The sequence below is a fragment of the Coenobita brevimanus genome, unplaced genomic scaffold, assembly GCF_032717465.1.
Source record: "Coenobita brevimanus isolate Jiangsu-jjx unplaced genomic scaffold, ASM3271746v2 jjx.HiC_scaffold_2800, whole genome shotgun sequence".
NCBI classification, from domain to species: Eukaryota; Metazoa; Arthropoda; class Malacostraca; order Decapoda; family Coenobitidae; genus Coenobita; species Coenobita brevimanus.
In genome coordinates this window covers 238,582-306,807 of record NW_027643764.1, presented here as the reverse complement: position 1 = coordinate 306,807, position 68,226 = coordinate 238,582, and the positions used below count along the sequence as shown (strand labels likewise).

At 42.5% G+C, this 68,226-nt stretch overlaps 1 protein-coding gene across 1 annotated transcript; it reads right to left on the bottom strand.

The window, feature by feature from the left end:
• Positions 1-9,166: 9,166 nt before the first annotated feature.
• On the bottom strand, positions 9,167-64,474 carry LOC145390075 (protein misato homolog 1-like; the record flags this gene model as incomplete). Its single annotated transcript, XM_080265147.1, has 13 exons — positions 64,391-64,474; positions 60,746-60,826; positions 56,520-56,766; positions 53,552-53,847; positions 51,226-51,402; positions 50,566-50,676; positions 46,192-46,323; positions 42,384-42,544; positions 41,515-41,581; positions 28,810-28,915; positions 27,317-27,538; positions 27,048-27,172; positions 9,167-9,398 (listed from the first exon to the last, which is right to left on the bottom strand). Coding segments are annotated over exons 1-13 (2,041 nt in total), but the record flags the coding sequence as incomplete, so codon positions are not given.
• Positions 64,475-68,226: the final 3,752 nt, after the last annotated feature.

The window sequence follows — 68,226 nt, the reverse complement described above, 5'->3', positions numbered from 1 at the left end:
GTACACGTATAACTTCGTTCTTACCTAATTGTATCTTTACAGGAATGAGTCAAGCTCGTACTGTCTCGTGTCTTAAACTATATTTATCGTACATATCCTTAAATTTGTGAATTGTTTTGGGACACTATTTCATTCGGTAGTGCATTCCATTGATCAATTGCTCTGTTTGGGAAACTGAATTTCCTTACGTCTTTATCACCTCTCTTCTTATGCAGTTTTTTGCAGTGTCCTCTTGCTGATGCTTCTCCATATGTTAGGTAATCATTTATGTGTGTGTGTGTGTGTGTGTGTGTGTGTGTGTCTCTGTCTGTCTGTGTGTGTTGAGTCGTGTGTGTACGCAGGAGAGCCTGTGTTTGCGTCAGGCAGGGATACTGAGTGTGGAGGGATGGCTGAGTTCATATTAAGCCTGTGTGAATAGAGGTTTTTGTATGCATGTTAGTAAATGTGTGTGTGGAGTGTGTGTGTGTGTGTGTGTGTGTGTGTGTGTGTGTGTGTGTGTGTGTGTGTGTGTGTGTGTGTGTGTGTGTGTGTGTGTGTGTGTGGAGTATGTGTGTGTGTGTGTGTGTGTGGAGTATGTGTGTGTGTGTGTGTGTGTGGAGTATGTGTGTGTGTGTGTGTGTGTGTGTGTGTGTGTGTGTGTGTGTGTGTGTGTGTGTGTGTGTGTGTGTGTGTGTGTGTGTAATTCTAACTCACAGAAGAATCATGGAAGAGAATTACATGCGCTTCAGTTGAAGGTGTGGGATGATGGGTCTCTTTGATCCCACTTGAACACATATAAGACTTCAGCATGCAAGTATAATTATGCAAACACACACACCCTTGAAGTCAAGGAAATTACCTGATATTTGGAAAAAGCAAATATAGTCCCCTTATTCATGAAAGGAAATAGACAAAATCCTCTCAACTACCGACCAGTATCACTGACCAGTGTTGTAAGCAAGGTATTAGAAAAACTTATAAGAAAAAGCTTGGGTAAATCATCTAGAAGAACACAGTATGATAACAGAAAGACAGTTAGTTTCAGAAAAAGGAAAATCATGTGTTACTAATCTGTTGAGCTACTATGACAGAGTAACAAACACAATACAGGAAAGGGAAGGATGGGTGGGCAGTATCTATTTAGATTTCAAGAAAGCTTTTGACACAGTACCACACCAAAGACTTTTATGGAAGCTGTACCATCAAGGAGGAATTCGAGGCAAACTGTTTTGTTGGATGCAAGACTTTCTCATAAAAAGAGAAATGAGGACAGTACTAAGGGGAAACTACTCATCATGGAAAGAAGTGACTAGTGGAGTACCACAGGGTTCGGTGCTGGCACCAATCATGTTTCTAGTGTACATAAATGATATAAACAGTAACACTGGAAATGAGAGCTATCTGAATATGTTTGCAGATGATGCAAAAATACAAAGGAGAATTACTAGCACAGACTCTTGTTGGGGGCTACAAGAAGAATTAAATAAACTTCATGAATGGAGTAGTACATGGCAAATGGAATTCAATGTGGACATGTGTCATGTAATCAAGTTTGGTAAAAGTGGAAAAAGACCTGATTGGGATTATAAGTTAGGAAATAAAACCCTATACACATCAGAAAGAGAGAAAGACCTAGGTGTAATTATCAATAACAGACTATCTCCGGCTGACCACATCAGCGAGAAGGTACGGAACATGTATACAGTGCTTGCAAATATGAGAATAGCATTCACATACATAAATGAAGACATGCTAAGAAGGATAATAACATCATTCATTAGACCAACCCTGGAATATGCATCAGTAGTCTGGAGTCCTCATCTCAAAAAGCATATAGACAAGATTGAAAAAGTTCAAAGGGCCAATTCAAGATGGATACCAAGCTTAAGGGACCTAAGCTACGAAGAAAGACTAAATAAACTGAATCTACCAACACTACAGGAGAGAAGGAAAAGAGGTGACATGATAATGCTATATAAGTGCATATCAGGAAAGGAGAAAATAGACATAAATGATTACTTAACATATGGAGAAGCATCAGCAAGAGGACACTGCAAAAAACTGCATAAGAAGAGAGGTGATAAAGACGTAAGGAAATTCAGTTTCCCAAACAGAGCAATTGATCAATGGAATGCACTACCGAATGAAATAGTGTGTGCCAAAACAATTCACAAATTTAAGGATATGTACGATAAATATGGTCTAAGACACGGGACAATACGAGCTTGACTCATTCCTGTAAAGATACAATTAGGTAAGAACAATTAGGTAAGAACACAGCTCTCTTTCTCTCTCTCTCTCTCTCTCTCTCCAACTCTCTCTCTTTTACTCTAGTTCATATTTCAAGTGCATATGTAAGTCTATGTCTGACCTTTCACCATATATGTCTGCCTGATTCGCCACGGCTACAATATATCATCTTGCCTGGTCATTACTTACAGCCTCGTATCTGCATAATAAACCGTGAAATATTGTAACTGGCGGACCGTGGCAGGAAAACGAGAGAAAAAGAGGCTGGATAAGAGAAAAGGAGCCGAGAGTAAAAGCAAAAAGAACAGAGAATGAGATAAAGAGAGCAGAGACTGACACAAAAAGCATAATGGCATGAATGGGGCCAGAAAAAGTGAAAGAGGAAGGACAGAAGAGAGGAAAAGGATAGACACCTAAAGCAGCACTACACTGAGTGAGTGGATGGTGTGCACAGGAAAATGGCACAGCTAGGAACAATATTACAAATGCTGTACTTAGTCTCCTGTCATGACACCATCACTCCAGCAACCAATGCTTGTGCAGTGGGCATGGTGAAGGATGACCCTCCTGTCCTAAGGTGCTTTCAGCAGAGGTAAAATGGGTTTTTAGCTTCATAAAAACCTATGCATTTGTGTCTCCTGTTGCCACTATTTGGTAACATGGAGGCACCTTTCATACTCAGAGGGTTAAAACATCTTCCACATTGGTACTGCATGTCATTACTGTACTTTCAAGTTTATAAATGATATATTTATTAATTTCTATAGTAACCCAGTGACATTAAGTTGGTGCTTTAATAAAGGCATGTTATTTATAAGTTAACATATTTAGAGAACAATTATGATGCTATAGCATGTGTAGGTCTTTTCACCTGATGGCAGCTGTCCATGGCACCACCACCGTGCATTGTCAAGATGGCAGTTATGGAGCAGCATGTCATTACTAATGCTAGGTATTAATATCAACCACCCTGGCATAGTAAATGGTTCCTCGACTACAAAAGACCACTTGCTTTGTCAGTCGGGGTAGAATCACCAGGAGGTAGCACTACACAGTCTGAGTGGACTGCAGGTGCCCCAAACTATAGGAAGGCAACTTATAAGTACACACTCACTCCCTCACCATTCCAGCCCCTGGAATCCTGACTCCACCTCATAAATATCCTCACTTAAATGCTTCATATTCTGGCATTAATATCCTGTATGTCTCAGGAGTCAAGATGGAGAGATGGTTATTTTATGTTGTGTTAAGTAGACAAACAGACAGACTGACAAATGAGGAAGTAAAGGAGTATTGTGGTGTTGATGTGGTTGAGTGTTAAGAGAAATACTCTGAGATGGTCTGGCTATGTGGAAAGGATGGAGAATGAGAGACTGACCAGAAGAGTTTACCAGTGAGGTGGAAAGGAAGAGGGGGAGGGGGAGACCAAGAATGACTCTGGCTGTCTGGACGCTGCTACTCCTCACCCCACCCTAGGGTGGGATGGGAGGTCTGGATGATGATGATGATAATGATGATGATGAAATATGGAAGAATAAAGAAGGTAATAACTTATACCATTATTTAGCAAATGAAAGTATCAAAATCATAAATCAAAAAATATATAATAAAACAGGTATTGATGCTGATGAATTAAAATGTGATGAACAGACATAAATGCTGCATCACAATGGGCATGACCTCAGTGGTAGATGTTATACAACTCATGAAACAAGTCTTCACATTTCAGAGTACTGACTGGTGGATAAATAAATGTGAAGGCCAATAACCCATGCACCTCACTGATTTTTATTCCTACTTGACCATCTTCTTACTTAATTTCACGATGCTACCCACATGCCTGTGATGGAGAATAGAGATGGGAAGACGATTATATGTAAGGTGAATTTCCCCATACACAAAACTTCCTTTGGATGATTTAGAGAATGTACAAAGCAGTTTGCCACATTTATGTAAATGAATAGGCTGAAAATATACCAGTAATCATAACATCAATAGACAAAAACTATAGGAAAACTACAGGATGCATCTGTTAACCTAGAACCATAAGACTGTGCAAACAAGACAATGATAAACTACATCTTAAAACTCTTACCTTCTCCAGTCATATTTTCTGATGAGTCTCGTCGATGGCCATTAGGTCTGTTTGGTGGATAATTCTGCTATGTATTCTCAGGCGTTGTTACCTGTGAGGTGGAGAAAGTAAAGGCATAATGAGATTCATAACATATCATATCATTTATAGAGGTTCCAGCATGCTTGCATACATTGGCCTTGATCACCTATTGGCAGCTCTCCATCCTGCTTGATCTCTGGCAGCCTTCCTGTTCAGTCCCTTATCCCTGAGGTCACACTATGACCCTGTCCCAGGTCTTTTTCAGTCTGCCTCTCGCAACCCTACCCTCGAAGTTCACATTTCTTACTTTTTGCACCAAACTGTCATTCTCCATCCCCTCCACAAGCCCTTATCATCTCAGTCTACCCCTCCTCATCACAACACCAATACATCTCTAGTCCCATCCTTCCTCTAAATACTTTAGTTGTAAACCTAGCCCCCCCATGCCTTGCATTCAAGGATGCACTACACATCCATCTAATCATTGTCAGCTCTGTATGTTTAAGCCAACAAATACAGCATCCTCTTCCTTTACTGCCCAGGTCTCACTACCATACAGCATTACGTTCCTAACACATGTCACCTACAAAGATCCCTTAGCATGGAAGGAGAGCCCTCTCAATGTCAGAAGAGGCAACAGCTCCCTGAACTTCTTCCAACCACTCCTTACTCTGGCCAAAGAGATGCTCCAGCCTCACCTCCAGTACATAACATGTCTCCCAAATTAATAATAATAATAATAATAATAATAATAATAACAATAATAATAATAATAATAATAATAATAATAATAATACAGTAATAATCTGGTCTTTTGTTTCTCAAAAGCACCAGTCCTTCCATAGGGAATTCTCTAGCTCTGGAAACACGTATACATTATTTTTACAGTTACAAGAATTGTGACATCTCTCATATACAATACAAACTTCATCAGTAAAAAAAAAAAAAAAGAAGAAGAGGAAAAGAAAGGGGCAATAATTAAACCCTACAATCATCTGTCATAATACCTCTCTTCAGGACGTAGCATTTTTAAAAAAGAAAGGCTTTTAGCTGTCTCTTTAAGGATTCAGCAGAGGAGAGTTGTCTCATGGACAATAGCAATCTATTATATAATCTAGGGGCACTATACACAAAAGAACAATCAGCGAAAGATGACTGGTGGATGGCTCCTGACTCATCAAGATGCAAGGAATCATCTTCACTGCATAACATCACACCCGAGCGTGCCAATGGGAGTTTTAACAATTCAGCAAGATACTTCAGTTCACCAAACTTAAGAACCTTGAATGTAATGACACAGTTTAAATTCAATTCTAGCCTTTACTGGTAACCAATGCAACTAAATCAGAAATGGGGTAGTTGAGGTTCTCGGGGGGGGATCAAAGATAAGCTGTGCTGCCCTGTTCATCACAGACTGAACTCTTGTTAGTATATTATTTGGAAGACCAACCCACAGCGAAGTACAATAATCAACACGAGACAAGACCACTGCATGGACCAATGTTAAGAGGCAATGTCTATTCAGGAATTTTCTCACAGCGTACAGATTTCTGATATGCAAGTTACACCCTCTGACAACCTAATTAATATGTTCTTGGCGATTTAACTTTGAATTGAAATAAACACCCAGATTTCAAAAAGAGCTGACTGGATGAAGCTGTGGCACGCCAATGTTCAAAACCAGGGCACTGTCAGTGTCGTCACCCCTTCTGTTTCCCCTGATGATGATGATGATCTCAGTTTTCCCATCATTTGGCTTAAGTTTCCTCCTAGCCATCCAAATCTTAATATCAGACATTAGAGATTCAAACTTTGTCTTAGTATTGTTGATATCTGAAATCTTAACATAGAGCTGGGTGTCACCAGCATAAAAATGATAGGACACATCATGAGCATCAAGTAGAGACGATAAACTACTTGTGTAGATAGTAAATAGAATTGGACCCAAAACTGATCCATGAGGGACTCCAAATAGAAGAGGAGCAGAATCAGAGCTAGCGTAATCAACAACCACTGAGATCTGTCCAACAGATACGACTTAAGGAGCAAAAGGGTACTATCACGAACGCCATAAAAATACAGATCATCCAACAATAGTTTATGATCTACTGTATCAAAAGCTGAAAGGTTTAGGTCCAAATCACAAAACATTTCCACAGACAGCTTAAATTTACTGTATTTTTTAAGAGTACTTGCATCTTGTCTATAGGTGATTTGTCACAGTTCAATAAAATTGTTATAAGAATGAATTTTAGAAGTAAAATACATCATCATACTGAAAGGTTTGATTGATCCAAAGCACAAAAGGTTAAACGTCAGTAGTTTCTTGAAATATACCCTCACTATTGCCAGATTATTTACTTCACAATTATATGAACCTCTACAGTACTGATGAGGTGTCTGAAAGCCATATGTAACTCCTCCAGTTATGTCTCTTGAAATCTTGGCTGGTGAAAAAATAAATTAATAAAATAAACAAACGTAAATCAATTCCATCCATCCATCATCCAATCCTATGTTGCCCCATAAGGGGCGTAGGAGCCCGGGGCTGGGCAAGTTGGTCCTAACATTTAAGATGAAAGTGACCAGCCTCACTCATCCCTGAGTGGCATTATGTGAGCAATAAACCCCAAACACCCCTTGGATATAAATTCACACCGGCTCAATCCAATTGGAGCGCAATAATTACCCACTAAACCACCAGGTGCCATAATTTGGTTATACGAGGGGTGATCAGAAAGAAATGACAGTGAGTCCATAAACTTTTATTAGCATGAAGAACTATCAAACTATGACTCACATTCCTTCAAAGTACTCCCCTCCAACCTCTATGCAGCATTCCATTCTCTTTCTCCACTTCATGAAGCAAGCGTGGTACTCTGAAGACGGTATACTTCGGAGTTCTGAATTGACGGTCCGTCCCAAGTCTTGGATGCGATGAAATTGCTTCCCAGCGATGGCAGATTTAATTTTTGGAAACAACCAAAAGTCACAGGGAGCCAGGTCAGGGGAGTAGGGTGGGTGGGGGAGCAGAGTTATACCTTGTTGTTCCAGGTACTGCATAGTGAGGCGAGCTTTGTGGGGTGCAGCATTGTCGTGGTGCAGCAAAAGGCGAGACCGACGGCAGGTTGGTGCGGTGTTGGCCTTGTGTTCCAAGACTTGTGGAAGGACCTGGTCTTTGTAGTACTGGGCTGTGATAGTGGACTTTTCAGGCATCACATCCACACATATTGGTCCTTGAGAATTGAAAAAGATGGTGAAAAGGCGCTTCCGGCTGCGAAATCCTTCCTTCAAAATCTGAGGTCGAGGGTCTTCATCGCCCACCCACACCATGTTTGACTGCTTGTCACGGGTTGTGAAGAATGAAATCCAACACTCATCTCCAGTAGCAACATCTGAGAACCGTTTTGGACCATTTGGTTCAAATTCAGCAAGCCAGACACGACAAATCCTCACCCGTTCAGCCTTTTGCTCATCAGTCAACAAATGGGGTATCCATCGACAACACTTCTTCCTCAGGTGTAATTGTTCATGCACGATGTCATATGCACTCCCATAACTGATATCAAGCTCCAAAGCTAAGAACCTAAGAGTTACAGTTGGATCCTCGTCAATGATGGACCGTGCACGGACAGTTGTTGCTTCGGTCACGGATGTCCGGGGGCGTCCAGAGCATTGTTCATCTTTCAATTCAGTTTTTCCTGCTGTGAAAGCACGAATCCAGCGGGAAACAGTTTCCAGGGAAGGAGTAGTGTCTGGATAAACTTGTAATAATTCCCCTCGAATCTCCGTTGCTTTCTTTCCCAGTTTCCACCTCGTTAAAATGTAGAACCTGCAGCCTTCTTTCGAGTAATCCATGTTTCTGGCCAGAGAGCAAAAACAAGAGTGAAGCATTCACTCACAACAATAAAACAAGAAAAGTCAGGCATACGGCGACAAGTTCAAACTCGTAAGGACAGGCAACTCTGCACTCTCCTTGCTCCCCTACCTCCCATCATTCAAGGTTTTCATGTTATAGCACGAACTGTCATTACTTTCTGATCACCCTTCGTATGGTTACCACCCAGCATAGTATATGGTTTCCTGGTGTAAAGGAAACCATTTGGCTTGTCACTCAGTGTAGAGTCATCCAAAGGCAGAAGGAAGAGAAAAGAATGAAGGAAAGAAAGACAGAAGAGGGAGTGTAAAGTCACCCGTAGGCAAAAGAAAGAGGAAACAATGAAGGAAGGAAAGACTGAAGAGGAAGGATGGACCAATTAAGATAATTATATAATAATAACTCTTCTGTCTTTCTTTCATTCTTTCCTCTTCCTTCTGCCTATGGGTGACTCTACACTGAGTGACAAGCCAAATAGTTTCCTGTACACCAGGAAACCATTTATTACGCTGGGTGGTAACCACATAATCAAATTATGATGCCTGGTGGTTTAGTGGGTAATTCAGGCGCTCAATTCGGATTGAGCCAGTGAAGGTTTATATCCAAGGAGTGGTTGGGGCTTACTGCTCATGCAATGCCACTCAGGGATGAGTGAGGCTGGTCACTCTCATCTTTAATGTCACGACCAACTTGCTTAGCCCTGGGCTTCTATGCTCCTCATGGGGCAAGACAGGATTGGTTGATGGATGGATAATAATAATAATAGTAACAACTATGCCAAAAATGACATGCCAGACTTGTCAGTAATATCAATCCACCTGACAAACACTGCATCTAGATATATCAGTGAAGTTTCGTTAACCTTGTGATAAATACACAGCTGGACACATACAGACAAAGATAATTGCATACAGTGACAGCAAACCCAGGCAGATATGACTAACCTTGCATCATCCAGGTATTGGTGAGTGACTGGAGGCATTTACCATGAGACAGTGCTTGTTTGGGCAACACTGGAGGTCTTGTGTGTTGCTGCTGCCCCTCCACCGTGGATGATGGGAGGGCCAGAGAATGAGGGGTGACAGGGTGGAGGAAGTGGGTGGCCCAGCTGATCAGTTTCGCCGGCCACACTAACAGTCCTGGCCACTGGCTCAGATCTGATACTTGCTGAATGCCCTGTGGGATAACAAGTCACTTTAACCCCTTCTCTGCAGTTATACGGATCTTCAGTACTGTATAATCCTGCTATATACAAACGACTATATTCTGCTTGAGTAAATATAACAAACTGGAGAGGTCAGACACACCACTAGAACTGCCTGTTCATACACAGCATCAAATATTTCTCCCCCAATTCCTACCTAAGAAAAGGGATGAGGTAGGATCCCCCTTCCTCCCCACCAGAGAGTATAACAATCAAACACCACAGTCATTAACACATCACCTAACAATCTGAAGTAATGGTTCCACCTTATAAGCACAACCTGGTTAATCATCTTCCCTTTAGCACTTAACTCCTTCTGTAACACCTACACTTTTTAAGTATTACAGGTACCACTCAACTTTTTCTCTACCATCCACACATGCACTAACACACATCACCTAACAATCTGAAGTAATGGTTCCACCTTATAAGTACAACCTGGTTAATCATCTTCCCTTCACCACTTCTTAACTCCTTCTGTAACATCTACACTTATAAACTATTAAGGTAATCACTCTACTTTTTCTCTACCATCCACACATGCAGTACTCAAAATGACATTGTGGTTACTCATACAAAAGCCTAATACAAAAGGACTCCTGATGGTATGAGTAGTTATGTTTATGGAAATCCGTTCGTATGAAAGAGTATATAACTATCTATCTATCTACTGCCAGATCCCATAATTCCAAAAGGGGTGGCCATTTGACTTTGAGTTACTTGTTTTACGGGGAGGGGCACTAACCCTCCACCAACCCACTTGTTGACACGTAGGGAGCACGTATGGGTTGGTTATCTGGTTACCACCCGGCGTTGTAAATGGTTTCTTGGCTTACAGGAAACCATTTGGCTTGTCACTTAATGTAAAGCCACCTGTAAGGGAAAGGAAAGCAATAAGAAGTGACAGGAAAGATGGGAGAAATAGGAAGAAATGAGGGCAGGCACAGAAAAGGAATGGTAAAGGTTAAGGAAGAAGTAGGCAGCACTACATCAAGTGAGTGGATGATGGTTGCCACCACCTATCACTAGAGTATTAAAGCTATGGGCAAAAATGAGGATTGGGTGTTTAACCACCACCAACTTACACTATAATGCTATAAGTATAAAGCAATTATAAACAAGAGTATAGGTTAGTTATATCTAAAACACACAAACCAAATTAACGTATGACATAATAATGCACATCTATTGTAATGGATGCATAAATATCCCAAGCAAAGCTATTGGAATTAAAACCACATCCTCAAACTCCTGACTCTGGCTGCTGATTGTATACAACAATTATAAAGACGAGTGAAGTAACCCTTAAAGGATTAATGCTGCTGGCAATACATAGCAATAATTTATCTTACTATTGCCAGAAGCCTTAATCCTGTATGGGATGACCAGAAACAAACTGCTCCCACATTGTCCTGTCTTTTGGCTGCCCTCCCTCCAACTCATGTCCTCCTCTCTCATTTATCTTTCCAGTTCATCCTCCCATCTTATCCCTGGTCTCCCCCTCCACCTCATGCACACACACTGTCCCAGCCAGTCTCTCGTTCTTCATCCTCCCCACATGGCTAGTAATTTATGTCCTTGATTAACCCACCAGTTCACAGAAAATTATTCCCAACATGTTACCAAACTACAGGATACTTGATATTTTGTCCCAGTTGTTGTAATGTCTGAGGTGATACACTGGCAAGTATTTATAATGGTCCCTACCCAAATAACAGCAGGAACAAGCCTCCATAAGTTTACTATTAACAAAACTGGTTTGGTTTTTGTCACTTTGATATTCCATCTAAATGACTTCATTATGAAGTGTTTGTTAACACTGCATGAAGACAGATGTAGTACACAAGCCATTTTACAAACAATATAAGCTTCGTAAAGTATAAAAAGAGGGATGCCTTCCTGTGGTGTACTGGTCAGTAAAGTATATAAAGAGGGATGCCTTCCTGTGGTGTACTGGTCAGTAAAGTATATAAAGAGGGATGCCTTCCTGTGGTGTACTAGTCAGCTCCACTGCCAGGTTTGACAACATTCCTCAACTGCCTCTCTATCCCCAGAAAAGTGGATGGTGAACTGCAGGAGGAGGGCAGCTGCAGCCCACAGTTCACTGGGTTCACATTTCAGAAGTGCTTTAGGACACTACTACATATGCTGTGTGGTGCTGGTGCAGGATTTGTGCATTACACTGACAAAACATCAGTATCACCTGTAGTGCTGCCAGCCAGTTGGGTACGGCCTGGGGCATTCCAACAGGAAGGTACTTGCACATAATAATTACACTGACAAAATATAATAAATATCACCTATAGTGCTGCCAGGGGGTTGGGTATGGCTTGGGGCATTCCAACAGACAGGTACTTGTATACAATTGTCATCTGCAGCGAACCCATTTTCATTGTCCTCTTCTCTCCTCTCATTGCTGCAGCCTTCAGATGACCCCAGTGACCTGGATGATGCTGAAGATGGTTTGGTTGATGACCAGGATGACGTATTGGTTGATGCCGACGATGAGGGTGATGTTCCACCAACTAGTGCATGCACCAGCTGAGCAGAGCAGCCACTGACCTCACTAAGTACACAGCTCTGAAAGTGTTGGGAAAGATATAGTGTATGACAAATAAATAAATAACTACATCAATTCATCCCAGCTCTTATTCACCCATCAAGTTAAATAATAAACTTGCTAAGGGGTCTTTGTATGCAGCATGTGTTAGGAGTGTAATGCTGTATGGTGGTGATACGTGGGCAGTAAAGGAACAGGATATTCGCTGGCTCAAACGTACAGATATGACAATGATTAGGTGGATGTGCTGTGTGTCCTTGAATGCAAGGCCTGGGGGGGCTAGGTTTACGATGAAAGAGTTGAGACGAAGGAATGGGACTGTAGTGTATCGGTGTTGTGATGAGGAGTCGCCGACCGAGATAGTTTGGGCATGTGGAGAGGATGGGGGATGACAATAGGGTGTGGCAGGAGAAAAGTGTCAATGTTGGGGGTAGGGTTGTAAGAGGCAGACCAAAAACGACCTGGGACGAGGTTACAGACTGTGACCTCAGGCATAAGGGACTGAATTGGGAGCCCGCCAGAGACAGCAGCATGGGAAGCCGCCATTAGGTGGCCAAGGCAGGTGAATGCAGGCATACTAACAGTCTTTATAAATGTAAACAAAAATCATACATACAAAAATCTTCCAAAGTCCTTTTATCACCTTGTCGTACACTTTTTCCAGGTCTATAACTGCAATAAATAACTTGTATTCCTCCTCAAAGGCCTTCTCTACTCTGTCTCAATGCAAATATTTGATCCATACATCCTCTACCACTCCTATAGCCACCCTGTTCATCACTCAGCAGACAGTCTGATACATCCCTTACTTCCTCAATGACAATTCTTCCCTGCATCTTTCCTACAACACCCAGAGAGACTTATGATCATTTTTGTACTCACTTCACCTCCCTCATTCATGCACAGGGGTACATTCACTGCCTTTTTCCACTCTGCTGCTATAGTTCCACTCATCCAAGCCTTCTTGGACATCTCTAATGGCAAGATTAATCCCGTCCCACCTCTCTCTTTCTGTAATTTATATATCACACTCAAAATCAGCAATATATTGCAATGTAACTCTGATACCACTACATATCTTCTGCAGCCTCTTATCACAAACACTGCACAAAATGGAGTTACTTTCCACACCATAGTGACAACCTGTACACGGCCACACTCCTGCTGTTTTGACAGTATTGCCACCTGCCACAGAAATCGTCACTTTACTGTAGATTTATGAGCATGTTCAGGTTTACTGATCACATAAAGAAGTTGAAAGATGGAAGACAGAGTTATATGTAGAAAGGAAGAGAGAGGTGAAAAGATTAGTAAGAGAGAGTAAGACGAGAGTGGATGTGGAATTTGGAAGGAATCTGAGTGTAAAGTGGAGGGAATGTAAGAAAATGTTCTGGAAAGAGGTAAAGAGAGTCAGACAGGGTGGCAAAGAAGTTAGTAGGAGAGTGAAAGATAAAAATGATAGATTACTAGTGGAGAAGGGAGAAAAAGTGGGTAGATGGAGAGAACACTTTAAGGAATTGTTGAATATAGAGAATGAAAGTAATGTGAGTATAAGTGGCTGGGGAATGGCTGGGAGAAGGAGGGAGGTGAGAAGAAAGGAAGAAATCAGTAGGATAGAAGTTGTGGAAGCAATGAAGAAAGTTAAATTGGGGAAAGCCCCAGGAATTGATGGAGTGTGTGGTGAAATGTTGAAGCATGGGGTAGAGATAGTAGTAGAATGGATGTGGAAGATGTGCAGATTGGCCTGGGAAGAAGGTAGAGTCCCGGAGGATTGGAAGTCAGGTATAATTATTCCCTTGTACAAAGGGAAAGGGGAAAAAGAAGTGTGTGGTAATCATAGGGGCATTTGTCTTCTTAGTGTAACAGGAAAAGTGTATGGTAGGATACTTATTGACAGAGTTAGAGAAAGAACAGAGAAATTAGTTGGAGAAGAACAGGGAGGCTTTAGGAAGGGAAGAGGTTGTGTAGAGCAGATATTCATTCTTAGATCTTTAGTGGAAAAGTTTCTAGAGAAGGGAAAGAAGTTGTATGCGGCCTTCATGGATTTGGAGAAAGCATATGACAGGGTGGATAGACAAGGATTGTGGAAAGTATTAAGAGTATATGGAGTAGATGGGAAGTTGTTGAATGCTGTGAAGAGTATGTACGATGGTGCAAAGGCTGCAGTGCATGTGGATAGTGAACTGAGTGAATTTTTCTTCTTGAAGGCTGGATTGAAACAGGGATGTGTCATGTCTCCATGGTTGTTCAATCTGTACATGGATGGGGTAATAAAAGAGGTACAAGGTAGGGCAGTGGATGTTGGAGTGGCCCTAATGAGAGAGGATAGTGTTTGGAAACTCAACTGTACTGTTGTTTGCAAATGATACTGTGTTGTTAAGTGAAGTCAAAGGGAAGATGCAAGGCTTGGTGGATGAGTTTGAGAGAGTGTGTAAGAAATGAAATCTTAAGATGCATGTAAGAATGAATAAAGTTATGGTCTTCAAGAGAAGTGAAGTCACTAAATGTACAATAAGGTTGGATGAGGAGGACATGGAAAACGTGAGTGCGTTTAAGTACTTGGGTAGTATGATGAGTAAGGATAGAGGTTTGGAGGGTGAAGTGCTTGAAAGGGTACAGCAGGGAAGAAAGGTTGCTGGTTCTTTGAAAGCAGTGATACGAAACAGGGAAGTGAGCATGGAAATCAAAAAGTTACTACATGACAGTATTGTGATACCAACTCTAATGTATGGCAGTGAAGCTTGGAAGTTGTTGGAGGACACAAGTCAAGAGTGACTGCAGTGGAAATGAGTTATCTGAGAGGAGCCTGTGGAGTCACATGGAGAGACAGGCTGACAAATGAGGAAGTGAAGGAGCGTTGTGGTGTGGATGTGATAGGAAGCATTAGGAGCAACACACTGAGGTGGTTTGGCCACATGGGGAGGATGGAGAATGAGACACTGACTAGGAGTGTATGTGAGTGAGGTGGAGGGGGGATCAGGGAGGGGGAGGCTAAGGATGAGATGGAGGGATGGTGTGGAGAGGTATATGAGAAAGGGGGGTGTGAGCTGGAAGCAGGGCAGTGAAATGGCAGGGGACAGGATGACATGGAAGCGATTTGTTTGTGGCCACCACTTATGGTATTAAGGCGTCTGGCAATAGATAGACAGATAGATAGTTATGGCACTCAGCAATGAGTATTCTGGTCACTCTCATCTTAAATGTCAGGACCAACTTGCCTAGCCCCGGGCTCCTACACTCCTCGTGGGGCAACACAGGTTTAGATGATGGATGGATGGATACACTCAAACTCCTGCCCTCCATTCAGTCTCTTGTCGTATCGCATTATCGTGTTGTTTATAAAGGCTCCAATGTGCTTGCATGCATTATCCTTGGTCACCAAAGGACAGCTCTCCACCCTGTTCAATCTCTGGCAGCCACCCTATTCAGTCCCTGAGGTCACACTCTATGACTTCGTCCCAGGTCTTTCTCGGTCTGCCTCTAACAACCCTAACCCCCAACATTCACACTTTTCATTTCCACAACCAACTGTCATCCTCATATTCTCAACATGCCCCCAGGTCTCACTACCATACAGCATTACACTCCTAATACATGCCGCATACAAAGACCCCTTAGCACGTAGGGAGAGCCCTCTCAATGTCAGGAGAGTCAACAGCTGCCTGAACTTCTTCCAACCACTCCTCACCCTAGCCATAGAGCTGCTCCAGCCCCACCTCCAGCACATAACATGTCTCCCAAATAACAAAACTCTTCCACACACCCAAGAGACTCACCAGCAAGTTCAATCCTTTCAAGCCTGACAATCTCTATATTCTCTCCCTGACACACCACACACATGAAATGAGAATTATCTCGCAGTCTACCTGTAATACTACCACATCCCACATCGTTTATGCACCCATTTATTTTCTTCATCTCTGTGACAGGGTAAAAGGTAGGGGGCATAAAGAATACAACAGCTGAAAAAACAGACATTACAAGCTATAGGAGAGAATTTGCCTGTGTTTTGTGGGTGAGAGGCCTGGGGAGGGGTCCTTCTTGTGTACAGATGCCTCTTCCTGAGAGGGTCCTCTGGCCATCCCTTCTCCTCCTCCTCCTTCCTCGGCGGGGGCAAGAGTTCAACCAAATTCGTATGGGTTGTGTGGTCCTCCTTTCCCCATCTTCTTCCTGCAAAAAGGGAAGTATTCAGACAATATCCCTTCCCCTCCAGCCAACACTACCCTTCACAGACACATATATACATCCTTGAATCACAGACATACAAAACCATCAACCACATAACATACTTCATGAACCACCACCACACGCTTCATCACCGTCATTATCATCAGCAGGTGGTGGTGACGATCATCCACTCATTTGATATAGTGCTGCCTACTTTTCCTTCACCTTTATCATTCTGTGTCTGTGTCTGCCCTCTCTCTTCCTAATTCTCTCATCTTTCTTGTCACTTTTTATTAGTATTCTTTCCTTTTCAATTTTTTTATTTTCTTTATGCTAGGAAGAAGGAACCAAAGGCCACGAGCCTGCAAAAACTGCTGCCTCCAAGAGAAGAACAAAATACAAGAGAGAGCCAAATTCAAGATCCGATCATTTCGAGATGCCTGGACACACTGCGTTTGAAAGGCTAGAGATCATAGGAAGCAGGAAACACAGACAGAGGGAGACAGTTCCAGACGTGCCTTTACACTGAGTGACAAGCCAAATGATTTCCTGTAAGCCAGGAAATTATTTACAAAGCTGGGTGGTACCCATATAAACAACCCATATATTGTTCCCTACATGTCAACAAGTGGGTTGGCAGAGGGTTAGTGTCCCTTCCCATCAAACACCTAAATATTGTTCCCTACATGTCAACAAGTGGGTTGGCAGAGGGTTAGTGTCCCTTCCCATCAAACACCTAAATATTGTTCCCTACATGTCAACAAGTGGGTTGGCAGAGGGTTAGTGTCCCTTCCCATCAAACACCTAAATCAAAGCCAACAACCATCCCTTACAGGATTATGGCATCTGGTTAGGGATACATAGTCAGATCATCATCATCATCATCATCATCATCCTACCTTCTTTTCTTCCACTTAAGGATGAGGTGAGGTGGAATCCAGAAGGCAAGGAAAGAAAAAATACAAGAGAGAGCAGACAAATTAACAGCATGTCCAGTGAATGGGCCTCAGACACATTCATAAAACATACAGACAGACTAAAATGACAAAACACTACACAATAAAGATCATCATCATCATCATATTTTCAGTGTTACATCTATTTTACACAATGGGTTCACCTGACAGCACTGCCCCTCCTCCTCCTCCTCCTCACTGTGTTCCATGCCGGCTCTCTAGTAATACTTCTAATAATAACCTCTATTAATACCTGTGTACCTGCCTTCTAGTAACATTGTGCCTCTAGTAGTGGTATGTGGTGGTGCAGTTCATCATCCACTCACTTGATGTAGCACTGCTTACTTCGTCCTTCATCTCTATCACCCTTTTTCTTTGCCTGCCATCCTCTCTTCATATTTCTCCCATCCATCCTGTCACTTCTTATTACTCTTCTTTCCACTTCAAGTGACTCTACTGTACACTGAGTGACAGGCCAAATGGTTTCTTGTAACCCAGCAAACCATTTATAATGCTGGGTGGTATCCATAACCAAATGACAAGGTGACATGGAGCATACCATGGTGCCCATGTTAAATGAGTGAAGATGCAAATGTGGCATCCATCCAGGAACCAATGATGATGATGATGATGATGATGATGATCTCTATGGGAAAGGCGGTGGCTCAATTGGTAGAGAGGTGGCGTGCAGTCCTACTGGACCCAGGTTCAAATCCCGGCTGAGGCAGGGAACAGTTTAAGGATTTGAATTTCATTAAATCAGGCTTTACTGATCTACCAGAAGACCCGCCGACATGTTGTAAAAATACCCCCGCTAATACCAATACACCAGTCCTGTATGAGACAGCCCTAGCATGTATTCAATATGGACGGTGGGTGTTAGTGCCAAAGTGGTGACATGTGGAGGTGTATGGTATGTAGGAGGACTGCTGGGCCTTGATAGCAGGCTGTGAAGCCTATGCCCAGAGTCGGACACACACACACACACACACACACAAAAAAAAAAAAAAAACTTTCCCTGCACCTTACTGTGGTGAGGTGCTGTCCACCCCATGGGAACATCAGTTCACTTCACAGGCAGGCCCTGCAGTGGCAGTTGCTTGCCTGTGATTGATGGGTCTGCTGGACCAGACAGCTTGGGATTAACAACCTCTAGTAATAACACTAGTAATAACTCTGTGCCAGGTTTACAGCAATTCTTCTCATACAGTAACAACTATTACTACCTGTGTGTAGACTGTCTTTTTAATACCTGTAGTAATAACTCCAGTAATACCTGTGTACCAGCTGACTAATAACACTGTACCTCTCTCTCTCTCTCTCTATATATATATAAGGTTGGCACTTATACCTGTGTACCAGCTCACTAACAACACTGTACCTCTATATAACTAAGGTTGGCACTCATACCTGTGTACCAGCTCACTATAAGGTCAGCACTCAGCACACACCACCTCATGCCATGTCATTCACTGTCCACCTCTCTGGTGATGGCCGTAGCTTCTTCACATCCTCACCCAGGGTCTCAGGTCTTTCTCTCAGCATGTCCAAACCTTCTTGATCTCCTTTCTTCCTTCCTTATACTTTCACTTCCACTCATCTGAAAGAATTAAATGAACTGATATTTTGCAAGACACACCTGTCAGAAATCAACACTGCATGTAGGCCAGGGTTTACTACATTATTATTATATAGTATTGTGAAAGCATGATAGAGTAAAGCCAGATGGATGCCTGGTGGTTTAGTGAGTCACGGCACTCATCAAATGTGACCTAATAGGGCATTTACTGGTAACACAACATCACTAACAACAGCAGGGTTGGGTCTAATTAGGCAGTGTTTGTAAAACTGATGAGGTTCTATACACTACATAGTAACCTAACAATCATATATATTACAACTCTTCAAGACCTATTACTCTGATAATATGGTTACATCTTATACATGAAAAGGCAAATGTCCCTCACCTCCCTCCCTACCCCTGGATGGTGCACTGTTGGATGAGGGTAACTTCAACCTGCAGTCCACTGGGTTCACTAAATTACAAACATAAGGCCTGAAATGAGTCATAACTCAGGAACTGGTGGCCCAACTGGACTGGAAATTGTCTTATTCTTCATGTTAATGCAATCTAACAGTGCCTTGCTCCAAGACAACTTTGCACTACATGTGCCATTTTTGCTGTTACTGTAATAAACAAACATACAGAAATCAGATCATTATAATATACATTATTATTATCATTATCATTACTACTACAACTATTACTACAACTATTACTACTACTACTACCACCACTACTATGGCTGATATTATTATTATTATTATTACTATTATTATTACTACAACTACCACTGCTACTACTACTACTACCACCACTACTACTACTACTACTACTACACTGACTTCAAGCCCCAGAGGTGACCACAGACTCTGCCAGCCTTACATACTGTGGACTAATCAGCCTCACCTCAACACCCTACACTGTGATGGCAAAAAATGGAATTGGTTTGTCTTTTTTAACTAGGAGACTGTATGAGAGAAAAGTGGAGGGGGGGAGGGGGAGGGAGAGACCGAAGATGAGATGGAGTGATGGAGAGGTACATGAGAAAGGGGTGTGTGAGCTGGAGGGATGGAGAGTGAGTGACTAACTAGGAGAGAGTATAAGAGTGAGGTAGAGTGGGGGAGAGGGAGGGGGAGACTGAGGAGATGAAGGGATGGAGTAGTGAGGTATATGAGAGAGGGGGATGTAGGCTGGGGGAAGAGGGGTATAATGGCAGCGGACAGGGTGACATGGAGGTGATTTGTTTGTGGCCACCCTTTTCGGTATTAGGGCATCAGGTTGTAGATACATAAACAGAATACAGAACTGGGCAGTTACCATTTACAGTCTGAAGCTACAAACAATTATATTCAGGATGGTGGTGTACTACTGGACTGACAAGGATGACTGTTGAGGGTGGAGCTGTTTGTGGCAGACCAAAAAAGACTTGAGATGAGGTCCACACACTGTGACCTCAGGGACTAGGGACTGAAGAAAGGCTGCTAGAGATCAAGCAGCATGGAGAGGTGCCATTAGGTGACCAAGGCTGATGTATGCCAGCATGTCAGAGCCTTTATAAACAAAACAAAATGTAATGAATGATAAGATGGGAAAATGGATGAATTTATAAATGTTATGGCCGTGGAAAGAGATGGAGAACAAGACACTGACCTTTGATGCAAGGAAGAAGGAACCAAAGGCCTGATGCCTGCAAGATTGTTCCTGCCAAGAAAAAAGACATAAAAATAACAAAGCCAAATTCAGGACTCATTATCTTGAGATCCCTGGACACACTGCATTTAAAAGATTGGAGTTCACAGGCAGTAGGAATGAAAGAGAGGAAGACAGTTCCAGAGTTGACCTGTTGTAAATATACATGAAGGACTGGGAGTACTGGTTAACTTACCTCCTACCTACCTACCTATCTACCTACCTACCTACACTGGAGGTCACAGGCAGTAGGCAATACAGAGAGAGGAAGACAGTTGCAGTGCTGACCTACTGCATACATGTACGACTGGGAGTACTGATTAACTTACCTCCTACCTACCTACCTACACTGGAGGTCATAGGCAGTAGGAAATACACAGGCAGTAGGCGATAGAGACAGGAAGACAGCTGCAGAGCTGAGCTGTTGTATACATGAAGGACTGGGAGTAACAGGTAATTCTTGCATTAGAGACTTGGACTGAAAAGGGATGAGAGTTTGCTGCCAGATGGGTGCTGTGTGCCCTCTCATAGGTGAACGCTGTATATGTAGAGGATGTGGGAGGGGAGGAGGGGGAGAGGGAGACCAAGGATGAGGTGGAGGGGTTGGGTGGAGAAGTATAGGAAGGTAGGGAGTTAGAGTCAGAGAGAGGGCAACCAGATGGTAGTGGAGAGGGTGACATGGAGGTGATTTGTTTATGATCATCCCTTAGGAATTAAAGCATCTGGCAATGGGTAGATAGAAAGATCGATAGACAGATTGATAGATAGACAGACAGAAGGATGGATGGACAGACAGATAGACAGATACAGAAATAGTGGATGGGAAGACCTAATTTAACTGGAAAACTTGAAAAACAGTAAATTAATGGATTTTTTACACTGTGCAATATAACTGTGTATGAAAAGAGAAGGAAGGATGATAGGAGAAATGAAAGAGAATGAAGAAGTAAGGATGGGAGAAGAAATGAAAGAGAATGAAGTAAGGAAGGGAGAAGAAATGAAACAGATGTAAGGAAGGAAGGGAGAAAAAATGAAAGAGAATGAAGGAAGGATGGAAGGGAGAAATGAAAGAGAATGAAGTAAGGTTGTGGTAGGTAGGGGCGCTCACCATCCACTCACTCGATATAGTGCTGCTCTCGGGTGTCTGCCCTTTCCTCTCCATCCTTCTTTCCTTCCATTCTCTTCTGTCTTTCTTTCCTTCATTCTTTCCTTGTCCTTCTGCCTACGGGTAACTTTACACTCCCTCTTCTGTCTTTCTTTCCTTCATTCTTTCCTCTTCCTTCAGCCAGTGGGTGACTCTACACTGAGTGACAAGCCAAATGGTTTCCTGTACACCAGGAAACCATTTACTATGCTTGGTGGTAACCATATAACCAGATTTTGGCACCTGGTGGTTTAATGGGTAAATATTGCACTCCAATTGGATTGAGCCAGTGAAGGTTTATATCCAAGGGATGGTTGGGGTTGATTGCTCACGTAATGGCACTCAGGGATGAGTGAGGCTGGTCACTCTCATCTTAAATGTCGGGACCATCTGCCTAGCCCCGGGCTCCTATGCTCCTCATGGGGCAATGTAGGATTGGATGATGGAGAGATGGATGGATGAAGTAAGGAAGGATGTGAGAAGAAATGAAAGAGAATGATGTAAGGAAGGAAGGGAGAAGAAAGGAAAAATACAGCAAGGAAACAGGGTGAGAGGAAAGAAAAAAGGAAGTATGGAAGGAAAGAGAAAGTGAAGAAGCAAGGAAGGGAGAAGGAAGAGAAGGGAGGGAGAAGAAATGACAGAGAATGAAGTAAGAAAGGAAGGGAGAAGAAAGGAAAAACAGAGCATGGAAATAGGGTGGGAGGAAAGAAAAAAGGAAGGAAGGAAAGGGAATGTGAAGAAGCAAGGAAGGGAGAAGGAAGAGATGGAAGGAAGGAAGGGAGAAGGAAGAGATAGAAGGGAGGGAGAAGAAATGAAAATGAATGAAAGAAAGAAAGAAGAGAGAAAGGAAAAATACAGCAGGGAAATAGGGAAGCAGGAAAGAAAAAAGGAAGGAAGGAAAGGGAATGTGAAGACACAAGGAAGGGAGAGGGGAGGGAGAAGAAACGAAAATGTATGAAGGAGAGAGAGAGGAGAGAGAAGGGAAAATACAGAAAGGAAATTGGGAAGGAGGAAAGAGAAAAAGAAGTATGGAAGGAAAGAGAGAGCGAAGAAGCAAGGAAGAGAGAGGTTACCATCCTTTCCAAAGAATTTATTTTTACTCTAACTTGGCCTAAAATTACCATCTCTCCACCTTGAATGCTGAGATGTAATAATAGATTAACGCTAGATTATAATGCTAGTCATGAAGAAGTGCTATGGAATGGATGGTGTGTTGCATCTTGTCCTGCTAGTCAGCTATGTGAAATAAGCTGCAAAAGAACACAAATCTGGGCCAAGTTAAGGTGAAAGAACTAGAGTACCATATTCCCCTGTTAATCCCATGTTACTGCTAAATATGCAAGGTAGAATGATGGAAATTTTACACCTAGTTGAGGAGAGCCATGTGGAGAGGATGGAGAGTGAGAGACTAGCTAGGAGAGTGTAAATAAGTGAGGTGGAGGGGAAGAGGGAGGGGGAGACTGAGGATGAGATGAAGGGATGGAGCAAAGAGAGATATGAGTAAGGGGGGTGTAAGCTCGGGGGAAGGGAGTGAAATGGCAGGGAGCAGGGTGACATGGAGGCAATTTGTTTGTGGCCACCCTTTACAGGATTAAGGCGTCTAGCTACAGATAGATAGATAGACAGATTAAAGAGAGGGGAGGATAGTTAATTATTATCCACTATTACCCAGAAAAGATGCAGTACAGAACCTAACCCAACCTAAAATAATATTCCAGCAAACCCAACCCAACCCATCTGGGTTTAGTGTACAAAGCCACTCTCACAAGATATTGATAATTGTTTTGCTCTTGTCAGCAGCAATCATCAACAAGACTTTTCTTGTATGTGAGAGGATGGAGGATGACAACAGGGTGTGGAGGGTGAGAAGTGTGAATGTCAGGGGTTGGCGAGAGGCAGACTGAAAAAGACCTGGGATGAGATCATAGAGTGTAACCTCAGGGATAAGAGACTGAACAGGGAGGCTGCCAGAGACTGAGCAGCGTGGAGAGCCACCATCAGGTGCAGAGATCAAGCAGCATGGATAGCCATCATTAGGTGACCAAAGCCAACACATGCAAGCATGTTTAAGCCTTTATAAATGATATAATGAACAATACAATGGCATTTCGTTTGCAAACTGGTGTGAGATTATTAATAAACTTGGAGTTCTGAAGAGGTAATAGAAAAGAATCTCAACATCTGCCACAAGTGAACAAATGACACACAACACCATCAGGATCACCAAATTTGACAGTAATACTGAGTGACAGTGGCCTTGTACAACTACACCAGCCATCCTGACTTGGAAAATTAATGTTTTGCCAGGCTGCTGCTGCTGCTGCTGTTGAAAGCAGTGATGAGAAATAGGGAGGTGAGTATGGAAGTTAAGAAGTCACTGCATGATGGTATTGTGATCCCTACCCTGACGTATGGAAGCGAGGCATGGACCTTGCAAGAGGGGAACAAGTCAAGAGTGAGAGCAGTGGAAATGAGTTACTTGAGAGGAGCATGTGGAGTGACATGGAGGGACAGGTTGACGAATTAAGAAGTGAAGGAACGTTGTGGGGTAGATGTGGATGTGGTTGAAAAGATTAGGAGAAAAACACTGAGGTGGTTTGGACATGTGAAGAGAATGGAGAATGACTAAGAGGGTGTATGTAGGTGAGGTGGAGGGAGGGAGAGGGAGGGGTAGACCGAGGATGAGGTGGAGGGATGGAGTTGAGAGATATATGAGGGAGGGGAGGGTGAGTTGGGGGGAGGGTAGTCAAATGGTGGGTGACAGATTATACACCTGGCCATGATACTGGTGCTCCTGCTCCAGGCTGCACTTGTGTTTTGGATATTTCTGCTGTTGGCCAAGAACTCCAGCAACAGTCAGCTAACAGCATGGCTGAAAGTGGATCACAAACTGAAGTTACATCTAACCATGTAGAATTATTACAGGATCAGCTTAACAGGTTAATTATGGACAAAGTGAAATTACAGGAAAAGCTGAGCAGAAATGAAATGACGAAAGACTTTTTTCAAGGACATGATGAGAGAGTTAAATTTTATACTGGGTTGAATAGTTACTCTGATTTACAGAAATTGTTTCATTTTATAAAACATTACATTACTGTAACTGGTAAGAGTGCCTTAACACCTTTTCAGCAGATGATGCTCACACTCATGAAACTGCGTCATAATTTTCCACTCCAAGACTTGGCCATCAGATTTGATATTTCCACTAGCACTTCCTCAAAAATATTCCTCAAGTTACTGGACATTCTGTATGTCAGGACAAAATGGAATGTCAGATGGCCAACCCGAGAGGAGTTGCAGCTAACAATGCCAATGTGTTTCAGGGAACATTATGGGGAGAATGTAGCGGTTATTATGGACTGTTTTGAAGTGTTTTTGGATCGGCCAACAAACTTACTGGCACAGGCTAAAACTTGGTCATCTTATAAGCACCATAATACTATGAAATATTTAATTGGAATCTCTCCTCAAGGTTCTATGTCATTTATATCCAAGGCTCAGGGTGGTAGAACAAGTGACAAATACATTGCTGAAAACTGTGGTATCCTGGATCACATCTTGCCAGGTGATTTGGTAATGGCTGACAGAGGGTTTGATATAGCTGAGAGTGTAGGTCTTGTGCATGGATCACTTGTTATTCCAGCATACATGAAAGGAAGGAGGCAACCGAGTATGAGTGAAGTGGTAGCAACCAGGAATATTGCTAATGTACGGATACATGTTGAGAGGGTGATTGGTCATGTACGTCAAAAGTATAAAATCCTGGGAGGACCCATACCTGTACATTATAACTCAGACAGCCAAAAAATGACAACATCTGATAAGATAGCTGTTGTATGTTGTGCTCTTTGCAATTTTTGTCCTTCAGTCATAACCTTTGATTGACCAGCTGTCCACCCAGATGAGTAGAGACATTTGTCTTATATTTTAAAATTGTTCCATTCATAATTACTTAAACCCACCCATCCCTATACCTCTTCCACAGCCTAGTTCAGTGGTCTGTGGCTATGGAAGCCAACAAAAATATACTCTATACACAGGAGCTGTCTCCTCCTGTCTACTCCTTCTCCCTCTCATCCACTTCTTTTGTACTGTTAATCTGGTCATTACTATGTAATGGTCAGATAATCCACTCCCCCACCCTCTCCACATTCTTGCATCCATCACTTGTCTTCTCATTCGCCCATCCACACACACAATCAGTCACTGCCTTCCATTCTTCCAATACCTCACTCATTCTCCTCATCACTTGCCATGTATACCTGTGGATCATTTTGTGTCTAAAGAAGTTATTGGCAACGGCCAACCCCCTCCCAGCACAAATGTCCACCAAAGAACTTCAGGTACTTTGATATTACCTGAGAGAACATAGTTGTCTAGGGCTACTCAAGTAAAACAGCAGACATCCTTGGTCCTGTATGGGTTATGATGAAGTACTGTCTGGTAAGCACTGTCAGATAATATATGCATGTGTATTTAATAATTACTTGACAATAAATGTATCAAATGAAATAAAATCTTTTTGTACCAACATATTCTTTTTGGTATGCATTAATACATCAGGAACTGTAAAGATAGTAATATACAGTTGAAAACTGGCTAATAAAAATGTTTTTATTGGTAAGTATGTGAGCTGTGAATATCTATGTAAACATAACCTCTTCTCTCCATTTATGCTTTTCTTTCATGTACTGCTTTATATGAGTTTTTTTCCTTTCCAAAATTCGTACAGAGGCTGATCACAGTTACAGTGGAATCATAGGTTGAACAGCAATTTGTGAGTGTTGTGTGAGAATTTTTGATTTTACAAGTTAGAACAAGAAGTTGTTGGTATATTTTCATGGCATTTTTTATTCTCATTATTCTTTGAGCATTTCATCTTTGAAAAGTAGCATCCTAAAAGCTCTAAAAGTACAATGTTACTGAAAAATTTTGAGGCGTTACTCACCATAACATTCTGGAATTCTGTGTTTGGTTTTATTCTTTGTATATATATTTCTTTGGATTCCACAAAATAAAATCACAATAGGAAGTCATGGTCACAAAAAGATGTGACTGAACTTGATAGTAATAAGGGTGACTCTCGCTCAGATGACATCCAAGATTTGGGTCATTTTTTAGACATGGATGTTCCAAAAGATTTCCCTCTGCAAGGTTATAGGGACATTTGATTTCAATGCATCCTTTGCCACAACAGGTGCAGTTAACAATACCATCTGGTGAAGCTCCAATGTGAGGATGACTAGGCCTTATAAACAAACCACAAGTATTTACAGTAAGGTTATGGTGACTTGTGCTCTGATGATGTATGTAGTTTTGTCTGGTAATGTTCTCATGATCTAAACCCCATTTGGTTGCTGGTACTCTCAACTTATTCTTGTTAGAATAACATATTTCTTGAATCAGAGATATAGAAGGTTTGTCTAATTGAGCTGAACATACCTTTTTCATATTTGAAGAGGTGATTCTTCCTGCCCTGTATTCAAACCACAACCTTGAGTTAGACTGTTGACGAGTTGCAGACTCCACCAGTGATACCTGTTCCTCAGTTATTACAACCTTCACTTGCAGAACTGATTTAATAAGTTCCTCAGTGTCACTGCTTATATCTTTGTCATTTTTAAGCTTGGTTAGTGGTGCAGGCAGATCATTTGCTAGTCTAACTGCAGTTGGAATGAAAGATCTGTTAAAGGGCAATTTTACAGACAGCATAACACTTCGGGCACCACTATCACTAAATGATTTCATAAGATGGTATATTTCCTCCTCACTTGGCTCCATTTCACTGTAGCTCCTTTGCCTCTTACCACTGACCTCTTTTGATGTGCTGGCCAAAGAATCATCCAATATTCTTTTCTTTCGGGCTAAAGAGGTAAAGTCTGTGCTGGATACTTCTTCATACTTTAGTTTCCCCAGTGCCCGAGGAAGTAACCAATATGCCTTCTCTTGTGTCACAGTTTTCTTGCCTCTGATGCGTACTGCAGCTTCAATACAGAAAAGAATGGCTGCTACATGAGAGCAAGTTCCACCTGAAATACATTCAAGAATTATGTCAGAAATGCTAGTGGTAGGTGAGGGCGCTCACCATCCACTCACTCAATGCTGTAGTAAAAAAAGTGGGAGTTAAGGGGAGAGAGCTTCTGGGGTTGGTGATAATTGAGTAAAAAAAAAAGAAAAAGAAAAAAAAAACAGTATAGAGCAGGGTAATGTGTTAATAAGTAGTAGTGTGGGTGTGAAGGTGGGGAAGTAAGAAAAGGTGGTGTAAAGTTAATTTTTGGGAGTAATGAGGGAGGACAAGTGCCATCAGACTGCTGTTTCAGGTTTGTCAAAAGACTAAAGTTGTAATGGAGTGAAGAGGAGGCATCTGTGAATTAATGTGGGTGGATGGGGGGGAGGTGGTGTGGTATAATGTGTAATCAATGAGGTGGGAGTTTGGGAGAAAAAACTTGTGGGGGAAGTGAGAATTGAAATGGAGTGTGGGGGTGGTACGTTAGAAATGCACTTTTGGCTGACTGTGAGCTGATGACATGGGTGCATGTAGAGGTAGGGAAATGTGCTAAAAGGTGATGAATGGGAATAAAAGGGAGAAATGAATGGGTGGATAAGGTAATTGGAAAAGTGAGGTGGCTGGCTTGGTGTTAGGTGTGGTGATTTTGGGTTCGGGTTTTTCAAAATCTGGATTTATGGTGGGTTGAAAGTGCTGTAGGATTAATGAATAGGAGTGTAGTGCAGAAAAAAGTGTACCAGGAAAGGAAAAGAATGGTAGATGAAGAGAAGGTTATGTTGGGGTTACGATTGTGTGTGTGTTGTGGGAATGGTGAGCTTGAAAAAGCATTTTTTATTTTTTAGACCTGTGGCAGGGTGTTGGCTGCTTGTAGTGGTGGGAGAATAGGTAGAATGGGTAGTAATAAAGGTAAAACAGATTAGAAAAGGTGGAAGAGTGCAGTAGGATGAGTATTTGGCTGAAATGGGGTAGAATGGGTACTGTCGATTCATGAGTTCGGGTTATTGCCAGGAAACTAAAGTTGTTGTGGTGGGGGACAGAAGCATTTGTAAATATTGTTGAATGAATGGAGGGGTGGGACAGGTGGTGGTGCACCCAAAAAGGTGATAGTTGAGGGGAAGGATGTGTAACTGTTATGGAGAATTGGATCTTGTGTTCAGAAATGCCAACTACTGTAAGATAAGAATCATGAATATAAAAACAAATACTGAACTACTGTCTAATAACTATAGAAACCACATAATAATATTGTTTGTGTTTTGATATGAATAATATCCAAACAAAAATAATCTTCACCTTGACCAGCTCTGCAGTCACAGTGTGCTGTTACTACCACACCATCATGTGTAGCAACAATCCATGAATGCATTGCTGTAGCACCAACAGATTGTGAATGTAGAACCTGAAATAATCATCATGTATTAGAAAAGAAGTAATTATGTTGTGGGCATTAACCATTCTCACTATGATGACACTCTCCTATCATATACTGTGTTTATAAAGGACAGGTAGAGCCCTCATGACTGAAGCACTATTCTACTGGTTGCATCATTTAAGTAAATCCAACATATCCTGGCTTCCAAGAATATGAACACCAGATGTTTATGTTACTGCTGGTTTCATCATTTAAGTTTCGTTTCGTTTTTAAAGGCTCCAACATGCTTGCATGTGTCGGCCTTGGTCACCTAATGGCGGCTCTCCACGCTGCACGATCCATTGCAGCCTCCCTGTTCAGTCCCCTAACCCTAAGGTCACACTTAATGACCTCGTCCCATGTCTTTCTCGGTCTACCCCTCACAACCCCACCCCCAATATTAACACTTCTCACCTCCCTCACCCAATTATCATCCCCCATCCTCTCCACATGTCCAAACCACCTCAATCTACCTCTCCTCATCACAACACCAATACACTCCAGTCCCATCCTACCTCTCAACTCTTCCACTGTAAACCCAGCCCCTCCAGGCCTTGGACGCAGGGACGCACTGCATATCCACCTAATCATTGTCATTTCTGTACGTCTGAGCCGGCGAATGTCTTCCTCCTTCACTGCCCAGGTCTCATTGCCATACAGCATTACACTCCTAACACATGCTGCATACAAAGACCCCTTAGCACGTAGGGAGAGCCCTCTCAATGTCAGGAGAGGCAAGAGCTCCCTGAACTTCTTCCAACAACTTCTCACCCTAGCCACAGAGCTACCTCCAGCCCCACCTCCAGCACACAACATGTCTCCCAAATAACAACACTCTTCCACAGACTCAAGAGATTCACCAGCAAGTTCAATCCTTTCACATCTGACGATCTCCACCTGCTCACCCCGGCACGCCGTACACATAAAATCAGCATTATCTCGTAGTCTACCTCTGATACCGCTACATCTCTTATGCACCCATTTATCACACACACCGCACAAGATGGAATTACTTCCCACGCCCTTGTGGCAAACTGCACATGGCCACTCTCCCTCGTCTTTGACAGTATCACCACCAACCCTAGATATCATCACTTTTGTTTTATCTGCATTTACCCTTAAACCCTTTTGCCCCATACCATCTCTCCACTTCCTAAACCTTTCCTCCCCCTCCCTTTCATTCTCTGCAATCAACACCAAATCATCAGCATACAACAACTCCCACAGGAGTCCGTTTCTAAAGTCACGTGAAAGGGCTTCAAGTACCATGATAAACAACATGGGACTCAAGACTGACCCCTGATGCACACCAACATTCACGGAAAACTCATCACTCAAATCTCCATTCACTCTCACCTGGGTGTGAGCACCCACATACATGGCCATAACCAGCCTAACCAGCCACTCCTCCAAGCCAAGCTTTCTCATTGCCCACTTCACCACCTCTCTAGGGACTCTGTCAAAGGCCTTTTCCAAATCAACAAAAACAAAATAAAGATCCCTTCTCCTACCAATATATTTTTCCTGAAGCTGTCAAACAATGAATATGGCATCAGTGGTCCCCCTACCTGGCATAAACCCAAACTGCATCTCATCAATATTCACTCTTTCTCTAATCATACCTTCTAAAACTCTCTCCATTACCTTCATTATCTGATCTAAAAGCTTTATACCTCTATAATTTCCTCTTTCCAGGGCAACACCCTTCCCTTTATACACATTTACAATTACACTCTTCAGCCAATCATCTCGGACAACACACTCATAAATAATCCTATTTATCAGGTCAGTGACTAAATTCACCCCTATATCACCTGAAGCCTTCAACATTTCGGCAGTCAACCCAGACACACCTGCTGCCTTCCCCACCCTCATCCTGCCTATTGCCTCACTCACAGTAGCAGTATCAATCAAAGGCCAAGGGCCAGACACTGGATCTGCTGGCTCCAAACCTTCCCTGTCCCAGTCAAACTCCTCATTCAACAACCGGTTATAATGCTCTCTCCATGCATCTTTAATAACCTCACTGTTCACCACTACCTTTCCTTCATCATTCTTCACACACTGCTCACCTATGATATCCCGATTATCCCTCTTCACCTGACCTGCCACCCTAAATATATTTTTCCTTTCCCCATGATTTAGGTTATCAAGTAATTGTCTCTGTGACTCAGACTTTGCCCTGTATACCTCTCTCCTAGCCTTACGCTTGGCAGCCAAATATTCCTCTTTGCTACCACCCTTCTTCCATTCCAGGAAAAGCCTTCTTTTCTCCTTAATTGCAGCTTCTACACCCTCATCCCACCACCAAGTTACTTTATGTCTTGGTGGTCCTCTTGTCCAGCCGCATGTTACATCAGTAACTCTCATTAAATTGTTCTTGAGGGCTCTGTACTGTTCATTAACGCCTCTGTCTACAGCTCCCTGTTCAACCACCACTCTCCTCAACTCACTATACAAGACATCCCTTACTACTTGGTTTTTCAGCTTCCATATTTTCCTCCTAGGTACATAAGTTCTCTTTTTCATCACTTGTTCTTTAAGCACCATATCACAAATCAATAGTTTGTGCTGCTGCACACACTCCTCACTTCCTATAACTTTAACATCCCTCACTAACCTCCTATCGGCCCTCCTAACCAGAAAATAATCTATCTGACTGCTATTTCCCCAGACTCATATGAATTAAACCCTGCCTAACCTCGAATGACCTAATCCAACTTAAATCAACCCAACCTAATCTAGCTTAACCTCACCTAACCCAGTCTAATTGTATTTAACCTCACAATCTCACGTAACCTCCCCATACTTAACATAACCTATTTTGAAGCAGCCTAACCACATCTAACCCTACCTAATCCTACCCAGTCTCACTTAACCATACCATACCCGACCTAACCCAACCAGTCAAGCCTAAAATGACCTAATCCAACCGAACCTAACCCAGCCTAACCCAACCAAATAAAACCCAACCCATAACCTATCAAAACCGACGTATTCTAAAGCAATCTAACCTAATCCGTCTATATCTAGTCGAACTGAAGCCAACCCAACCAAAAATTACCTAATCAGACCAAACCCTGCCCAAAGTGACCTAACCTAACTTTCGATCGGCTATATATTCGCTAATAAATTTTGCTGCCTGAAAAAAAGTCTACGGATGTCACATTCCAAGTTTCGCCTGTTCTGTGTACTCGTATACCTTTGTGTGTGTGTGTGTGTGTGTGTGTGTGTGTGTTGAGTTGTCTGTGTGTACGTAGGTGAGCCTGTGTTTGTGTCGGGGAGGGATACAGGGTGTGGAGGGATGGACAAGATCACAGAGCCTGTGTGAATGGAGGTTTGGGTATGGATGTTAGTAAATGAGTGTGTGTGTGTGTGTGTGTGTGTGTGTGTGTGTGTGTGTGAACAAAAGGATATTAACCAGCCTTATGCAAAAATATATTGTTAAGAAAATCTTTGCTTGACTGGTGCGATGTCCTGTGTGTTACCACGGCAACCTCCCACACCACCAGTTACATAAACACATTTCCACACCAAGATCCATTAGAGAGTATTGTGTGTGTGTGTGTGTGTGTGTGTGTGTGTGTGTGTGTGTGTGTCTAACGTGGATATGCATGTGTGTAAGTGCAGTAATGTGTGCTCCGGTGTGTGCTTGTATCAGTGGCTGTGTGTACCAGTGCCAGTGTGTATCAGTGCCAGTGTGTATCAGTGCCAGTGTGTATCAGTGCCTGTGTGTATCAGTGCCAGTGTGTATCAGTGCCAGTGTGTATCAGTGCCTGTGTGTATCAGTGCCTGTGTGTATCAGTGCCAGTGTGTATCAGTGCCAGTGTGTATCAGTGCCAGTGTGTATCAGTGCCAGTGTGTATCAGTGCCAGTGTGTATCAGTGCCTGTGTGTATCAGTGCCAGTGTGTATCAGTGCCAGTGTGTATCAGTGCCAGTGTGTATCAGTGGCTGTGTGTATCAGTGGCTGTGTGTATCAGTGCCAGTGTGTATCAGTGCCAGTGTGTATCAGTGCCAGTGTGTATCAGTGGCTGTGTGTATCAGTGCCTGTGTGTATCAGTGGCTGTGTGTATCAGTGGCTGTGTGTATCAGTGGCTGTGTGTATCAGTGCCAGTGTGTATCAGTGCCTGTGTGTATCAGTGGCTGTGTGTATCAGTGCCTGTGTGTATCAGTGCCTGTGTGTATCAGTGCCAGTGTGTATCAGTGGCTGTGTGTATCAGTGCCAGTGTGTATAAGTGGCTGTGTGTATAAGTGGCTGTGTGTATCAGTGCCTGTGTGTATCAGTGCCTGTGTGTATCAGTGCCAGTGTGTATCAGTGGCTGTGTGTATCAGTGCCTGTGTGTATCAGTGCCTGTGTGTATCAGTGCCTGTGTGTATCAGTGCCTGTGTGTATCAGTGCCTGTGTGTATCAGTGGCTGTGTGTATCAGTGCCAGTGTGTATCAGTGCCTGTGTGTATCAGTGCCAGTGTGTATCAGTGCCAGTGTGTATCAGTGCCTGTGTGTATCAGTGGCTGTGTGTATCAGTGCCAGTGTGTATCAGTGCCAGTGTGTATCAGTGCCAGTGTGTATCAGTGCCTGTGTGTATCAGTGCCTGTGTGTATCAGTGGCTGTGTGTATCAGTGCCAGTGTGTATCAGTGCCTGTGTGTATCAGTGCCTGTGTGTATCAGTGCCTGTGTGTATCAGTGCCTGTGTGTATCAGTGCCTGTGTGTATCAGTGCCTGTGTGTTTCAGTGCCTGTCTGTAGCAGGGCCTCTTTGTATCAGTGCCTATTAGTGCCTGTTTCAGTGCCTGTTTGTATCAGTGCCTGCGTGTATCAGTACCAGTGTGTATCAATGCCTGCGTCTATCAGTGCCTGTGTGTATCAATGCCTGCGTCTATCAGTGCCTGTGTGTATCAGTGCCTGTGTGTATTTGTGCCTGCGTGTATCAGTGCCTGTGTGTATCAGTGCCTGTGTGTATCATTCTCTGTGGGTATCAGTGCCTGTGTGTATCAGTGCCTGTATGTATCAGTGCCTGTGTGTATCATTCCCTGTGGGTATCAGTGCCTGTGTGTATCAGTGCCTGTATGTATCAGTGCCTGTGTGTATCAGTGCCTGTGTGTATCAGTGCCTGTGTGTATCAGTGCCTGTGTGTATCAGTGCCTGTGTGTATCAGTGCCTGTGTGTATCAGTGCCTGTGTGTATCAGTGCCTGTGTGTATCAGTGCCTGTGTGTATCAGTGCCTGTGTGTATCAGTGCCTGTGTGTATCAGTGCCTGTGTGTATCAGTGCCTGTGTGTATCAGTGCCTGTGTGATTTGTGCCTGAGTGTATCAGTGCCTGTGTGTATCAGTGCATGCGTGTATCATTGCCTGCGTGTATCAGTGCCTGTGTGTATCAGTGCCTGCGTGTATCAGTGGCTGTGTGTATTTGTGCCTGTGTGTATTTGTGCCTGCGTGTATCAGTGGCTGTGTGTATCAGTACCTGTGTGTATCAGTGCCTGCGTGTATCAGTGGCTGTGTGTATTTGTGCCTGTGTGTATTTGTGCCTGCGTGTATCAGTGGCTGTGTGTATCAGTGCCTGTGTGTATTTGTGCCTGCGTGTATCAGTGGCTGTGTGTATCAGTGCCCCCCCTTGTGGCGGGGGGGACACAATCTGGCCGCACTATGGGGTGGTACTACTACTCTGCGGCCAGGTTGTGTTAGGAAGAATACTGCCATCGTATTCCCTGCGTGACGTAAAAGGCGACTAAAAGGGGCAGGGTGAGGGGACTAGGGACCCCCTCCTCTGTTTTTTAGTTCCTAAAAAGAGACAGGCCAGAGAAAGGGATGGGGGATGGAGTTATCCCCGTACCCTGAAGATTGGGTCTATGAATGTGCTTGGCTGTAGTACGATTGAGGCTAAAAGGGAGGAGATTGGGAGAATGTTTGTGAGAAGAAAGTTGGATGTGTTAGCTTTGAGTGAAACGAAGATGAAAGGGAAGGGTGAGTCTATGTTTGGAAGTGTGAATGGAAGATTGTCAGGTGTTGATAGAGGAAGGGCAAGAGAAGGTGTGACCTTGTTAGTGAGTCCGGAAGTACAGCAGTGTGTGATTGAATGGAAGGAGGTGTCATCGAGACTGATGTGGGTGAAAGCGAAATTTGAACGTGAGTTGTGGGTGTTTGTGAGTGCATATGGGCCTGGTAGTGAAAGGGATGAAGAATAGAGGGAGTCTTTCTGGAATGATGTTGATCAGTGTCTGCAGAGTTTTGGAGCGAATGTGAATGTGGTAATGATGGGTGATCTGAATGCTAGAGTGGGAAATGTAGCAGTTGAAGGTGTAGTTGGTATGCATGGTGTGCCTGGAAGAAATGAAAATGGGGAACGAATGATAGCGATGTGTGTTGAGCGAGAGATGGTGATTGGGAATACGCTGTTTGAGAAGAAAGATATTTATAAGTATACATGGGTGAGACAGGAGGGTGGAAGGGTTGTTGATTGAGCACTGATGGACTATGTGGTTGTGTCTAGGAATGTAATAGGAAGATTGTTGGATGTGAGAGTTCTGAGAGGAGAGGGTGGAGGTATGTCTGACCACTACCTGGTGGAGGGAAAGTTAAGAGTAGGTAAGAGATGGGTGAGAGCTAGGAGGGTTAGGTGTGGCAGGGAGGTTTTGAAAGTGAGTGAGCTGGATAAAAGAGAGAAAAAGATAGAGTATCAGGAGAAATTGAAAGATGAGTGGAACGCAGTGAAAGATCGGGAAAATGGCAGCGTGGAGGAGGAATGGCAGTTGTTTAAGAGTGCTGTGGTGGGGCATGCAGAAGAGGTGTGTGGTGTGAGACGTGTGGGTGGTGGTGTAAGAAAAGGAAGTGAATGGTGGTGCGAGGAAGTAATTATGGATGTGGCTGAGAAGAGACGTGCATATGAAGTGTGGCTGCAGAGGAAGGATGAGATGTCATATGAAAGGTATAAGGAAAAGAGGAATAGAGCGAGAAGGGCTGTGCGTGATGCTAAAGTGGCAGCAGATGAGAGGTGGGGTAGGCGGCTGACAGAGAATTTTCAACAGAATAAGAAAATGTTTTGGAAGGTGAAAAGGGTGCGAAAGGGAGAGTCTGGGAAGGAAGAACGAGTAAAAGCAGAGGATGGAAGGATGTTAATTGAGATGGATGCAGTAAGGAAGAGATGGGCAGAGTATTTTGAAAGACTGTTAAATGTAGAGGAGGAAAGGGTGGCTGAGATTGTGGCAGATGGAAGGGTGCAAGGAATAAATGTGTTGGGAGAGTTGAATGATTCTTTGATCACGAAGGAGGAAGTGGAGAAGGCAGTAAAGGAGATGAAAATAGGGAAAGCTGCAGGTATGGATGGGTGTGCTGTGGAATGCCTGATGCCTGAAGGGTGGTGGAGTGACTATTGTTGACTGGTTAGGGATGTGTGCTCTGAGAAAGGTATAGTGCCAATTGACTGGGCAAGTGCTTGTGTGGTCCCGTTGTATAAAGGCAAGGGTGATAAGTATGAATGTACTAGCTTTAGGGGTATAAGTCTGTTGAGTGTTGTAGGTACGGTGTATGGTAGAGTGTTAATTATGAGAGTTAGAGAGGGTACAGAGGGAGTGATTGGTGACGAGCAGTGTGGCTTTAGGAGAGGGAGGGGATGCGTTGATCAGGTGTTTGCTGTGAGACAAGTGTGTGAAAAGTATTTAGCGAAAGGCAAGGATGTGTTTTGGGCATTTATGTATTTAGAAAAAGCGTATGATAGAATTGATAGGGAGGCTTTGTGGACTGTTTTAAGATTGTATGGACTTGATGGTAGGTTACTAAAAGGGGTGAAAAGTTTTTATGTAAATAGTAGAGCGTGTGTAAGAGTGGGAAATGCTGTGAGTGATTGGTTTCCCATGAGAGTGGGGCTGCGACAGGGATGTGATGTCGCCTTGGTTGTTTAATATTTACATGGATGGTGTTGTAAGGGAGGTGAATGCAAGAGTTTTAGGTGGAGGTCTGAGTCTGGTGAATGTTGATGGTGGAGAGTGGAATCTGAAGCAGCTGCTGTTTGCAGATGATACTGCACTGGTGACTGATTCAGAGAAGAGATTGAGACAGTTAGCAGAGGAGTTTGGAAGGGTATGTGAAAGGAGGAAATTGAAAGTAAATGAGAATAAGAGTAAAGTGATGAAGTGTACGAGGTTGATAGATGGTAGGGGGATGAATATAGTTTTGAATGGTGAGTTGCTTGAGGAGGTAGATTGTTTTAAATATCTAGGGTCACATGTTGCTGTGGATGGAAGAATAGATGCAGAAGTGAAGTTTAGAATAAATGAAATAGGAAAGGTGCTGGGAGGAATGAAAAAAGTGTTTAAATGTCGTTCGCTTGGAATGGATGTAAAGAGAAGGTTGTATGAGGGTGTTGTGGTACTGACTGCGTTATATGGGGCTGAAACATGGAATATGGGTGTAGCAGAGAGGAAAAGTTTGAATGTAATGGAGATGAGGTGTCTGAGGAGTATGTGTGGAGTGACGCGTATGGATCGGGTGCGAAATGATGAAGTGCGAAGGAGAACTGGAGTTGTTCGGGAGATGGCTGGTAGAGTTGAGCAGAGGGTGTTGCGATGGTTTGGGCATATGGAGAGAATGGATAATGAGCGATTGGTGAAATAGATAACTAGATCTGATGTGAGAGGTGTAAGGCTGAGAGGAAGACCACGAATAGGATGGATGGACAGTGTGAAGAGAGCACTGGATGCGAGAGGGATGTCTGTTGAGCAAGGAAGAGTGGCTGTGCGTGACAGAAATAAATGGAGAGAAATTGTGAATGAATAAGTGATGACGCAGCTCTGAGGGGATATTCTCCCGCATTTGGTCTGATCAGCTAGTCAGGTCAGGTGCGGGTAAGGGGATGGGTCTGTTATGATGTGGCAGGGGTAAACCAGTTCTGCTGTCGGGCCCTGCTGCGGATGTCACTGATTCCATTGCGCAGTTGACCCTTGTGCAGTGTGGTGCGGTGAGGATCTGTCCGTTCTTCCTTTGGGGCTAAGATGCGAATGAATGTGTTTGAATGGATGAGTAAATGGGGAGTGTGTCGTCCTGTCTCGGCTACCTCCCTTTCCTTGGGGGAAGCAGCCTAGGTATATAGATAGATAGATAGAATAAAGGGTATATACAAGATAGCACTACAACAAAACGGAGGTCTATCTATCTATCTATCTATTGCCAGACGCCTCAATCCCGTTTGGGGTGGCCACAAACAAATCGCCTCCAAGTCGCCCTGTCCCCTGCCATTTCACTCCCCTGCTCCCAGCTCACACCCCCCTCTCTCATATACCTCTCCACCCCATCCCTCCATCTCATCCTCGGCCTCCCGCTCCCTCTTTCCCCCTCCACCTCACTCACATACACTCTCTTCGTCAGTCTTTCACCCTCCATCCTCTCCACATGGCCAAACCACCTCAGTGTGTTCCTCATAACGCTTCCTATCACATCCACATCAACACCACAACGCTCCTTTATATCCTCATTCGTCAGCCTGTCTCTCCATGTGACTCCACAGGCTCCTTTTAAATAACTCATTTCCACTGCTCTCACTCTTGACTTGTGTCCTTCCAACAACGTCCAAGCTTCACTTCCGTACGTTAGAGTTGGTATCACAATACTGTCACGCAGTAACTTTTATATTAATACCAGTAATAATGGTCATAATAAGAATAACTACAACAACAACAATAATAATAATAACAATGAAAGTCAACTAATTTGAAGAAGTAGTACATTGATAGCAAGTAAGATTTATAAGAAGATTTGAAAGATACAGCCTCGCTTAGTTCCTCAATGGCCATTGGGATACCATTCCAAACTTTGGGTCCCTGATAAGTGATATGTGACTGGGACTGGGTTGAAGCCATGACTGGTATTTTTAGATTACAGTTATTTCGGAGATTATACCGATCATTCATATTCAAATCGAAGTAACTGTTAAATGATAGGTTGTGCAAAGACTTGTAAACAAACAAAGCAGTGCAGTAGGACTTTATATCAAGCAATTTTAGGATACCCAATTACTTGAAAGATGGATTAGTGTGGTCATATTTGCATAAGTTTTCCATTATACGGACCGATTTCTTTTGGGCTATAAATAAGCGGTTTAATTGAGTTACTTGAGAGGAGCATGTGGAGTGAAGTGGAGGGACAGGTTGACGAATGAAGAAGTGAAGGAACGTTGTGGGGTGGATGTGGATGTGGTTGAGAAGATTAGGAGAAATACACTGAGGTGGTTTGGACATATGGAGAGAATGGAGAATGAAAGACTGACTAAGAGGGTGTATGTAGGTGAGGTGGAGGGAGGGAGAGGGAGGGGTAGACCAAGGATGAGGTGGAGGGATGGAGTTGAGAGGTATATGAGGGAGGGGGGGGTGAGTTGGGGGGAGGGTAATCAAATGGTGGGTGACAGAGTGACTTGGAGGCGTTTTGTCTGCGGCCACCCTTTGTGGGATTAGGGCGTCGGGCTATAGATAGATAGATAGATAGAATTGTGTCTTATGAGCACCACTCCATACATTGTTACAATAAAACAATAAAGGAAAAATCAGCAAGTAATAAATGAGCTTAAAAGACTGTGTTGTTAGTTAATCACAAATTTGGTACATGATACCACACTGTTTGCTAATCTTTGTATGGAGATACTGGATATGTAAATGCCATGACAAACGTTCATCAATTATAACACCAAGGAATTTTATACTGTCCACTCTTTCAATTGACTGGGCACCTATGTAGATGTTGGGTTGATTTGCAATGCTTTGTGTCCTTCTAAATATAATGTAATGAGATTTGCCTACATTTAGTGTGAGTTTGTTGCTTGTTATCTATTTTTTAATATCTGTTAGGCTGCTATTTACAACATTTGTTAGTTCATTGAGATTTTGGTGGCTGGCATAAAAGGTACTATCATCAGCAAATAGTACTGGCTTCATATGTGAGGTAGCGTACACGATGTCATTTATGTACAAAATAAACAAGAGTGGTCCTAAGACCGACCCCTGGGGAACTCCAGATTCTACTGGCATACAGATAGACTGGCACTGTTTGTATTGCACAAACTGTTTGCGATTGGCTAAGTAGGAAGCAAACCATTGATTTGAAGTGCCTCGTATACCATAGTGGTCAAGCTTCTTTAGTAATACAGAGTGATTTACAGTATCAAATGCCTTAGCCAGATCTAGAAATACACCCATAGTAAATTTATTTTCATCAAATGAAGTCAGCATGTCCTTGGTGAATGACAACAAAGCACTCTCGGTAGACAATTTTTCCCTAAATCCAAATTGTGAATCAGTGATAATATTGTTGTTGGTGCAAAACTGAATTAACCTACCATAAACCAATTTCTCTATTATCTTACTGATTGCTGGCAGGACTGAGATAGGGCGATTATTGCTTAACAGCTTACGATCACCAGATTTAAAAACTGGAATGGCTTTGGCCAATTTCAACATGTCAGGAAACTTTCCAGTTTCAAAAGATAAATTAAAGAGGAAGACAAGTACAGGAACTAGATTGGCCATTATTTCCTTAACGATGGACATGGGGATATCGTCATATCCGGGACCAACATTCCATAGATTTTTTATAGTCTAACTTCATGTTCAGTAGTAGGTGACAAAACGAATACACTGTCTTGCCTATTGTGTAAATATGAATAGAAATTAACCTCAGACTCTCCAACAGACTCAGCAAGTTTCTTAACAACACTGACAAAGTCTATCTATCTATCTATCTATCTATAGCCCGACGCCCTAATCCTGCAAAGGGTGGCCGCAGACAAAACGCCTCCAGGTCACTCTGTCACCCACCATTTGACTCCCCTCCCCCCAACTCACCCCCCCCTCCCTCATATACCTCTCAACTCCATCCCTCCACCTCATCCTCGGTCTACCCTCCCTCTCCCTCCCTCCACCTCACCTACATACACCCTCTTAGTCAGTCTTTCATTCTCAAAGTAATTATTAAAATGGTCAGCTACTTCCTTAGGTTCATATACCTCATTATTGTTTACTAAATAAAAGCAATTATTTCTTTGTCGTGAAGAAGGCTTATTAAGGATGGAGTTTATTATACACCAGGTTTTTTACTGTTACCTATGTTTTCACTTATTTTATTCTTATAGTAATCTGACTTTGCCTCTCTGATTTTAGCTGTGATTTCATTGCGCAGTCTGCGATACTCTGCACCGTACGTAATGGGTTTCTTGGCACACTTTCTTTGAAGCTTGTTTCTTTCTCGGATCCCTTGCCTTATGATGGATATTAGATTTCATTCCTCCAAGTCAAAAAGTCTTCCCTAGCCTGAATAAAACAACCTTAAGACAGCAGGAAGAGAATAAAAAAGAAATCACCACACAGGAGAGGTTAAGTAAATTTTCATATACAGGATATTCTGTGGCACATTTCAGAACTCAGGAGGTCTGAGTAAAAAATGCTGTATCAAGATGGGTCCCATTCTCAGCCATTACAGAGCCACAGTTACAATGGCCTTATGGGCTAATTATGAGGAAGACCACTTTCAACCATCAGGTCATCAGTAACTGTAGCTCTGTAATGGCTCAGAACTGGGCCAGGTGACAGCATTTTTTTACTCAATTTTACCCTTAGAATAATCTCCTTAAGTTTTTGAAAACTCTTGCAGGACACCCTGTATATCTCAACAAAATGCCTGATATACCAGATATTATATTAAACACTAAGAGTTGGTCCTGACATTTAAGATGAGAGTGACCAGCCTCACTCATCCTTGAGTGGCATTAAGTGAGCAATAAACCCCAACCACTCCTCAGATATAACCTTCACTGGCTCAATCTGATTAGAGCACCGTAAATACCCACTAAACCACCAGGCGCCAAATTTTGGTTACTGTATATGGTTATCACCGAGGTAGTAAATGGTTTCCTGGTGTACAGTGTACACTCACCCACAGGCAGAAGAAAGAGGAAAGAATGATGGAAAAAAGACAGAAGAGGGAGTGCAAAGTCATCCGTAGGAAGAAAGACGAGGAAAAAATGAAGGAAAGAAACACAAAAGAGGATGGAAAGAAAGAAGGATGCAGGAGAGGAAAGGACAGACACCCGAGAGTAGCACTACACTGAGTGAGTGGATGGTGAGTGCCCCCACCTATATTATATTTACATGTAGTATATGGCTATTAATCTTATGTGCAGTACAAAACTGCACCTGTGACCAGGATATCTACTGAACTCTGTTGCCTTCTGTCATTTTTACACATCCATTTAATCACTATCATCCCCGTACATTTAAGCCTACATATCTCCTCCTTGCCCTGTCTCACTACCATACAATATTACACTCCTAACACATCCTGCACACAGGAACTCCTTAGAACAGAGAATAAAACTACAGAGTCAACTCTCCTGGTGGCTGCTCAAGTAAAATGAAAAATACATCACTGGAATGATGAGGGTTCAAGTGGACAGATTATTGTATGCCTTTGGACAGCTTACCTGGAAGCTGTAGCTGGCAAGACGCCTCTCATGGCTCGCAGTTGACTGATAAGGTTTGGCGTTAGAGCAGCACCAGCACTCAGAGGCACCAGGTGCTTTGATAACCAGATCTCATCACTTATACTGACATCAAAGGGCAGCACTATGCTTCCACCAGCCACCTGAAAGAACACCATATTTAATGTACATGGAAAGCACAATGTCTACCACTCTCTTAACTCCATCTAAGCATCAATTCCAAAGGCACATGAACCCCTCAAGCCACACTCTAACCAACTGACCACTAAATAGTTTGGACCTACAAGGAAGTTCACAATATCTACACCGGTCAATTTCATAGTATTAAAATATATCACACTTAAAACAGAAAAATATCATGTAAAACCTGCTTTGACATTACATCAAATACATGCTCAACAGTTTTCTGTTTCCATTCTGTCGTAAATAATGAGAGTACACAATCGAAGACCGTCCACCTTTTGAAAATGCTTGAGATATTGCGCAATATTTTTCTTTTTTACTGCAAAATCAAAGCATAACAATGGTCGGCAAACACCTGATACTGTAAAAGCTATTTTCACCAACAATTTTTCTGTTCTAAACACAATTTATGTTCATACTACAAAAATTGGTACATGTCAATAGTTTCAGCCTCACTACAGACTTGCAAGTGGCCAATTACTGTACTCCCATCAAACAAAAACCCCAAAATATTATTGGAATTGGCCAGATGAAGTGACTGAATTTCTGCAGTACTGTACCTCATATTCAGATCCAGTCAAGTCTGAAGCAACAACAAAAAATGCATTTTACATCAATCATCATCAAATCCCACAGTGCTCCATATAAACGGGGGCCTTGGGCCAGGCTTCACAGCTCCAACAATTAAGGCAAGGGTGACCAGCTTCACTTGCCCCAACAGCATTACGTGAGCAATTAACCCCAAACAACACTCACATGGAAGCCCTTACAGCTTCCATCTGGCTGAAACCCCTTACCCCACTAGACCACCAGCCATCATTTGGTTATGTGGTACCACCGTCTGTAGGAAATGTCTTCCCGGGTCACAGAAATCCATCTGGCTGGTCACTCAGTGTAACAATCAGAAAACACAGATAAATTAGTCTTGTCAACAAGGCAAGAAAAGTGGACGTATTTGGAAAGACTGGACAGATGTCTTTTGGGGCCTTTGGTTCCTTCTTCCTTGCATAATAATAATTTTTTGGAATCAGAAGCATCTTGTTATTTGTGTGATATGCTTATAGTAGGGGAAGGGAACTGAAACAGTACAATTTCTTCGATTGTGGGTGGTTGCCAGAAGCTGGCGAAACTGTTGTCCCCCTTTACACTAAGGGAAATTGTATACTGCATGAATATTGGGTGTAGGGTTGTGAGAGGCAGACCAAAAAAGACCTGGGATGAAGTCATACATTGTGACCTCAGGGATAAGGGACTGAACAGAGAGGCTGCTGAAGATCGAGCAACATGCAGAGCTGCCATTAGGTGACCAAGGCCAATGAATGCAAGCATGTTGGGGCCTTTATAAATGAAAAGATGTGCGAGAAATATAATGCTTTTGGTAGTGAGACTCGTTTCATTTAGTTTCGTTTTGTTTTTCAAGGCTCCAATATGCTTGCATGCGCCGGCCTTGATCACCTAATGGCAGCTCTCCATGCTGCTTGATCTCTGGCAGCTTCCCTATTTAGTCCCTTATCCCTGAGGTAGCACTCAATAACCTCATCACAGGTCTTTTCAGTCTATCTTTTGCTACCCCACCCCTAACATTAACACCTCTCACTTTCTGCACCCAATTATCATCCCCAATCCTCTCCACATGGTCAAACTGTCTCAATCTACCCCTCCTCATCATAACACCATTACACTCCAGTCCCAACCTACCTCAACTCTTCCATCGTAAACCCAGACCCCCCCAGGCCTCACACTCAGGGATGCACTGCACATCCACCTAATCACTGCTGTTTCTGTTCGTTTGAGCCCGCGAATATCCTCTTCCTTTACTGCTCAGATCTCACTACCATACAGCATTACACTCCTAAAACATCCACATACAAAGATCCCTTAGTCCAGAGAGAGAGTCTTCTCAATGTCAGGAGAGGCAACAGCACCCTGAACTTCTTCTAACCACTCCTCACTCTAGCCACAAGGCTAGCTCCTGCCTCACCTCCAGCACACAACATGTCCCCAAATACCAAAACTCTTCCATACACTCAAGAGACTCACCACCAAGATCAATCCTTTCACACCTGACAATCTCCACCTGCTCTCCCCGACACACTGCACACATGAAATTAGCATTATCCAACAGTCTACTTCTAATACCACTATATCTCTTAGGTATCCACTTATCACATATACTGCATTATCTTGCAGTCTACCTTTAACACCGCTACATCTCTTATGCATCTTATTATCACACACACTGCATAAGATGGAATTATTTCCCACACCCTGGTGGGAAATCATACATGGCCACTCTCCCCCTTATCTGACAGTACTGCCACCAGCCCTAGATACCATCACCTTCATTTTATCTGTATTTACTCTTAAGCCCTTGTGGCCCATACCAACTCTCCACTTCCTAAATCTTTCCTCCGCCTCCCTTTTGTTCTCTGCAATCTTAGATGAATAATTGTTCTGTCGACCCCCATTGCTTACCTCAGTGATAAAGGGAAATTAAGTACTGTAGCTAGAAAAAGTGGGATAAGGAGAGAGAGAGAGAAAGAGAGAGAGAGAGATGGGGGGGAGGGGAAGGCATGTGTGGGCAGGAACCAGGTGTCACTCACACCACATCATGTACTCACAGCACGTCGACTCAACCAAGGTCAAAAGAATACAACAGGTCAAACCGTGGCTGGACAAAAACACGTCTATCTTCAAGCATGACATCACGCAGCCAGCAGTGGTGCTCGCTCACTCAGTTCTCTTAAGGTCACCGTGCTGTTCACAACTACTCAGTGCATACTAATTTTGCAGTATCAACTACTTGCTGAACAATGTTATGGTTCAATGCAGCCATAAATAAGAAAATGGAGAGAACTGAAGACTGCCGATCTTTTTGATGTTTAAGAAACTGCCCCTTCCCTCCTTTTTTTCCAGCTAAACCAAAGCATAACACCATCCAGCAAGCATTTAATTTTAGGTCAAAGTTATTTTCACACAATATTTAACTATTTTAGATGCCATTTATGCTGGTACACTGAAAATTATTAATGTTGGTGTTTTCAACTTCCTTGTAGGCCAAAAAACACAAGCAGCCAATTGGTGGCACTGGTGATGTGATGTGTAGGGGAAAACTAAGGCAATGTGGACATGTGAAGAGAATGGAGGATGAACACAGAGCGAACACACCTATGAATGTGATTGTGGACAGCACAGCACCAAGAGGCAGAACTGTGAAGCCGGGATGACATTCTTTAACTACCTCATGGTTTAGGAATTGATAAAAGATGCTGCCAGAGACAATGCAGCATTGAGAGTCACCATAAGGTAAACCAGGCAACACATACCACCAGTTACAAAGCTTTCCCATCAGCACCACAATCATCATCAAGATCTTTCCCACACCAAGATGGAGTGAGGTAGGGTCTAGAAAGCCAGGAAAACTTGATAGCATGAGATACTAAACAAAGTCTGTCCAAATGAATAAGCCACATTTCCATTTACTCACCATTCAAGCTTCCAGAATCATGGCTCCACACCGCTGGTAAAAAATAAATAAATAAATAAATAAAAACATTCTGCACATGGCTCCAAACACTTTTCAAAACAAAAACTAAATGAAACTAACCTTGCGTCCTCCCAGTGTAAGTACGTGTGCAAGTGCTGACACAGGAAGAGGGCCGGTGCGGGTACGATACACCGTGCTGGCCGTCTCCAAGAAGGCTCCAAGGACACTGCTGCTCAAGTATGCATTGGACTCCTGAAAAGTTGTTAGTCTTCTTTAGCCAGTGTTTACTACCCATTCACCATCATCATCATCATCATCATCATCATCAATCTCCATCACCATCATCATCATCATCAATCATCATGCAACACCCCACTATTGTCTCTAGCAATGGAGAGGGCAGGATAACAGAGAGTACAATCACCTGAAGTCAGCAGTATGCTGGCTCTACACTGAGTAAGAAGCCAAGTGGTTTTCAGTACTTAGGTAGGGTTTTCTTCCTAACACTTTCATCCACACACTCAACAACAACTCAGTGCTTATAAACCTGCTTATTCATTTTTGCCTCACTATGTTTCTTCACATGTTGCTCTCTGATAAATCACTTCCATTCCTCTCATCCTTGGCTGCAGTCCTACCAACAAATTCCATGCTTTACTTCTATACATTAGCATGGGAATAACAATACTGTCATGTAATGTCATCTTACTTCCATGCTCACTTTCCTGTTCCTTGTCACTTCCCTCAATGTATCTGCAGCCCTCCTCTGCTGTTCCTTTTCTCACACTTCAACCACTAAACTATCATCCATCATCACTGCACTACTTAGATACTTGACAGCATTCATGTCCTTACTTTCCAGACCAATTAACTTTACTATCCACTCTGTGACTTCATTCTTCTCAAAAATCATAACTTTACTCTGTGCTATGTTCACTTTCAAATATTTCTTGCACACATTCCCTAACTTATTTGTCAAGCTTTGCAACTCCCACTAATTCTCACCAGCAGCAGCAAACATCAGTACAGGCAATTGCCATACCCTGCCCTCTCTCACTAGGAACAAACCCACATTCACTGTCTTACCCTGCATTTCATTTCTATAACACCAGCCATATTCAATATATACAGTAGTCCATCCATTTATCCATCATAATTCAGCCAAAGCCATGTCAGATAATGCATTTTTCGGCTAATGCAATACTAAACCCCCACCATCTCCACGAGGGACTTAACCCCTACAAGAACCTTACATTGTACTGCACCGTAAAACTATCCAAACACAGAAAAAACAACCCCAAATAGTTGTCCTCATGAGATGGTAAGTCATGGTACTCTATATTATATACTGTAGTACAATATTAATGTACTGTGCATACAGTGTACTGTACTTAGTAGTAATTCATGCTGAAAAAACAGACATGCAGTAATGTAATAAATGAAAGACAAGTACAGTAGAATGGTACAGCATTTTACAGTAATACAGTACATACAGCTACTGCATACTGTACTCACTATATTGTAGTACTGTAAAAGATTTTGTTGTTTTTCCCATGTGGTGGCATAGAGGAGACATCATAGTACATTATCATGTAATTCACTGACCAGCCTTTGCTGAATTGCCAGATTATCTCCCGCCTCTTCTCAAGAGACAGGGCAATCCTTGGACACTTGGTAGGAGGAGGAGCCATTCACACACATGCCAGCATAAGGGAATGCAACATAAACCCCTAAAAGAGCCCTGGTGTGGCAACAAATGGCACAAACTCCTTAACAAACTTATTATGGACCTGTACTGGACAGCCTCCTGTGTGTGGCTGAGGCTGAGTGGGTAGGCAGGGCTTTGTTTTGGCAAGCATTGTCTGTGGCAGGGAACAGTAGATGACTTGAAAAATTTGGTTTCCTTGTGCTTTGTTGGTTAATGCTGTAAAACAGGGATATTGCTTTAACCAGCCAGATTCTGTCATTTAATGACAATTGTTGGGTAACGTAGCATTGGACAACCAGGGGGTTACTGTAAACTCATCAACCATGGAGACTCATACATCTCTGTTCTGATCCAGCAGTCAAATAAAACAACCTGGTTCACATACTGTCATCCCTGCACACCCATACAAACTCTTAACAGCATTTAACAGTCTCTCACCTAATCTATATACAGTAGAACCCCGGAATTCGTAAACAATTCGGTCCTGGAGGCTGTACGAGTTGCGAATTGTTCAAAAACCGAATCATTTTTTTCCATAAGTAACAATGTAATTTACATTAATCCGTTCTTTAGTATGGATGAAACAGTAGATTTCGCCATACTATAATGAATGGCAAGATCGGAGACACGGGTTCCACTTTCAAACTTTGCAATGAGTTCTTTTTTCAGCCCAATTGTTGTTCTCACTGCTTTACTTTTAGCTCCAGCTGACTCACTGCTCTCTCGGGGTCCATGATTATGTACAATTTTCTAACGAAAATACCTGTACGTAATTCATCACAAAGTTTAATCAAGCCTGTATGACTGATGCCTAGCTGGCGGAAGACAAAGTCAGACTGGCGACCACGTGGCACCTACGACGCCGCATCTCTTAGTGCGAATAACGGGTCACTGTACGAAAACTGGAGCGATTTTTGGGCGAAAAGGCTGTACGAAAACTGAGTTGTACGAGTAAAGAAGTGTACGAATTCCAGGGTTCCACTGTATTATATATATTTTTTTTCTTTTTCAACTTTGGGAACAGGCTTTAACAGACTATTCCCTTAGACCCAGCAGTCCTCCTACATATCACACACCTTCACATGACACCTCTTCAGCGCCAACACCCACTGCCCATATTGAATACAGTTTAATTCCAAAAATCTGAGAAAGTCAGGATCAAGAGGCTTTTGGAAAACTGATTTGTTTTGGAAAACCGAAACTATCTTCCCATCAGTTATGTGCACTGACACCCACCTACTTGGCCTTCCCTTAAATCTTCACTGTATTCATCATCACCATCATCATCCAATCCTACACTGCCCCATGAGGAACATAGAAGCCTGGGACTAGGCATGTTGGTGCTGACATTTAAGATGAGAGTGACCAGCCTCATTCATCCCTGAGTGGCATTACGTGAGCAATAAACCCCAACCTCCCCTTGGATATAAACCTTCTCCAGCTCAATCTGATTGGAGTGGCATTATTACCCACTAAACCACCTGGCACCAAAATTTGGTTATATGGTTACCGCCCAGCGTAGTACAGGAAACCATTTGGCTTGTCACTCAATGTAGAGTCACCCACAGGCAGAGGGAAGAGGAAAGAATGAAGGAAAGAAAGACAGAAGAGGGAGTGTAAAGTCACTCGTAGGCAGAAGGACGAGGAAAGAATAAAGGAAAGAAAGAGAGGAGAGGATGGAAGGAAAGAAGGATGGAGGAGAGGAATGGGCAGACACCCAAGGGCACCACCACATCGAGTGAGTGGATGGTAAGCTACCCCACCTACCAACACAGCATCCATGCTATTACATATTATCACGGAGTCATGGGTTTCATAGTTTGGATTTGAAAACTCAGCAATGAACAATGACAATTAATTTTTGTCACTGAAGACAGAAACACTGAACAAAACTTATGAAATCAATCTTGTGGTTCAAGTTAGTTCACTTGAGCTGGGTTGCGTAACTGTAAGCCGCTGTGGCATTTCTTTTAATAGAGCAGTGACCCTGAAAGCTAAAACAAGACTTGTTGGGGGTTAATATATTCTTTAACAATAATCTTTTAGCAATCTGACTCAAAATTCTTTTGGAAAATTGGCACAGTACTTTGGGAAAATCTGGAATTCGGATTTTGGCAACTGCACCATAGATGCTAGGGCTGTCTCATACAGGACTAGTGGACTGGTATTAGTGGGGTGTTTTTATGACATGCTGGTACCCCTTATGAGAGATCAGTAAGGTTTGTTTTAACAAAATTTAAATCCTTTAGACTGTTCCCTGCCCCTGAAAGGATTTGAACCATTTCCACTGGGACAGCAGGTCACCTCTCTACTGACACAGCCACCTTCCATGTCAGTCTACTCTGTCATACGCACTCTCCACATCATACTGGCTAATACAGATAAACACAGCTTGTACGGCAGTACAGTAAACACAGCTTGTAAGGCAGTACAGTAAACACAGCTTGTAAGGCAGTACAGTAAACACAGCTTGTAAGGCAGTAAACACAGCTTGTAAGGCAGTACAGTAAACTAGTGCTGAAGAGGGAAGCATTACTGTGATGACACTGATATTATCTGGCAGCTATGCATTGTGCTGACACAATCATCCCTCAAATCCCTTCCTGTCTCCTCAAAAGAGGATGATGGACTGCAGCAGTGCAGTTTTAGCCTGCAGTTCACCAGGTCAGTGTCCAGATAAGCCAGGGTAACAACAACAACAATGATAGTATACCAGTATACTGTATATATTATCATAAATATAGAATGTAATAATATAGACACATAATATATAATAATACACTGACCTGGAAAGTGAGGCCTGAGAAGGTAGGACATGGAGCCTCGAAGTCAATGATACTCTGACGAAGACACAACGGCACCAATACACTCGAACACTGACTCAGCTCTGTATATGACTGGAAAGAAAGAAAGAGAGAGAGAGAGAGAGAGAGAGAGAGAGAGGTAAATATAATAAGTAACAAGTTCCACTCAAGGTATTACATTCATCTGCTCGTTTGTTTATAATGACCGCACCATGCTTGCATGCACCAGCCTTTGTCAACCAATGGTGGCTCACCACACCACACAATCTCTGACAGCCTCTCTATTCAACTCCTTATCCCTGAAGACATACTGTATGACCTCATCCCAGGCCTTTTGCAGTGAAATGCCGTGAAGGGAAACACCTACCACTTTAGATGAGCTGGAAACTTGTTTTTAGACTTTGCTGGCTGGGGGACCCTTGGGTCAAAACATCCCAATTGAACCCATGTAACAACTGACTCAATATACCATCAATTACTATGCTATGGATTATTTTTTTCAAAGCATCATCATCATCATCAAAGGAGGGTGTGCCGTGCTGTAGCTTAGGAGTTCCTACTTTATGATTCTGCACAAAATTCAGATGGCTGGCATTCATATAAGCTTGATGGCATTAATAAAAACCCTGTGTAATTAGTTACCTGTACTATGGCTGCGTGTGTGAGTGTCCTGGCCTGTGGTGTGGCTGGGTGGAGGTGTGGGGGTGAGGTGGCAAAGGTGAGGGAATCCTTACTGCCATATTCATCTGATATATGCTGCAGGATGCCATAGCTCACGCCTCCCATACCATTATGTACATCACTTAGCACCTGGAACCCCTGAAAATATACATCATCAAAATTACTATCATTCATTCATTGCCAGACGCCATGTATCCCAAATGGGAAGGCCAACGTCTCAGAGTTAATTGTTTTACATCATCACAGTCATAATTATAACATCATCATCATCATCGTCATCCTACCCTTTATGTACATCACTCAACAACTGGAACCCCTGAAAATATGCATCATCATCATCATCATCATCATCATCATCACCACCACCACCACCACCATCAACATCACCACTACCATCATCACCATCACCGTCACTATTTTGTCTCTTATTGTCATATGAGCAGGGTGGCTCTGATTCTCATTCAAGGCATAAATCAGATGAGTTGCAAAGTAATTTCAGACATGACTGACCACCAATGCACCCAAACACTATAATACTAACACATACACACATTCAATTGACTATTTCAGTTAGAGGAACAAATAGGCACCCAAACACCACACTAAAATGGTCAACTATTCAATTTATGATCCCGACTCCTATTTCAGTTACAGGCACACACACGCAGGGGTAGAGATCATGTCTAAAAGGTCCTGGTCATGGATTTCTGTTCTGTATCCCAGTTTTGCAAACTGCTCTAGGTGCCAAGTCTGATTTTCCCAGGATGATCACATTCCAGTCTCTCTCTCTCTCTCTCTCTCTCTCTCTCATCAGCCTTTCCTTCCTTATCACCTACTTATATTTCCCTCCTCACCTAACCTAACAGATTACCGAACCGATGAACAAACTAACCTAACCTGCTACTAAGAAAAAAAACTAACCTAACCTACTCTTTCTTGGATATGAAAAAGTGCAAAAAAATTATATTGAAACCATCCATCCACCACCCAATCCTACGTTGCCCCATGAGGAGCGTAGGAGCCCAGGGCTAGGCAAGTTGGCCTTGACATTTGAGATGAGAGTGACCAGTCTCACTCATCCCCAAGTGGCATTATGTGAGCAATCAACCCCAACCACCCCTTGGATATAAACTTTCACCAGCTCAATCCGACTGGAACCCCGTAATTACCCACGAAACCACCAGGCACCAAAATTTGATATTATATGGTTACCATCCAGCATAGTTAATGTTTGCTGGTGTACAGGAAACCATTTGGCTTGTTACTCAGTATACAGTCACTTGCAGACAGAAGAGGAGGGATGGAAAGAAGGAAGGAAGAGAGGAAAGGACAGTCACCTGAGGACAGCACTACATCGAGTGAGTGGATGGTGAGTGCCCCCACCTACAACATAATAATAATAAATAATAATAGTTATCATCTTTAAAAAATCTCACTATCCTGATACAGTAACACCCATCTGAAGGCTAATGCATAAAATAAAATAATAATGATTATTAATGATAATAACAACAACAATCATCATCATCACCATCATCATCCGGACCTCCTTTCCCACCCTAGGGTTGGGTGAGGAGTAGCAACGTCCAGACAACACTAATAATCTATCTATCTATCTATTGCCAGACCCCTTAATCCCATAAGTGGTGGCCACAAACAAATCACCCTGCCCCCCGCCATTTCACTCCCCTGCTCCCAGCTCACACCCCCCTCTCTCATATACCTCTCCACTCCATTATTCCATCTCATCCTTGGCCACCCCCTTCCTCTCCAGCCCTCCACCTCACATATACTCTCCTCGTCAGTCTCTCGCTCTCCATCTTCTTCACACGCCCAAACCATCTCAATGTTTCTTATAACGCTTCCGATCACATCCACATCCACACCTCAACGCTCCTTCACTTCCTGATTTGTCAGTCTGTCTCTCCATGTGACTCCACAGGCTCCTCAAAGAACTCATTTCCACTGCTCTCACTTTTGACTTGTGTCCCTCCAACAAGGTCCAAGCTTCTCTTCCATACATTAGAGTTGGTATCACATTGCTGTCATGCAGTGACATTTTCACTTCCATGCTCATTTCCCTGTTTCTTATCACTGCTTTCAACGAACCAGCAACCTTTCTTCCTTGTTGTACCCTTTCAAGCACTTCACCCTATAAACTTCCATCCTTATTCATCATCACACTACCCAAGTTCTTTAATACCTGGGTAGTGCGATGAGTAAGTACGATAATAATAATGATACCATAATAATAATAATAATTATTTACAATACCGACAGCACTCACCTGAAGGCTATTGCAAGATTCAGCCAGCCGTCTGATGCGATCTGTAATCTCCTCCTCAACCTTCTCACAGTAGTAGACAGCCGAGCCAGACGGAAAACTCCACAGGTCCTCCTCCCCCTCCTCCGCAGCCCCCCTGGCCCCCTGGATCATTATATTGTCTAGGAGATAGATGGAGTCTGGGTGAAAGTGAGGCCGCAGGAAATCAGACCAGACCTTGACGGACTTGGAGAGGTCGTATATTTTCTGTGATGAAGGTACACTGTCATTCTTTGTTTTACTGGTGTTGTTCACATCATCTGAAAGAAAAAAGTACATCATCATCATCATCATCAGCAGCAGCAGCAGCACCATCATTATTGATTTTATTATTATTATTAATCATCACCATCATCATCATCATCATCATCTCATCAATGCACAAGTGGGAGAACTATCATCATCATCATCATCATAATTATTGCCACCAAGTGCACAAGTAAGTGAATAATCATCATCATCATCATCATTTAGTACAGAAGCAGGACAACTATCATTCTTATCAATCATCGCTCCGATCTTTTTTTCCAACAAAAGGTGGGTTGAGGTAGGATCTGTAAACAAAGAAAGACAGAATGAAATTGAATCATCATCATCCTGATCTTTCTCCAGGGCCATAATTTATGGGGGGATAGGGGGACTGTAGCCCCCCCAATATTTTCTGTTCTGTATATTAATTTGTCAAAACTTCAACAAAGATTTAGGGTTCAGTAACAACTCATGAAACTGATCAAGTTTGTAAGTATAATATGATACTACATGTCAAATATTACCATAAATCATGTTGACACAACTATCTGATACACACCGTGGCAGTATTATGATGCTCTTCAATGTTTACGTTGCGTGGCAATGCTGTTCTTGTCATTCGCCAAGTGTTGCTCTCTGTTGCCTTCTGGCCTGTGAGATTATTTTCTCTAATGTGTTTATAATTATGTTTTTGTGTGTTTTATTATTGTAACTCTATCTACTGACTGAGAGACTTGCTTCACGAGCACAATGAATTTATTGACATGACGGAGAGATGAAAAGCCATGTTTGCTCATGTCTAACATGTTTAATAAATTTTTATATTTTGTGCATATCGTATAATGGAATCTGTATATTTTAGTGTGTGTGTGTGTGTGTGTGTGTGTGTGTGTGTGTGTGTGTGTGTGTGTGTGTGTGTGTGTGTGTGTGTGTGTGTGTCAAATGAAGCTATATATGAGAACTTTCTGTACAACAACCCACAGTTATACGTACAACAGGTGGTGGCATATTAGAGGTCTTTTGAGACACCGGTACATTATTTTACATCATGCCCCCTGTGCTGGAACAACCCCATTACAGTGGTCAGACTGCAGCTCAAGTAAAACATAAACAAATAAGCTGATGTCAAATAAGAACTTCAACATACCACTTCCAATAGTGTCTACAAGTGGAGCTGACTGTACTATACTGGTAGCTAAATATATCACTAACAATTCAAATCCACTCATTCAATACAGTGGTTTCAGGTGACCTTATACTGAATGTCATGCCAAATATTTTCCTGGGATGCACTTTTGCTGCATTACCTGGTAACTATTTAGCCTACAATTATATACCTACAGTCTTTTACCTTAAACTAGGCCAGGTTTTTGTTCTCTTGCATTTATTTGATATACTTCAATGGTACTGAGACAATACTACAGCTCTACATCCCAGGGCCGGATTAACCATGAGGCACTTGAGGCACTGGCCTCAGGCCCCCAGATTCTTTGGATAAAAATATATGCCATCAAATTTTTATATCGTTAAAGATTTTTCTGGAAAGAAAGCTAGAACAGTGTTTGCTTAAGTTACCAATAGTTATGGGCTTTGATTTTTGAATAAACAGTAGTAACAAGTAATTTTTTTTTTTGTTCTTGCAATGAGAGAGGGGGGTGTGAGTTGGGACCAGGGCAGTGAAATGGCGGAGGACAGGGCGACGTGGAGGCAATTTGTTTGTGGCCACCCCAAATGGGATTGAGGCATCTGGCAATAGATAGATAGATAGAGAGTTAGTTGCATGTACATTTAGGGTTGGTTGAATTTTGATGATATCATTGAAAAATTTTCTAGAAAGAAAAGTGTTTAAGTTACTAAAAGTTGTGGACTTTGTTTTTTGACTAAACAACAGTAACAAGCAATTTTTTTTCTTGTTATTTACATGTACATTTGGGGTTGGTTGATTTTTGATATCACTGAAGATTTTTCTAGAAAGACAAGTGTTTAAGCTACCAAAAGTTGTGGACTTTGATTTTTGAATAAACAATAGTAACAAGAAACTGATTTTCTTCTGATAAATTACCAATATGCTGGGAATTGGCAATTGATTTATTTTATGTTCCTGTAATTTACATATATATTTACGGTTGGTTGAATTTTGATGATATCATTGACGAATTTTCTAGAAAGAAAGAAAAGTGTTTAAGTTACCAGAAGTTGTGGACTTTAGTTATTGAATAAACAGTAGTAACAAGCAATTTATTTTTTGTTCTTGTTACTTACTGTCCATATATATGTTGGGCGTGGGGGCCCCCAAGCTGATCTGTGCCTCAGGCCCCTATTAAGCTTAATCTGGCCCAGTTACATCCTTTCCATAACCCTTCATCATGACTGGGATCATAGTCTGGCATGTATCTCTTATTGCAACTCACTATTCAATACAGGGAGATGGAAATTTTAGGCCAAGTCTGAGTAAAAAGAGTATCATTATCAAGTGGGTGCATTCCAATTGGACGCATCCCATAGTAGGTTTAAACCCAACTATTACTTAGGGTTAATTGCTCACATAATGCCACTAAGGAATAAGTCACTGTTCATTCCTGCCTTCAGTGTCTGGGACAAGTAGCCTGGCGCCAGATTCCAAAACTCCCAAAAGGGAGTAATAAAAGTGTCATAGGGTAACACTGAACAACAATCAGCTTACCTAAACAAATATCTTTATCTTCATCAGTGGGTGCAAAGTATCGTGCATCCTCTTGCTCCAGGTCCATCAAATACTGGTTTTTCTCCAGCGGCTGTTGATGTATCAAGTCCACAGGTCCATCCCAGGCCGCCTCACTGGTGGACGGGTCTGTACGCACAGGTGTGTACAGGCTCCCACGGGCAGATAAAGTGTGTAGATTACCTTGCACGTCGATGCACAATACTCGTGGTGTGTATGTTTCTTGCCTCTTGAAAAGAAAAAAATAATTATTACACATGAGCAGAGGCATGTACAAATGTAGGTGAATGATTATCACTAGCCCTGGGAGGTATTACCTGGCAAGTGGTGTGAGGACAAAAGCCTAGTGCTTGACCCTACACAACACTCCCAGGCACGCTTACACTCAAACTCCAGGTTAACACAAACACAAACATACACACCTACAATCTAATCCCCTGGGAACTCATTAGCTTTGGATGGATGCTGGACAAGAATAAAAACTGAATTAAAGCCCATCATCCTATGTAAGGTTGGCAACAGTAAGGACACAGTCATAATTTATTTGGAAGAAAAAAAAAACAGTTGTTTATTGGTGGCTTATCAGTGGTGCTGGAGCTACATGGCAAAGTTTCACCAATATGGTATTTAAAAAAAAAAATGCATAGCTAAAACATGTCAGCACAATGTAAACATCATAGTCAAGGGAATATTTTGACTGATGAATCATATCCTAATTATTCCAGTAGTAATCAATACTAGAATATCCAATACAGAAAAATTTCAAAGTGGCAGACTAAAACATTAGTCAGAAAATTAAGCAGAAGCCAAGTATAACTATACTAGCATGTGTGTCCTACAATTTATCTTTAAGTTTTTAAACCACTTTTAAATATCTATCTATCTATCTATCTATAGCCCGACGCCCTAATCCCGCAAAGGGTGGCCGCAGACAAAACGCCTCCAAGTCACTCTGTCACCCACCATTTGACTACCCTCCCCCCAATTCACCCCCCCCTCCCTCATATACCTCTCAACTCCATCCCTCCACCTCATCCTCGGTCTACCCCTCCCTCTCCCTCCCTCCACCTCACCTACATACACCCTCTTAGTCAATCTTTCATTCTCCATTCTCTCCACATGTCCAAACCACCTCAGTGTATTTCTCCTAATGTTCTCAACCACATCCACATCTACCCCACAATGTTCCTTCACTTCTTCATTCGTCAACCTATCCCTCCATGTCACTCCACATGCTCCTCTCAAGTAACTCATTTCCACTGCTCTCACTCTTGACTTGTTCCCCTCTTGCAAGGTCCACGCCTCGCTTCCATACGTCAGGGTAGGGATCACAATACTATCATGCAGTGACTTCTTAATTTCCATACTCACCTCCCTATTTCTCATCACTGCTTTCAGTGTACCAACAACCTTCCTTCCCTGCTGTACCCTTTCACGTACTTCATCCCCCAAAGTTCCATCCTTACTCATCACACTACCCAAGTACTTGAATGCATCCAGAAAAAAAAAAAAGGACTGAGGTCCCAACTTCCTCATTTTATGTCTAATTAGCCATTAATAAGAGGTATGTCTGATATTCTAACACAGGTAAGATGTACAACCGCACTGGTAAGTAGGGATACACATCTGCTCATATTATCTACTGCAGAGTCTACTGCTGGTGAGATAAGGAACCGTTTCACTTACTGCCTGCTGCACTGACCATCAGTGTGCCAATAAGTGAGAGAATTTGTTCAAAATCTTACCAGCAATGGATACAATAGTACACAAAATGAGTAGATGCGTATCATTTCTCCTGAACGTGACTGTGCATGTGAGTGAAAGCGTTGAAAGTGTTCAGAGAAATACTTCCAAATGGTCTAGCCACATGAAGAGAATGGTGAATGAGAGACTAACTAGAAGAGTGCATCTGAGGGCAGGAGGGAGAAAGGGAGGGAGGGAAAAGTAGGGGGAGACCAAGAATGAGATGTAGGGATGGAGTGATGTATATGATGGGGGGTGAGTATGAGTTGAAGGGAGAACAGTCAATGGCAGAGGACAGACCAACATGGAGGTAGTTTATTTTAGCCACGCCTTATGGGATTAAGGCATCTGGCAATAGATACTTATAAGTAGATAGCAGAGCTGATCAAAAAAGTATTGGTACATATTGTACTTCATGTGAAACAGTCAGACAGAATAGACTGACTACTGCAAAATCACAGATGATTCTATCCTACACTAATCCCTGCCGTGCTGCAGATCTCGTATAAGGCACAATGAAGGTCTGCACAGGCCAAGCTGCAAGCCTCATATGACGTCCAATTTACTTTAGTTATAAAACAATGACTCAGGAAAGGTAAACTACCTTACAAAAAGTAAACCAGGCAGGGGAAGTGCTATGAAGATCACAGTGATCATATAAGCTAAAAACTTTTCATTAAACAAGCAAGTTTCTAAATTCTTACTCATCATATAAGTGAATAATTCCACATGAAGCAATCATTATAATATGCGTGTGCTGTATGGTACCAGGCCATGATGAAATGCAAGGGACAAGAGTTTTTGTTTTTCCTTACTACATCAAATAAGCTATCTATCTATCTATCTATTGCCAGACGCCATAATCCCGTAAGGGGTGGCCACTTGACTTTGAGTTACTTATTTTACAAAAGGACAAATAGCTGAGCCAAATTAGTTAAAAGAGTATGACATGTGTGGGTATTTTCACTTGAGGGCAGCATTCCCTGTGTGGTGATATTGAGTCATTCCCAACTCAGTTCTGCTCAGAAATGTCAATGCAGGACCTCACCACATGTTATGCTCAGTCTGCCTCTATTTCTCCACTCCATAGTCATACCTGTGACCCTTCTCAGCCAGTATCTCTCCCTCCTCCTCTCAGCATGTCCAAACCATCTCAACCTACTACTCTGCATCATTTCTTTAATATTCTTTATGCCAAATCTCCTTTCAAGGGATATGGAAGTTCTTGAGGGAGATTTGTTTAACCAGGCAATTGAACAGACCAGTTATAAAAGTGACACTGCCACCCACCACATGAAGGAGTCCCTCACCAGAGAGGACAGTAAGACCTCATAATATGCCAGGGATGTGATCCAAATTGTCATAATTTTTCATTACAACTGTTACTGTTAACCAGGACAAATGCCAAATTACCTTTACATGTAGCAAATGAATTTCAATGGGAAGTGTTTCTGCTGTTTACTGTGGACATAACATCCATCCATCATCCAATCCTACGTTGCCCCATAAGAAGCGTAGGAGCCCGGGGCTAGGCAAGTTGGCCCCGACAGTTAAATTTAAAAAATAAATAAATTACTTACAATGAGGGCCTATTATACACTGAAACCTTTATAATTCTCTTCTGTGCTGTCCTCCTTTCTTCCCGTTTCACCCATCCCTCCTGTCACTTTTTATCACTCTTCTTTCCACTTCAGGCAGCTCTACAGTGGGAGGCAAGCCTATGGTTTTCTCTAACCCTGGAAACTATTTACAGTGCTGGGTGATAACCAAATACAGTAATGGGGTAATGCCATGCCTGCTATGGTGCCCCTGTTAACTGGGTGAAGAGATGTAAATGCAACATCCATAGGGGATCCAAACCATCACATTCTTTTCCCCACTTCACTGTGGTGAGACACTGTCTACTGCAAGGGAACATCAGTTCACTGCAAGGGACAGCCCTGCAGGGGCAATTGCTTGCCTGTGGTTGATGGGTCTGCTTGGTCAGACAAACTAGGGTTACTCAACAACAAACAACTCTTGCACAAGAAGTGGTCATAACAAAATATGTCCAGGCTACTCTGTTCTTATATATATCTTCAGCTCTCTTAACCATTCTTCTCCCATTATCAAATGTCACCTACAAATAGTCTGGCCAAAAACAGATTCACAGAGGCTACTTGCTCTCAACAAGGGTTACAAAAAGCAAGGTACAAATATCTTTAAAAAACAATTACAAAATTACACAAAACTGCTAAAGCCTGACAAAGATCCATAAAAAACTGCTGCTGAATTGTTTCATTTTATTAATAAAAGCTCCATATGCCTGCATGCATTGTTGGGTCACCTAATGATGACTCCACAATGCTCTATCTCTAGCAGCCTCTATTCAGTCCCTAATCCCTATGGTAAATGTAAATATCTTAATCTCTAGGTATAAAACCAATAATGTGATATGGTACTTACAATGTGCTGCATAGACTCACCTGAGGAGTGAGGCCTTCTCTGAATAGAAAATCATGATTCAGGTCCGTAGGTTTAGTGCTGTCATACACAAAGCTGGCTTCCTGCAAAAGAAAAACAATTATTAAGGCAAAGCACAAACTCTGAAATCTGAAATTCCAAAATCCTGATTCCAAAGAATTTATGGAAATGCAACATTTTAGAAAGTAAAATCATTGCGGTAATCATGTAAAAAGCATGCAAAAAAACAGCCTACAGTACCATGAAGAGTAAATGCAGGGAGGTATGTTGTATCCATAACATATCATCTACCGCTATACTTGTCTACAAATAACGTTTGTCTTCACATGTTCACTGACTGTGAGAGGACATGTGATATCAAAACACTCCCATGGCATGAAAAAGTATTTTGGTAAAGCTGAAGTTTTTGGAAATCAGATGTTCAAATCTGGGAGGTTGTACTGTATATAAATATAGTGCACACACACACACACACACACACACACACACACACACACATACACACACACACTGCTTAGGTGCTGGTGGGAATGCCTTCAAGTGGTGGCACTGATGGTGCCAGGTGGCTTTGTTGTCCATTTATATGTATGAACATCCCTTGGCTGCCTCCCAAGCCCCTACATGAGGAAGATCGTAGAATGCTGGACAAGGGCAAATTCAACCTGCAGTTCACTGGGTTCACACTCAGACAAAGCTGAGGCCAAAACGATACCAACAAAGCGACTACAACCAAATCACCTCCACATTGGCCTGTCCGCCATCAAGTTGCCCTCTCTTCAATGCACACCATTCTCATCCATACATGACCAACACACATTATACAGTGAACTGGTATGTAATGAACTGCTTATAGGACAAAAAATTTAGGATCTATTTTCAGTATTACAATAGCATTTTTGGTCATGTATACGATGATTATGATCCTGTACAATGCCTCACTGGTCAATGTAAAATTGCTGTTTCTGCTTATACAAACTCCAGCACACAAGTTTACAGCCATCTGTTTGTTCAAAGAAGGCCCTTGAAGTTGGTCACTATTGGGTGTGTTAGTGTCAGTGATGGGACAATAGAGTGGTGTTGGAAGTCATGCAGTATGTGAGGTGCAGTCAAGTGAAATAACTACCTGTACCAGTTTATGTGAGCTGAAAACTAATATTTGAACTTAATTTTGGTGGTAAGCAGCAAGTGAAGAGCAGTGAAATTACTAGTTGTGGTGGTAGGTGGTGGCGACCATCATCCACTCACTTGATGTAGTGCTGCCTACTTCTTCCTTAGCCTTTATCATTCTTTTTCTGTGCCTCCCCTCCTCTCTTCGTATTTCTCGCATCTTTCCTTATTGCTTTTCTTTCCTTTACAGGTGGCTTTACCTTGAGTGACAAGCCAAATGGTTTCCTGTAAGCCAAGAAACCATTTACAACGCTGGGTGGTAACCATATAACCAAACCATACGTGCTCCCTACGTGTGAACAAGTGGGTTGGTGGAGGGTTAGTGCCCCTCCCCTTAAAACAAATAACTCAAAGTCAAATGGCCACCCCTTAAGGGATTATGGTGTCTGGCAATAGACAGATAGATAGACATAGTGAACTGGAAACTACTTTTTAGACACTGTTGGGTGAATGACCCTTGGAGGGGGAAAAAAATATATATATCCCCACTGAAACCATGTTACATCTTAGTCAATATACAGTACAATATATAGTTATGCATTGGATTTTTTGAAACATTCTCCCTGTAAAATGTAGGCAAACTGTACCTCTCCACTCCTATCTTAAACTTCATCCTCAGTCTCCCTCTCCCCCTCTCTCATTCCATCTCACTCACATATTCTCTCTTCGTAAATCTCTTTCTCACCGTGCACTCCACACAGCTAAACCTCCTCTGGCACTCTCCTCTCCAGGTACTCTTATTATTAAGAGACTGCCTTCCTCCACATCTCTTGGGAATTACATAACAGTATTTGTAATCCTACCCACTCTACACCCACCACACACACTGATCAATACTTCCAGTTCCACTTCCACTCCACACTCCACACACACTGCTCAATACTTCCAGTTCCACTTCCACTCCACACTCCACACACACTGCTCAATACTTCCAGTTCCACTTCCACTCCACACTCCACACACACACTGCTCAGTACTCACACTTCCACTATTCTTACTCCTAACTTTTTGTTCTCATGCAATACCAAGGTCTGACGCTATCTACTTATCTACTGCCAGTTGCCTTATTCTCATAAGGGGTGGTCACAAATAAATAACCTCCATGTTGCTCTGTCCTCTGCCATTTGACTGCCTTCCCTCCAACTCACCCCCCCCCCTCATATCTCTACTCCAGTCCTCCATCTCATTCTTGGTCTCCCCCTCCTCCTCACTCACACTCTTGTAGTCACTATCACATTCCCTACCCTCTCCACAACCCATATATCAATAAGGGAACTTACACACCTTCATGCAGTCCCTGTACAGTTCACTCACTCATCTCAGTGCTTAGTATCAATGCCTCCACAGTCCCAGCCACCTTCCTTCCCTGTGTCACTCTATTTTCCATTTCTATCTATCTATCTATCTATTGCCAGACGCCATAATCCTGTAAGGGGTGGCCATTTGACTTCGAGTTATTTGTTTTACGGGGCGGAGCACTAACCCTCCACCAACCCACTTCTTGACATGCAGGGATCACGTATGGTTTGGTTATATGGTTACCACCCAGCGTTGTAAATGGCTTCTTGGTTTACAGGCAACCATTTGGCTTGTCACTCAATGTTAAGCCACCTGTAAAGGAAAGAAAAGCAATAAGAAGTGACAGGAAAGATGGGAGAAATAGGAAGAGAGGAGGGCAGGCACAGAAAAAGAAGAAGTAGGCAGCACTACATCAAGTGAGTGGATGATGGTCGCCACCACCTACCACTATTTCCTTTGTACATTATCTGTCTTTTCTACTGCGGCACTGAGATACTCAAACTCCCCTACCAACTCAAGGCTCTCTTTTACCTGGACATTATTACATTATTATTATTATTATTATGGGAAGGAGAGGTACATGAGGGAGGGGGGTGTGAGCTGGGAAGTGAATGAAATGATAGGGGACAGGGCGACATAGAGGCGATTAGTTTGTGGCCACCCCTTATGGGACCGAGGCATCTGGCAATGGAGAGATAGATCGACAGACATATTATTATCATTACTACAGGTATTATCATTATAATCATTATTATTATTAATATTATTATATGCCTATTATAAGCTACCCACCCAGGGCTACTGACACAAAGGTTCTAGCAGGGACAAACCTAACTGAGAAAACAGGGTATAAACAAGAAGAAAATAAAAATTACTTGCTGCTTGTGAAAGATTAATTCTCACTTAATCCTCCCGAACATTCAGTTAACGCCGTTACCTTCTCTATCAATAACATTATCATTTAGTTAACCCTGTTATCTTCTCCATCAATAACCAATAACATTCAGTTGGTCCTATTATCTTCTCTACAAATAACCAGTAACATTTAGTTAGCCCTTTTAGCTTCTCTATCAATAACTGATAATACTGGCCGGCATTCACCTTCTCAATCAATAACCAATATTTTTATCTATTTACTTGGACACCACATGGTACAAAGACAACCTCCCATAGTGACTGACCTGCAAGTTCCACCAGTGTGTTCCCACAAAGCTGGCATAATGGCCAACTTGAAGGGTGATCAGTTCTCGTGTGGTTGTTGACATCTGGCTTATTAGGACGTGACTCACTCCCTCATCTTAAAGGTGGGGACTCACAGACTTACTGCTGCTGAAATAATGTATACAGTATTAATAACACTTGCTGCTGTTAAGCTACTTACTATACTCTGTCCATCTGAAATTGATCTAAAACTGCCATATTTGTATTCCTGGTCGATCAGTCAAGTGTGATAGGAAGTGTTAGGAGAAACACACTGAGGTGGTTTGGCCATGTGGAGAGGATGGAGAATGACACACTGACGAGGAGAGTGTATGTGAGTGAGGTGGAGGGGAGGAGAGGGAGGGGAGGCCATGGATGAGATGGAGGGATGGAGTGGAGAGGTATATGAGAGAGGGGGATGTGAGTTGGGACCAGGGCAATAAAATGGCAGGGGGCAGGGAGGCGATTTGTTTGTGGCCACCACTTATGGGATTAAGGCATCTGGCAATAGAAAAATACAGACAGATCAGTCAAGTCTATTTCAATGAAATTCACATCTTTTAAAGTTTAAACTGTTCCTTGTTCCAGCCAGAATGATTTGTTTGTGGCCACCCCTTACTGGATTAAGGCATCTGGCAACAGAGAAGATTAGGAGAAATACACTGAGGTGGTTTGGACATGTGGAGAGAATGGAGAATGAAAGACTGACTAAGAGGGTGTATGTGGGTGAGGTGGGAGGAGGGAGAGGGAGAGGTAGACCAAGGATGAGGTGGAGGGATGGAGTTGAGAGGTATATGAGGGAGGGGGGGTGAGTTGGGGGGAGGGTAGTCAAATGGTGGGTGACAGAGCGACTTGGAGGCGTTTTGTCTGCGGCCACCCTTTGCGGGATTAGGGCGTCGGGCTATAGATAGATAGATAGATAACAACAGACAGATAGATAGATCAGTCAAGTCTACATCAATTAAATTCACATCATTTAAAGTTTAAACTGTTCCTTCTCCCAACCAGAATTCAAATCACATTCACTGAGACAATCACCTCTCTACCAACTCAGCCAGGTTTGTGAAGAAGGTACTGTAATATCACTGGCTGCTGGGTACAGTATTTCCTCTTGGGCCAATAAAGGTCTTTGCTGGCTGCTAGGATACAACATCAAAGCATTGTGGTGGTGATGTGGATGTGATAGAAGGTGTTAGGAGAAAATCTGTACTGAGATGGTTCGTCCATGTAGAGCAAATGAAGATTGAGAGAATGACTGGAAAAGTCTATGTGAATGAGATGGAGGGGAGACCATGGATGAGATGGAAGGATGGAGTGGAGAGACACATGAGGGGAGGGGGGAGAGTACTGGATAAATGGCAGCCTGATGGTACAGGACACAGTAACATTTGTTTGTGGCCACTCTTTATGGGATTAAGATATTACCGTCCTAGAACTGTTTTTATGCAATGATCTTAAGTTCACTCATTCATTATTTTTATAAAGGCTCCAACATGCTTGCATGCATCAGCCTTAGTAACCTAATGGGGGCTCTCCACACTGCTCGGTTCCTGGCAGCCTCTCACTTCAGTCCCCTATCCCTGAGGTCACGCTGTATGACTTTCTCCCAAGTAATTCATAATAATCCCAAATGGATGTGACAGATCTTGGAAAAATGAAGTGGTTCTGAATATCCACAGCACTGATTTCTTAGTACTAAATACAGTAGACCTTCACTTTATCAAACTAATTGGGGGGAAGCCTGGTTTGACAGAGCCGAAAATTCGATAAATCCGAGGGTTAACTACCAGGGATGAATTCAAAAGCTTGACTGAAAATACATAACAACAATATCATATCCTGGTACTGTAAATGCAAACTATACCCATTTTACACTAATCTGGCCCATAATTGCAGGTTATTTCACATCCTTGTCATAGCATTCCTTCATGACTAGTACATTATCAGGGTTCCCCAGTATCATAACTATGCAATCATATGGGAAGAGAGCAATTTCAAGCCATACTGAAGCACAACTGGTAAAAAGCACACACAGTGTACACTGTACTGCCCCATTTATCAACCTTAGTTCAGTATTGCTGACTAGTTTGGCAGACTCTATGGTGACTTCACTGTAGAAGCAATTTGGAATAAAAAATGGGCTGGTAAGGTCTTCCTGCTGCTGAAAACTAAACTGTCCATTTCCCAGGCTTTTATACATACCGGTACTTGGTAAATAAGGAAGTAGGTAAAGGGAGATTCTCTAGCTTATATCTCAGTCTTTACTGCATCTATATAAAAATAATCTAAGCCAACCTAATATACTGTAGTCTAATCTACCCTAACCTAACAATTTTAGCTTCATGTAGCCTATATTTCTTCTAGAGAAATTGTCACTCACTGTACAGTGACGTTGGATGAGGATGAAATGGAAAATGTGAGTGCACTTAAGTACCGGTACATGGGTAACGTGATACGTAAGGATGGAAGTGTAGAGGATGAAGTGCTTAAACGATACCGTACAACAAGGAAGAAAGGTTGCTGGTTCTTTGAATGCAGAGATAAGAAAAAGGGAAGTGAGAATGGAAGTGAAAAAGTAACTGCATGACAGTATTGTGATACCAACTCTAATGTATGGAAGTGAAGCTTGGACCTTGTCGGAAAGACACAAGTCAAGAGTGAGAGCATTGGAAATGAGTTACCGGTATTTGAGAGGAGTATGTGGAGTCACATGGAGGAGGAGTGTTGTGGTGTGGATGATAGGAAGCGTTAGGAGAAACACACTGAGGTGGTTTGGCCATGTGAAGAGGATGGAGAGTGAAAGACTAACGAGGAGAGTGTACAGTATGTGAGTGAGGTGGATGTGGGGAGGGGGAGGGGGAGGCCGAGGATGACATGGAGGGATGGGGTGGAGAGGTATAGGAGAGAGGGGTGTGTGAGTTGGGAGCAGGGCAGTGAAATGGCGGGAGACAGGGCGTCATAGAGGCGATTTGTTTGTGGCCACCCCAAACGGGATTGAGGCGTCTGGCAATAGATAGATAGATAGACAGACATTCTGTAGAAATATCACTGGTCACTAAAGATTGTATAATTTATTCATGACACCCAAATTCAGCAAAAATAACATTACTCAGGAGCACAGGTTTGCTGACACCGGTAGTGGTGTCCTGCAGAGGGTAATGGGTCAATTTGGAATCTCATTCATTGCCAAATTCTTCAGGTTAGGTTAGGTTAATTTAAGTTTGATTTGAATCTGGCTACATTAGATTAGGTTTGGTACAGTTGTGTTAGGTCAGGTTGGCAGAGACAAACTATTAGTGGCAGTTTGACTATGGAACCATATCAACCTAAAAGTCTGACATTGCAGGTGGCTGCTTGACACGGTTTGCATTTTAAACTGGTGGTTTTATACTGATTATCTTCCTGTAAGCCAAGAAACCATATACAACGCTGGGTGGTAACCATATAACCAAACCATACGTGCTCCCTACGTGTCAACAAGTGGGTTGGTGCCCCTCCCTGTAAAACGGATAACTCAGTGTCAAATGGCCACCCTTTATGGGATTATGGTGTCTGAGCAATAAATAGATAGATAGATAGATAGATAGATCTTCAAAACACTGGCTTTCAACAACTTTCTAATACAATCACAATGATTATTACGTAAACAAACACCGTGTGTTGCTAACGGGTGAGATTTAACAAAAAATAGGGGGGAAAGCTAGAACAAAATCCCGAAAGCAACAGAAAATATGGCAGGGAACGAGAAAAGAGTACCAGGAAGAAAGAAATGCAAAGATTGTGGCTACTTTGCAGAAGTAAATGGAGAACAAAGATG